The sequence below is a fragment of the Equus quagga genome, chromosome 20 (genome assembly GCF_021613505.1).
Source record: "Equus quagga isolate Etosha38 chromosome 20, UCLA_HA_Equagga_1.0, whole genome shotgun sequence".
NCBI lineage: Eukaryota > Metazoa > Chordata > Mammalia > Perissodactyla > Equidae > Equus > Equus quagga.
The window spans coordinates 26614774-26686862 of NC_060286.1; the positions used below are offsets into that span (position 1 = coordinate 26614774).

The 72089-nt window shown below is 35.5% G+C and overlaps 1 pseudogene; it reads right to left on the reverse strand.

The window, feature by feature from the left end:
• Window positions 1-16863: 16863 nt before the first annotated feature.
• LOC124231099 (tyrosine-protein kinase CSK-like) lies at window positions 16864-32596 on the reverse strand (annotated as a pseudogene).
• Between the last annotated feature and the right edge of the window lie 39493 nt (window positions 32597-72089).

Genomic DNA, 72089 nt, shown 5'->3' on the forward strand with positions numbered 1-72089 from the left:
GACATTTAAGTAAAGATATCTTCAAGTTAAACTTTCTTTTTCAAATATAATAACTGAAGTGTCTGAGAAAATTACCTTTAATAATGTATGTCCCTGGACTTTTGTGGGACAAGAACTATTCTGAAACCTAATTCAATGACTAAAAGTAAGCTCAGAGTTATAGGAAGAAATTTGTATCATTTTCTATGTTCTTTGGTTAATGTTTAGCAAGAATTCTTGTAAAGAAGCTACCATTTTGGAAATGTCAAATCATAGAAACTTAGAGACGGAGGGGAATGCAGAGGCAGTCTAGTCAAGTAACCTAATTTTATAGTCAATTTAGTTGCAAAATCATGAAAGAGCACTAAAATGTTACCTTCTATGGAGTAATTCAGAATACTGAACTTTTCATTAGAAATCGTAACTTTTCCCAACTCTATCTGTCACCTTGAATTTCCTTAAATACTTGTAACTTTGGAAGCAGCTTTCAGTTTTTGTCCTAAAAAGAAAAAAGTTCATGAATATCTACGAAAAAATGTTTCTAAGGAAGGTTATTATCCAAGGACTCTGATGATATATTGATCCACTTTCCTTAATATATCCTGAACATTTTTTGGTTGAAAAATGTTAAATAAATAAACTATCAATTATGAATTGCACACTAAGATATGAGGCAACATTCAGAAGTAATTTGAACCAGACATGACAAATCTAGGTGATTTTCCTTAAGAAAAGACAAGGAAAGTTGGCTTGAAAAGGCAAAATTACAGCCCGTTGCCTGAGGCTGTTGAAAACCAAAATCGTTTAACCAGGACAGAGAGATTTTCCAAAATAAACACAGCATGACAATGCTTTGTTTTTATAGCTCAATAAAAACGCAAATCCATGGAGGAATGAAACAGGATCTGAAAACTGATTTAGAGTTTCTATTTTGCAAAATTAATTCTGTAAATAATTTGGAGCCCTAATATTTACATATCTACATTTATTTATGTTACATCTTGATGGTATAGAAAATATAATCTCTAAATTTCTCAGTACACCATTCTAAGCTCTTCTTGGACTAGCATTTAGTCTTTTCTCGCAAAGCAAGAATCCTAGCTTAATCATATGAGGCCATAGAATTTCACCTTCACGACATTTATTAGGTATTCTGAAACCTTTGCTCAGTTTGAGCCATCAGTCCAGTAAGACTTTATATTTGTTTGCCTGTGGGATCCTTGCTTCTCTTTAAAGGATCATCTCAAAAATCTCTTCCTTCTTGAAGTATTCCTTCATATATCCTCTTTTACTAGAATTTCTTTCCTTCTTCATACACTGTTATTTAGCAGATGCCTCAACAGGCATGTGTTTCTCATCCTAGATTCTCAATTAGTACATACTGGGGCAGATAAAACAGAAGAAAGGAAAAGAAAAGGAGGAGGAAAAAGGAAGCATAAACACAAAATGCAGGATGAAATACAGGCTCTAAAATCAGTATATAAGGGGAAGTTAAAACTAGTATCAGACATAGTTCATGTTACGGTCAAGACCGGACAACTATGAAATCCTCAGACTGTGAATATCAGGAGGACAGGCACCATGTCTGTCTTGTTCAGTATGTTTCCATATATTCCAGAAGATGACATAAGGAAGGTGAGAAGTCCCCAAATCTGCAGTTGGCAAACTAGAGATGCAAGAGAACCAGTGATTTAGTTGCAATCCAAAGCCAGCAGGCTCCAGACCCAAGGAAAGCCAATGTTTTAGTTTGAGTCTGAAGGCAAGACAAAAACAATGTCTCAGCTCAAGCAGTCAGGCTGGAACAGTTCTCTCTTCCTCTGAGGAGGTTCAGCCTTTTTGTTCTATTTAGATCTTCAACTGATTGAACAAGGCCCACTCATGTTAAGAAGGGCAATCTACTCAGTCTACCAATTCAAATGTTAATCTGTTCCAAAAACACGCTCACAGAAATACCCAGAATAATGTTTTATCAAATATCTGCACACCCTATGCCTCAGTCAAGTTGACACATAAAATTAACAATCACAAGTCCACCCCTTGTCATCTTGCCACTCATATGAATCTCCTTAAACCACCCTTAATATCCAAGTAAAGACAATAACAAGGTCAAAAGTCCAACTAATGTGATATAACCATCCTGTATACACCTGGAAATGCACTAAACTCTTTCCCAGAAGATGAGGTAAAGTCCTTGAATTATGTTTACTTTTCTCTTTGATAAACTGTAACTTAAATAGTATGACGTAAAGTCAGTACATCTCATGTTACATGATTGAGGAATAAGAAAAAAATAAAAGATATCGGCATTACACAAATACACAAACATGTTCATAATGAAATAAAGAGAAAATATTCATGACAATTACAAGTTTCCTTTCTATAACTAGTTACGTGGTAATACCTGGTATTTATAGTTACTTTCTTCCAATACCAATTCAGTATTCCTTTTGGCTTCAGCAAGCATCTTAACTGGTTGTGGGTCTTTACCTAGTAGTATGGCTCAAATCTTGATTCCTGAAGGATCTGGGGCATTAGTAATCCTGCCTGGATTGGGCTGTTGTAGTCTTCCATTAACCTTGATTACATGAGATGGTAATACTAAGAGATATCCCAAGGAATCCTATATTCCAGCCATACTCTTTCTTACCTCCATCATGGAGAAGCAGTCCAATTTCCCCTTGGTAATCAGGATCAATCATCCCAGCCAGTACATCAACTCTTTTCTTTGTCTGTTGATTCAGAGGTGTGAGGAGCAAAAGTGGCCAAGTGGCAGTCTTAACTTCCAGTTCAGTGGGATCATTGTTGTGAGCCCTGGTAGCAGCATTGTTTGCAAAGAAGACAAATCTATATGCAAGTAAGTGTCTATTCCATCAAGAATAAAATGTATACCCTTCCATGATGGAAGCTATTCATTGTAATCAACCTGTCACCACATAGGTGGTTGAGCACCCCAGAGAATGATGCCATATTGGGGACTCAATGTTGGTCTCTGCTACTGGTAAACTGGGCCCTCTGCAGTGGATGTAGCCAGGTTGACCTTGGTGAGTGGAAGACTATGTTGCTGAGCTCATGCATATCTCCATCCCTACTACCATGGTTACTACATTCATGAGCCCTTTGGGTGATAATAGGAATGCTTGGGGAAAGAGGCTGTCAGGTACCCACAGAACAAGTTAACAAATCCACTTGATTATTAAAATCCCCCTCTGCTGAGGTCATCCTTTATTGAGCATTCAAGTGGGACACAAATGTCTATGTATTTTGCCTATTCAGAGAAGTGCATCCACATACTTCACCAAATTTCCTTGTCATTATTTTCCAATCATCTTCCTTCAAAGTCCCTGACCATTTAGGGATCACAGCCATTGACCACATTTTTCACAGCCCATGAATCAGTATATAATTGTACATTTGGCCATTTCTCCTTCCAAGTTAAGTGAACAACCATGTATACCACTCGAAATTCTGCCCATTGGGAGGATTTTCCTTCACCACTGTCTTCCAGGGATGTCCCAGAGAAGGACTAGACTATTGCAGTTGTCCACTTTTGAGTGATTCCTGCATATAATGCAAAATGATCTATAAAAAAGGCTTGAGTCTTCTTTTCCTCTGTCAAGTGATCATAGGGAATTCTCCAAGAGATCATAGGTAAATTCTGGGAAAGAGAAGGAGTATAGCAGGCATGGGAATCATGGATATTTCGGCTACTTTTTCATATAACTTACTTGTGCCTTCAGGGTCTACTCAGACCTGATCACATAGGTACCACTCCCATTTGATGCTGGACTGCTACCGTTCATGCCCAACTTTATGGCTTGGCGGATTAGATAACATTCAGTTCATGATGGACAACTTAGGTCACATAGTAACTTGGTGGGCTATGGTTAAATGTTCAGTCTCTACTAAGGCACAGAAACAGACTAAGAGCTGTTTCTCAAAAGAGAAGTAGTTATCTGCAGAGGGTAGCAGGGCTTTACTCCAAAATCCTAAGAACCTGTGCTTCAGTTTATCTATGGGGCCTGCCAAAGGCTCAAACAGCATCCCTATCTTCCCCTGCCACTTCAAGCATGATTGGATATGCTGGATCTTATGGTGCAAATGGCAAAGCAGGTTGCACAGCATCCTGGACCTGTTGCAGAGCCTTCTCTTGTTCTGGGCCCCGCTTAAAACTAGTAGCTTTTCAGGTGACTTGTTAAATGGGCCAGAGTAACACACCTAAAGGAGAAATGTGTTATCTTCAAAATCCAGAGGCCCCTTAGATCTTGCTCCTCTGCTTTGGTTATAGGAGGGGCCAGATGTAATAATGTATCCTGCTCTTTAGAGGGGATGTTTTGACATACCACTGACCAAAAAGTCTCTGAATTTTAGTCAGATTTATTTCCCAGCCTCTGACACACAAATAACTTATCAATAAGTCTAGAGTCATCACTACTTCTTGCTCACTAGGTCTAATCTGCATAATGCTATCAATGTAGTGGGTCAGTGTAATATGTTGTGTAAAAGGTGTTCAAGATTCCTGTGGACTCAATTATGACATAGGACTGGAAGTTGACATATCCCTTAGGTAGACAGCAAAGGTATATTGCTGGCTTTTCCAGCTAAAAGCAAACTGCTTTTGGTTGTCTTTATTGACAGGGATGGAGAAAAAGGCATTTGTCAGATCAAGATATGTGTGCCAGGTACCAGGGAATGTGTTAATTTGCTCAAGCAATGAAACCACATCTGATTCAACAGCTGCAATTGGAGCCACCGCGTGGTTAAGCTTATAACAACCCACTGTCATTCTCCAAAATATATCTTCTGCACAGGCCAAATAGGTGACTTGAATAAGGACAGGGTTGGAATTACTACCACTGCATTTTCCAGGTCCTCAGTGGTGGCAATAATCTCTACAATCACTCTGGGAATGTGATATTGTTTTTGGTTTACAATTTTCCTAGGCAGAGTCAGTTCCTAGTGGTTTCCATTTGGCCTTTCTTACCATAATAGCCCTCATTCCACAGGTCAAGGAATCCATGTTTCAGCTGCCAAGTATGTCTATTCCAATTATACATTCCTGAAGTGCAGAAATAACCACAGGATGGGTTCAGGGACCCACTGAGCCCACTGTGAGATGACCCGAGCTAAAACTCGATTGATCACCTGAACTCCATAAGCCACTGCTTTGACTGGTGGACCACAATAACATTTTGAGTCTCCTGGAGTTAGTGTCGGTTGAGAAGTAGTGCCCAGTAATCCCTTCAAATTCTGATTATGTTGTTTCCCCTAATGGACAGTTACACTTCTAAAGCCTGCCAGTCCTTCTGGAGAATGCTGGGAGAACAATTAACGTATAAATTTTGGACAGTGTTGGGGTTCTTCCTCAAGAGGACTTGGCCTCCACATTATGTAAGTGATTCTGGGTCCTAGCAGACTTATGTCTGGAAGTTGATGGAGGGACCATGATGCTTTTATAATGACTCAGATTGGGATTTTGTTCATTTGACCTAGAAGTTTCTGCTCATACAGGTTGAGTAAGATGTTAATAGGTTTCCTATCTATTTCACTTCTAGGAACACCATGATCAACTAGCCACTGTCAAAGTGTGCATGAGTCAGATTATTCTTATTGCTGCTTTGACCGTGCTTCCCATGATGGTAAACCACATTCACCTTGCCTTTTGTGGTTGAGTACCACCACTTGGCCCTGCAACCCCAAGATCCAATTACTCTTATTGCATTTGGGTTTCTCAATTCAGTGATTTCTGTTCCCATTGTGTGGTCTAGCTTATAGAGAAGAATGATCACAGAGCTCTTCAAGAATACTGGGGCTCCCTCACAAGTTTATTTCTCATGTTGGTGAAAGGTATGTCTTCTGGACCCTCCCAATGTAGGTTGAGTAGGTCTTAAATGACAGTCTTCTCGAACATTCCAATCTCCTTAAGCGTTTGGCTCCCTTACACTACATTAAACAAAGACAGCTCTGGCATTTCCAACTCTCTTATTATGGGCCACCTTTTGGGCCATGTTTCAACCAAACAGCCAAACAGGTAGAATCCTTTCCAACTCCCAGAGTTACAGCATTAAATGCAGAATCTCTGCTTAGTGAGCCCATATCAGTCAACTTGGCTTGATCCAACTTTATGTTTCTTCCACCATTATGGTCCTGTTTTATTTACTTAGAAGTAAACTTTGCCCTGTTAATGTTATTGTTCCTACTTTACCTAACCCTGGGTCTTGGACTTCAATGGCACTTAGGAGATATTCATTGATAGAGACATTAATGAATGAATGTCTTTAGAATTTTAAGCAGAGATACTAATTGCAATGAAGAACTGAGTTATTGCTTCTACTACTGGAGTCAGAATGTGTAAGTTTACATTACAAAACAAAACAATGTGACTAAGAGTTATTAATTTAAACAAGGTAGATGTTTGAGAAACAATTAACTTGCTATTCAGACTGGTGGCTGGTTCCTGGGTTGCCTTCTATACTGGGAAGTATTGATTTAAGAGTTGGATTAAGAGACAGCAAGCTACAGAAAGCTCAAAATTTAACAACAGTCTTTGTAGCCTCAAGATAGGAATAAGACCAGGGACTAGGCTGACCCTATGATTAACCACTAGTCTAGAGAAATTAAAGACAGACGCAGCAAGGAAAAGAATATAGAAATAGAGAAAAGAATTTAGAGGAGCTCATCTTTGTAGCCTTGGAATCCAAACTCTTCTGGCTTACAAAAGTGTTATTCATGATGAAGAATCAAGGAAATAGAAAGTCACTTCTTTCTGGTATTTTTATGCCTGCTTTTATTTTTTACATTTATCTAACTTTTTAAAGTAGCCACACATGATATAGAGCAGAAATTTACTAATCTATATCTAATTCTGACTCCAAAAGCCGGTTCATTTTCTCTACCTTAGGTCATTTAAGTGCAGAGCAAACAATTAGGCTGAGGGAAAGACCTAATTTTTTTACTTTATTCACATTGTGTTTCTAATTTATCACTGAACTGGCAGTCCAAAAAGGCTGGAAGGACAAGCTCAAATGTGTCTTGCATTCTAGAATTTGGCTTTAGATTTTCCAGAGCAAGAGCAAAGCAAAACATTTGTGTAGGGTTTATATGGATGTGTGTGTGCACGTGTGTCTATTTCTAGGTGGAGATCCAGCACTTTCCTGAGGTACCTTGGCATTTTAATAGCTTATTTTCAGAACAATGAAAAGAGACAGGTTTGCCCTTGATAAAGAGGAAAACATGGTGTGGCATCAGCAGCCCTTTTCTCCTTGGGATGAAGTTTAGGAAATGAATGGGGTCAACCTTGGGCTATGCGCTGATTTGCTCCAGGTTGCAACTTTATTGATCTTTGGCTGCAGGCAATTACCTGAATAGGTGGCAACAGGCATAAAGTGTGACAAGAAAGAGAAGGAACAATGTTCATCACATGACTTGGAGTCTGCGGATAGCACAGCTTCAACTCAGAGAGAAAAAACCCCAAGGTAACCCAAAACTCTTTAGTGGAGAAGAATAGATTTTTTTAAGGCATGTTTTTTCAGCCTCAATACTATTGACATTTTGAGCCAGACACTGCTCTGTTGTGGGGACTTTTCCTGTGCATGGTGAGATGTTTAGAGGATCCCTGGTCTCTACCCGTTGGACACCAGTAACAACTCTGCTCCACCCCCAAGTCTTAAAGAGCATAAACTTTTATATACTGCCAATAGTATTAGAGACCAAAATCATCCTTCGTCTCCCAAAAACTTGAGTGTTTTAAGGGAAGAAACACAAAGTGTTGAACTCAAGAGAGTGTTATGACTTCTCATGGACAGTCTATATCCTTAAACAAATAAAATCAATTTTTAATGTAAAACACGGAGGATTAGAAGCAAGATATAGCAGTTTAGTCAGTCATAAAGTTAACATTAGTAATTCATTCATTCATTTATTCTACCAACATTTATTGAATACTAACTAGATAACAAGCCCATGCAAGGATCTGGAGAGCTTAGTCTGATGAGACAGATAATAAATAATGGGGCAATTTTAAAGCAATGTATGCACAGGGTATTACAGAACTCTTTGTTGAGTGAGCTAACCAGTCTGAATAGAAGCATCTTTCTAATTATTCCTCTCTATAAATCTCCTGAAATATTTTCAGACATTGCAAACTTTTTCTTGTAACCCATTAAGACAATTCTTGCACCACAGCCACGCTTTTTATTATTTTCTTGGTATAATGTTGGAGTTTAAGAACAAAATTAGTTTATTTTCTTGGCATTAGCAGCATAAGTCCTCATGCAGCAGCAGCTTGAACCTCTGGGAAGGCTCTCTCCCTGAGAGCAGCAGCAGAGGATGAAGGGGTTTTTTAAACAGAATCATATTTGCAAGTGGCCAGCGGGTTGGAATGTGGTAACAGGCAGCAGACACTTCACACAGGTTTTCTCAGCCAAATTTGGGAAGCTTCTGTCATGAACCATTGTAAAGTGAACAATCAAATTTGGTCATGGGGGATGGTTCTTTCGCACTGCCACCAGGTCTGTTTGCTAGACTAGTTGAAAGAAGAGGGGAAAGCCACAGAGATTAAAAGAGAAAGAAGATTTTGACTTTAGGCGCAGATTGCAAATTTTCCAGGTATTTCTCAAAACTCTATGCATTTGACTATCCTGCTTCAATCCATATTTTTTACTTAGTCCCTCTCTTTCAGAACGCCTAGGAGATTTAATTTAAAGGGAATGGTTCGGTGACATTCTGGCTCGGCTTTTCGTAGGATTCATTTTCTTTATGTTTCTGAATATGTCTGGGGTGGGGGCATTGTGTCTGTCTTAAAGTGCCATAATCAGTTTGTTATTTATGGAATAAATTATAGTATTTTAAAATACAAAAATGATGATATTAAAGTAATATTTACTTGTTTTTAGTCTTATTTTTTCCCCTGAATTCCAAACATTAGGGAGTTCCTCTAAGTTGGAATATCTCAGAGTGTTAAATCAAATAAGATAAGTAAATGTTAAACATGTTAAATTGAAGATTTATAAAATAAATAAATAATTCATTTTGATTAAAACGCCATCCATTGTATGAAGCCAGATTATTTCACCAAAATGATTTGGTAAGGACTGTGCACGATTTTGTGGACAGTGGGGCATCCCTGAGAGAAGAAGGCTCATCTAGGACTATCCGAGTCAAATGGCACTTCTATTAAAAAAAATCCATGCTAATGCAATAATTTACAACTGTTATTTTCAAAGAAGAAGCACTCCTTAAAGATGTAAGACTGCTCCCGAGCCTGTAATCGTCATCGGGAAAACTGTAGACCAAGGTGAAGAAAAACGCTTACTTCTGAAGGATAAGTAGAACTTAGAAACTTTTTCAATTCGTTTTTTAAAAATGATCTTTCTACCTCTGCTTCTAGTAAAATAAATTTTATTTTAGTGGAAATAAAATGGCATAAATACAATTTACTTTTCTGACATTTATGTGTTTGTTTTCTTTTTCCATTTAACTTTAGGGGAACTATAAAACTGAATTAGTTAGAAAACCACTCCTGTGTTTAAAAGTGTTTTCTGTGTAATTGGTGTGTATTTTACTGATATGAGATCACCATTAGTAATACTATTAGTAAATGTAGACCATCATTTATAGTTAAATCCTATCCCATTAACAATATGTAATCAGAAAATTATGACATTGGTAATGGAATAAATTTTATAAAACTATTATTATACTTCTCAAAAATGTACTTGAGAGGTAGTGTTAGAGCTTCCTTTCAAATCGTGTCTGAAGGAGACAGGCACTGGCTAGAGCTTCTCAAAAGAAGTCTGCATTTTTGCATTAAAAGTGTATTGAATGAATGTTTAATATCTTTGTTAATGGTATTATCTGATTGGTTTCATTACATTTAAATGTTAAAAATTGATTTTTTTAAACAACAATATCTTAAATTACCACTTTTCAAAATACTTTGAATAATTACTGCATCTGATCCTCAAGACAATGAAGGAGATGGGGTCTACAGTGATAGCTCCTTATAGATGAGGAAAATTAGTAATATCTGAGAGAGAGCTATCTCACAGCTATAAGTCTGAACCCCAACAAAATCCAACAGTTTTACAGTATACCAATATAGCAATGGTTGACTGGCCAGGGAATGATAGCTCAATATATGATATTTATTAAAAGTTTAAAAAAATGGTATGTGTTATATGTAATAAATATTGTATATCACAGACCAAAGAAAGAAAGAAACTATGGGTAACTAGTAACTTCCAGAGGAAAATTGCCTTCAGATTTAGATTATTTAAGCAAATCATCCAATCGAATCAAATCTAATCTTCAAAAAAGTATTTATTAAATGTCTAATGATAGTGTCCAATTAAAAATATTAAATGATGCAAATCAAACAACATATGGCATTAAGAAAAGTAGGAAATCTTTCTACACAGCTGATATCATTGGAAGATTAGCTTGGTCTACTTTGCTCTGTAGAATGGAACTAGTGAAGTTTATATACACACACACAGCAGGTACAGAAGGAGAAGGAGAATTATATTTGTTTAACAGAAACCTGGTGGGTCATTTTGTATGTTGTATGTTGGCTATCAATGCACGACTGAAGTGAAATAGAGCGGGCAAAGCAAGAGCTAAAATGCTCTGCAAAATATAGTGGGGAATAATTAGAGGTTTTAATGAAGAGATTCTAGTTAAAGATTTCCAGTGACTGAGGAAGGGAAGGATTTAGGGAGAATTTCGAGAAATAGAAGCACATCATAGTTGGTGGTAAATTGAGTTTAGGTGGAAAATCTTCCCATTTTTTCATTGGTGTTGAGTACACACCAAGTGCTAGGCACAATTATCAGCACTGAGAAAGCAGAAGTAAAGAAAACATACAACGTTCCATAAAATCTACTGATGAGACATGTCCAGTGTTGGTCATAGACAAAAGTTTCCTATGAAAATAGATGTCCAATTAGACATCTCTGCCACTTATTATTGTCTCTCTCTTACTCAGAATCTCTTCACTGCTGTTTTGTACTAGCCTGTTGTTTTTAAGGCCAAGTCTGCAGTAAGATTTAACACTGCTATTTGTATGAGAGGTAATTTGGGGAAAAAAAAGGATAAAAAACTTCACTAAGCTACAGTTTTAGATCTCAAGAGGAAGTAAGAGAAAAAGAGGCAGAAGAGGCCAAATTAGAATTTGACAAAGGAATTAGTTGGAATAGAAAATCATAGCAAAAGTAATTATGAGACTATCATCCCTGAATAGTCACAGAAATATTGGGAAAAGCAATGAAATTTTGTCAACAAATAAAATAGAATATGAGCATTTTTTAAAAAGATTAGGATGACTTTGGATGATATCTGGGTCCATATACTTCAAAGGATTGCAGTTAAGATGAAATAACAAAATGAATTTAAACAGTCTGGCACAAAGGCTGGCTTGTAGGTCAATAAAAAGGCAATGTCTCTTCTACTTGTGTCTTAACTCAAGTGACTGATAATGGGCCACAGAAATGATGAATACCCAGAAGTAATAGTCCTAATGTCCCAAAGTGAATGGATTTTATTATTTTCTTGTTACTAATTCTGTCACAATGACACAGATAGAACATAAGTGTTTGCAAGAGTATTAGAAAAAAGACACAAAAGCTTATATGAGATTTTTGGAGAAAAAAGGCTATCACTTTACATTTCTAATAAATATTTTTCAATCTATAGTCTCACAATTGTGGATCTTGAGATACAAAATTAAAGCTTGCGTAAGAACCAATAAAGACAAGTGCTCAAGAACATGGGTGGGTGTTCTCACATAAACTTTTACATCTAATTGTGCAATGTGACTGGAAAGCATGCAGCTTGCTAAGAATAATAGTAGTTCTGCAACTCGCAAATGGCAAGTTCTAAAATATTTTCAAAGGTGCTTCATTTGGTGATCAAGTTTTGCATGAAGCCATCCCTCACTTTAAGGTTACGCAGTATATAGAATTACTGTGTAAATTATGACAGTGAATATGTTGTAAGAAAGTTCCTAGTGCTAATGTCTCAGATTGACACACACACACACACACACAAGCACAATATGTAAAACAAACTCTATTGTATAAAAATTAGAATATACAGATATAGTGGATGGGTGGGAACTTTCATATGAAACATTTGTTCTGTGATTTTGGGTTTAGGATTTTTCCTAGAGAAACAAAACAAAACAAAAAACCTAAAGTAAGAATACAAGAGATTATAAAAACCCAAAAGGAGATTCTTTATTTCTGAGGTCGTTGTCTGTATGTACTTGAGAAACAGTTGGCAATGAGATGAAAGCAGATATGAATCCTGAGCAATCACCAGGAAGGTTGAAACATGGTCTTTTCTAAGACTATATCGATAATATCATTTAATAGAAAAGGGAATTATTTTCAGTATCCCCAAGTGGGTCATTGTTAGAGAATAAAAATCAGAATAATAAAATCTAAGAACATGATCCCTTTAAACTTCAATGAGTGTAGATTTATATTTTTGTATTATCTGCTTAGATTTAAGCTTTCATATTACCTATTTTGTCTTTACACATTTTAATTAAGGTGCTCTGTTTAGGGCACATCATCAAGTATTTATTGATCGTCAAAAGTAAAATAATATTGGGGCTGGCCCCCGGGCTGAATGGTTAAGTTTGCATGCTCTGCTTTGGCTGCCTGGGGTTTGGTAGTTCAGATCCTGGGCACAGACCCACACGCTACTCATCAAGCCATGCTGTGGTGGCATCCCACATAGAAGAACTGGAATGATTTACAACTAGTATATACAACTACATACTGGGGCTTTGGGGAGAAAGAAAAAGAAAAGAGGAAGATCGGCAACAGATGTTAGCTCAGGACCAATCTTCCTCACCAAAAAAAAAGAAGAAAAAAGTAAAATAATGTTCAAATTTCTCCTAATAGTTAGTCTATTGGGACTGAAACTAGTCTACATATCAAGAAATACATGAACTGTATTTTCTTCTCAAGAACCTTCAAAATGATTTGTATATACTAGAATTTTTAAATACATTTAGATATTTAAAAATTAAAATGATCTCTACGAGTAATTAGATCTTCAAGTAGCCACAAGTGTCTTGTGTAAAATCAGATTTAAGACCATTTTAAGCTCAATAATTTCTTCTGAGTGTTATTAAGGTGTAACATTGTGCATTGTTAAAATATTTGCCACTCAATTATATATTATCTTAAATGCTAAATTAACATCAGAATGGTGTGAGCAAAGATTTACTTTAAATATGAGGTATAATCCAGTCCACCATGTTTCAAACCTGGGGGCACTGTTCACATTATTATCAATGTCTCTACTAGATTTGGGCAGTTCCCAGTCTCAAGGACAGACGATGCAAGCCTGTACATAATTCTAATATTAAGATCTTAAATATAAATATGGTAACTAGTGAATAACAAAAATTGCACCTAAATTTGGGAAGCTGGTTTAGTATTTGATAGGAACTACACTAAGAACTCAATATATATCATCTATTCAATCCTCTTAAAATCTAAAGGTGAGTAAAATATCTAGAATGCAAATGAGAAGCAGTTGACATATATTCATTGAAAAAATGAATCTTTATGTTTGAACTAGGAAACTGAGGCTTGGAAGCTTAAGTAACTTTTCTAAGGGATTCAAACCCATTTCTTTCTGATTCCAAATTCATATCTTCTAACAATAGAAAATTTTAGTTGGCAGAGTTCCTACTTCAAATCCTAAATAACCGACAGATTGCAAAATTGTCTTTCCTTCTAGGTCTGAACATCTCTCATTTAACAGACAGACGATTCCCCTCATGGTCAGTCCAGATTTGCCCTAGTTGGCCTAGTCAGCAGAAAGCAGCCTATACTTGTGCTATTTATGATCAAAGTGGTACAATTGATACATATTTACAAATTGTCTCTAAATAATGTGACTCACTTCTTAAATATTCATTAAACCAATATTTGCAGAAACAGACTATTAATTTTGCAGACATTTTATGGGTAAATTTTTATAAGAAATAGGAATGAGTGAATTAATTAAATTCTTTCCATATTTTGTCTGACACAAAAATAAAATAAGTGCAGGTCTAAGTTTTGGTCCTGAAGATTTGAGTATTCTCTAAAACTCAGTAAGGTTAGCTTTACGTTTTTATAAGTAATACTTATTAGAGATTGTGTTTGCAGGGCTCCAAGATGACCTTCAGGATCAATGATTTGTTAAAAGGACTCAAAGAACTCAGAAAGGTTGTTATACCTACAGGTGTAGTTAATTACAGCAAAAAAAGTTACAGATTTAAAACAGCAAGTTAAAAGGTGCATAGGGTAGAGTCCAGGAGAGACCAGACATGAGCTTCCAGTTGTCCTCTCCCAGTGAGGTAAAGTGAAGAATTCCTAATTCTCCCAGCAATGATATATGATAACACATATGAAGTATTGCCAACCAAGGAAGACTCATTAGCCTTTGTGTTCAGGATTTTTATTGGAGTTGGTTAAGTAGGCATGGCTGACTATGCATGAGGCTGATTCTAGTTACTCACTGTCCAGCCCCTCCAAGGACAAACTAATATCATATGACCCAAGGCCCTCATCATAAATCACATTGCTAGTATAAGCAAAGTGGTATGGCCCAAGTACTCAGGTAAACAAAGACACTTTTATCAGGCAGCATGTTCCAACGGCTTATTGGTTATCTTTAGGAGTCAGGGAGGGCCAGACTTTTCAATGGAGTGAGCAAAGTTTGGACACCCAATCCTGATGAATTAATTCTTTACTGCACAGGGACAGAGCAATGGGTGAAGTAAAACGGACCAGCGTTAATCTTATATACAATACTTACAATGATATCCAAATGTAATATATTTTGACATCAATATCCACATTATCCAAATCATTAGCTTCCCTACCTGTCACCCCCTCCTCCATTTCTATATATTTCCTACTGAAGTCTGAAATTTCATCCATGTATGATTGGGAGAATTGTGATGTGCCTCTCACATCGCAATTGAGAGATGTGTTCCCTTTGGGAATGGAGTTAGACAAAAAAGCCTTTGGGGGAAAGATGATGACTTGGAGGTGTCAGCAAAAAATAAAGACAGGAATAGTAGAGAAATTAAAATGCGATTCTAGAACTTATGACTAAAAACAGAGTTTTGAACAATCTGCATAAAGATGACAACTGAAGCTTAAAGACGCAGATACAAGTGGGTTGTCTAAAAGAGAAAAGTGGTTGGAAATTATTGCTGTTTTTTTTCTTTTGTGTATTTCCTATTTAATTTATTTGAGGTAGACTTCAAGATTGAAATCTCTCCAAATGTTGCTCTAGTAAATCTTGGTGCCGTTGTTGTAAATGTTGCCGTCTGTTGCCCCACAGAGGAGAACTTGCCCTCATTTGAGCAGTTGCTTCTGTGCAGCTTGGTTGTTTCTAGTTGGGGACTCTCCCTATAACTCTGAAAATGTTTACCTTGATTACATGCACAAAGTTATAGGGCTTAGATATTACATCTGCATACATGCGTACACACGAGAGAATATATGTTCTTAGTCGTTTCTGTTCAATCATAATGTACATTTCAATTTCTCTACTATATTCATGATGTAGTATCCTACTTAGTTTTCCAAATTTCAGTTTCCTAGAGTAGCTCTATAAAACACAATTCTGTCAGTGACAATAATAACTACAATTATGGGAAGTCATTTTTGTGCTAGGCACTAGTTTAAGAGCATAACCTATTTTCTCACATGCTGCTGAGAAAACTGATATAAAGTAGGGAATATTGATATTTTTTTTTTTGCATGTGAGGAGACTGGACTTCAGATAACTTAAGCTTATAGCTAAAGTCCCAGTCTGGTCCTGGGCTGAAATAGGACTCAAACCAAGGTTTTCCGATTCCAAAGTCTTTCACATCAACACTGATGCTGTATTCAGTGTTATTTCTTAGGCCAGAGTCTCCAGTGAAAATTTCACAGCCCTTCTGCAGGCTGATGCAGATACTGATGCCTCTACTATCAAGAAAAATGTGTCAGAAAACACATCTTTGTGAATATATATGCTTAGTTTGCCTAATAGATATCAAAAGTCTCTGAGATAGTACAATTCTGATTACTAATCTTTACCTATTTGCTCACTCTAATCATGTCAACAAATAATATCTTGTATGCTAATTGATGCATGCCAGTGTTTATCCTAATGATATATGTTCACATATAGTTTTCTTTTCCTCATGGAGTGGTTTATTTTGATGCCATCTTACAAGGTAGGTGGGTGGGCAGCAGCCATACCTGAACCCCAAGCCCCTGACAGCCGGGACAGACATCTGCCAGGGATGCACGCAAATAGTTCAACATGGTCAAGAAGAAACAGCGGGAGACAGAGACAACACCGGACACAAAATATGGAATGAGGAACAAGGCTGGGGTGACAGGTCCCTAGAGAGGGCGGTGGTCTCCCTACCCTTGTGGACAGGACAGGAAAAATAAGATTCCTACTTCTTGTAAAATGCTCATTTGCTGGGCACTTTCTTTCTCACCTTGAAAAATAAAATCTAAACACATGGAAAAGAATCTCAAAAAAGGAAGGGAATAAACATCAAAGAAGGTGAGAGATGGGAGGCCAGGGGGAACATGACCATGGTAGGAGGCATCTGCCTCCTGCTCCTCAGCCTCCTCCCTTCTTAGTCCTTTCTGTGGGCCTCCAGAAGCCCCACAGGTGGATCCATGAGAAAAGTTACCAGGCCCAGGCAGGTTCACGTGGGGAGGGAGAGGGGAGGGACGGCAGAGGGGACACAGGTTGGGACAACGGAAGCCCACCCACTGACCCACTGGGCTCAGTGAGTGGGAGCACCAGGTCCACAATCTATCCAGGTTCAGTCCCCACATGCCCATGACCTGGGTGGATGCTGGCAGTCTACAGGTGCAGCACATGGGTTTTGATGTACTTGAGCTGTTCTAGGAGCTGCAGGAAGGAGGCCTGCGAGGCGGCGTCCAGGTGCGAGCAGTTCTTCTTGATCTTGCAGACTATAGGCGGGCAGTCGCCGGGGATGGCCATCTTGTAGCCCTTCTCCACCTGAAGGACGATGTCCTTCGGGGGAATTCTTGGATGAGGCACTGCCCTAAGGAGTAGATTTCCCAGAGAAAAATTCCGAAACTCCATACATCAGACCTGGTGGAGAATTTCTTTTCCCTCAGGGTCTCAAGGGCTGTCCACTTGACTGGCAACTTGCCTGTGTCTGGAGACGGTCTGTGACCTTGGCCACGCTGTCCTCGGATACCAGCATGACGCCGGCAGCAAGGCCCCGGTGTACGAAGTTGTTGCTCTCTGGGTACTTCATGGTCTCACGGAGGTCTAGTGAGAATTTGAGGAGAAAGTCTCCGCCCAGCACCTACCAATCCAGCAACTGCCGGTAATCCACCAGGCTCCCCTTGGCCATGAACTCAGTGATGATGTAAAGGCCACCTTTCTGCGCCATGATCACGCCCAAAAGCTGTACCTGGTTGCTAGGATGAACTTGTGCCATGACCAAGGCTTCAGCCAGGAATGCTTGGGCAGTAGTGTCGTTCCTAATGTAATTGACAGAGACTTTGTTCCCTCCACACAGCTCAGCATCGCGTCTCCAAAGTCCCCCTTCCCAGTGATCTGCAGCAGCTTCAGGTCCTTTATGTTCAGCGTCCAGCCTCTGAGGAAGAGCTCATCCTGGACCTCCTCTGTGCCCTCCATGACCTTTGGCTTGATGAGGCAAGTACAGATTTCATCTGCACCTGAGGTGTAGTGCTCCACCAGCTGCATGAGGTTCTCGAAGTACACCTCCTCACTAATGCTGAGCTTGCTGTTGTCGTACATGATGCTGTAGTGCTCCACTTTGCCTTCACAGTTCACAGACAGCGTATAGTCCCCAGGGTAGTTGATGCTCTCCCACACCAGGAACAGGCCTGTCTTGGGACAGGCACAGAAGTGGCCCCTATCAGAGGCCCGGACTGGCGCTGTCCGTGGTGCTGATTCTGGTGCTGCTGCTCAGCTGGGGCCACCTCCAGGGACTTGCTGCAGGTCAGTGAGGGGGCTGGCAGCGGGGCGGAGGCCCTCCCCCTAGGCCACCACCCAGGAGGTGGCCTTGTTGGTTTTGTTGTCTTTTTAACTGCCTTCTGGTGATCCTTTTTTATGTTTAAACTGTGTGTGCTGGGACACTACTGAGGTTTTATACTAGTTTTTCCTTCCTTCCTTCCTTCCTTTCTTTTTTTGTAAGAGAGTTGCATCTATTATACCTCTAGAGTCCTTACTGGTTAACCTGGCCTGTGCAAAGGCCTAGCTGGGACTGCTCTCCTCCTAGCTTCAGCCTACTCTGTAGCGGCCTGTCCCTGAGAAGGAGCCATCCTCTCTTGGGTTGGCCATATGGCAGACAGTGAGGGGAGTGCTGGTCACACTCCAGTGTCTGTGACGCCTACAGCAAAGCAAAAATCTGAAAGAGTAGATTTCTGAAGAGTAGGGAGAGCATAATAAAATATTGGTTTTCAAGAAAAAAATTTACATATTATATTCTATTTACTTATCTTTTCTATAAGCCAAGTTTCCATGATGGAAATAAATATTTGAAGACACATTTCATATATAACAATATATATACATATATAAAATACATAACAAGGGACAAAATCTGAGTATAAAACTGAATTGAGTTTCCTCAAATATTTTGAAGTAAACTATGAGGAAAATTTAGCTTATCATGAATATTTGGAAAGATTACCAATTCTGAATTCTGTACTTGATCTTTAGATGTCTTGAAAATGTAATTTGTACGTCATAGTTATGTGTTAATATAGGTCTAATTCACCTATAGGCAGGAAATTTGAGATTTAAGCTAATTCTTATCATAGAATTATTAAAATCTCCTTTCTTAAGAATGGTTATTATTAAGGAGAAGTTAAACTTTAATCCAGAAGAAAAACTCACAATTTTAAATGTAGTAGTTTAAAGCTCACTAATTGAGCAATAGAACTTCATTAATTTATTCAGTAAAATTTTACTGACCATTTACTACTGGCCAAGTTTAATGCTTAGTTAGGAGAATAAAATGTGTACATGAGATAATTCCTGATCTCAGCAAGCTAATAGCAAATTCAAGAAGACATACAGGTTCCCGAAAATCTCAATTGAATATGATGAGTGTTGGGGATAAAACAAGGTCTTAAATTATCTCAAAGAAGAGGAGTCAAAATCAGCAAGTTATTTTTTCCAGCTTTATTGAGGTATCATTCACAAAGATTGTGTATATTTAAGTTGTACAATGTGATGATTTGATATATATATACATTGTGAAATAGTTACCACAATCAAACGAATTAACACATCCATCACCTTATATAGTTACCTGTGTGTGTGTGAGACACACTTAGGAAATTTCACATATACAATACAGTATTATTAATCATGGTCACCATGCTGTACTTCAGATCCTCAGAACTTATAACTGAAAGTTTGAACCCTTTGACTAAGTTATTTGAAGTGGCCAATTTAGTCTTTGTTATATATTCTCTTTTGTATGGAGATTTAACAGTTATTTTATATCTAATTTGTATCTGTTCATATTCAGAATCATTTCATTAGTTTTTTCCCCTCCTCGAATTGTATAAAAATAAAAGAAATAAGTTAACATTTTTCATGAATCAAGCCTGATATGGTAAGGTAGACTTCCTTCTCTTATAGGCTCCCCAAAAGCCAGAAAAGTGAAAGGTGATGAGCTGGGGTGAAAATTACAGATAGATATATTGTCAGAAGAATTTCTCATTCATCTCTATAGTTTCAAATACTCATTTTTTCTAAGTCCTTTTTATCTGCCATTTAGCAAGAATCCAATTACTGAGCATGAGCCTACTGCCTCATAAATAACATCCTCTTAGTTTTCCAATCACACAATTCCAATTCTGTATTTTGTCAGCAAAAGTCCTGTTTTTAAAAATAATACTTCGGCCATCTGCTTACCCATATGTGCTACACATCACTGAATGTTAGATTCTCTGCAAGTTTTATAGACAATACCACAAATCTTGAGTGTGTTTTCTTTCATAATTAGCATTTTACAACCACGTTAAATTGATCACAGGTAAACTGTTTCATTTTGGCACATTATTTTGATTGTAATCAAACTACTTGCTAGAAAGTGATTTTGTAGCCAATATATTTTAGTTATAAAGAGTTTTCTTTCCTCTTTTATAGCAGATACATTATTTTAAAGGTCACACTTGTCAGACCTATAAACTAAATCCCAGACTTGCAATGTAAGGCATCCCTCAAAGGATCCATCAGTGTTTACACTGGGGTGAAAAATGTTATCTTAGCAGTTCCATCAATTTCAGTGACTGATGATGTCATTTGCAATCTCTACAAATGACTCCTACCAAATGAAAGGAAAAACTGCTTGCTCAGGGATTCAGTTTTCAGTTTTCGTGTTCTCATAAGTCATATATATATATATTTGACCATTCCCTTTTCCTAAAAGACAAGATAAACTGGAAATAGGTGTAGAGTGAAATCTGAAGCTACCATATCACTTCAACTGAGAAACTGTCCTATTTATGGATGAATTAGGGAAATTTAAATTCTCTTGGAAACCCACCAAACCCAGACTGAAGTGCTTTTGAACCCCATTTACAGGAATAAGACCTTTCAACTCTTGTTTTCATGGTTAAAATGTAAGTTGAGTGATTACACATGAAATGTGCAACAAAATAGTTGCAGTCTACAAATTTGTGGTGCACAGATTTTTTGCTATCATTCAGCTATAATAAGTAGATTCCTCTTTCTTTTATGTTTTGACCTGTGAGTGTATGAGTGTCAGCTTCTGGCTACCAACTTGTGAGATTGATTTTTTTCCCTTCTTTCCAAAGCTTTGCTTTTTTGTTGATTCCTTTTTCCTAGAGATTTATTTAAATTTTATTTTCACAAAATTGGGAACTGTGCAATGTGTATATTTCTCATTGGTTTCTTAACTAGACTTACTATCCTGCCCCTTTACATAGTACAGATAGGTAAGAAAAAAGTTGAAATTTTTCCAGGTTTCACTAAGAACCTTCATGGCACAATTTTGCCTTGGTGCTAAGTGTCCAGGGTTCCTGCTCTCACTTTAAAATTGTCTCTCCTCTGTGAATTTCCTGTTGTTTCTAGTCACTGATACGATTCAAATAGTACCTTCTTATCCCCCTTCCAGTTTTTCATGATTTCAATTGTTTTTATTGGGATAGTTGTTTATAGTTCTTATTAGTCATAGTGCCTTAAAACAAGGACTGAGTAACTGAGTAAAGCTGCTTCTGAGAGGGATTTATTATAAGATTGTAATTTACACATTCTTGACATTTTTTCACAGTTAAATTAATAAAAGTTTCTTAGTATTTACAAGCTCTCTCAAATGTGAATTTAAAGGGACAGCCTAATGGAAAAGCTTATATAACAACTTGTTGTCTTAGCTGCTGAGCTTTCTTAATAGATCTAATCATAGCTGGATTATAAAAAAAAATTAAGGACTCTTAGTTCCTGAATGTATTCTGGTGCTACATATAGGGAAACTGAGGACAATTATTATAATAAAATTTTCCTAAGCTCATATATCTAGCTAATGACAGTGAAAGGACTCAGTTCAGGACTTTTGACATCCACTTATTATTCTTTTCACTAAGGCTAGCTTAAACTTATTGCATAAGCACTGTATTTTGCATAAGCACTTTGAAAAAAAATAATTATCTTATTTAATCTTGAAACCAAAATAATAGCTATGAAGCAGCAGCAATTTTATTCTTATTGTGAAGATAGGGAACTGGGTCTTGAAGAGGTTAATATTTGTCTTCCCTATATTCATCTCACAGAAGAGTAACATGAATAGCATTACTATCTATTGCTAAATTCCCTAAAAGCATGTGTTTGGTGTGTGTGTGTGTGTGTTAATGGCTATATTTACAGTCTGTCCTATTACATGCCTAAAGGCTCTTAAGAACCATGTAATTAAAAAGTCAATTTGTGGTGATGAGGTTTAGGCTTACAAAAGAGTCTTAAGGAACTCTAGGTTTATTCTAATTAAGTGAACTACCAGGGTGCTAAATGAAATTCTATGCATGGCCAACTCTCTTTGCTTTTGCATGGAGTTATATTTGTGGCTGGAATATTCTGAGGATGAATGTTAAAAGCCCTTGTGACACCTAGACCCTCTCCAGAACCATTTTCTGAAAACACTCTGCAGTTTGGCAGCCGCTTTGCAACCTGGGAGTGCATTTTAATTGGCATCACACAACTTTATGACTGAGAGATTTATTCCTCTCTCCTCGAGTTCCCTCCCCTCTTTTAGCCTATTAGTTGAAATGTTTGAGTTAATATTATAGGCATTTCCCATTATAAACTCTTTGGGGCCATAATGCAACGAAATGTTCAGTTTTCCTCCAGAAAAAAAGAGTCTAAATCAGGCTCTGCTAAAAAATGAAAGTTTTGTTAAGTTTTAAATTTCATTTTTTTGTTTTGTCTCTTTGTTTCGATCTCTGTCTACTATTTTTTGGCCAATTTGACTCAATAAAGTTGAGAGAAAATTTGTTTTGATAGACATGCTTTGCCAATATGTGCATGTCAGTAAAATTTTCAGAGAAGAAATGTCTTCTGGATTTCTCTCCATAGCTCAGACAATTGGAGGCTTTCAGCTATTTTTAAGTAAACATTTTTGCTTCTTTCCCAGAAAGAGTAGCTCACATGGTCTGTGACATACCTGTGTTTTTTAAAAGGACAACATTTCTTCCATTGTTCTCTGGATTTATCTTTAATAAAATGCAAAATATAAAGTGGAGTGTAGTGATTAAGAACCTTGGCTTTGAAGTCAGATACATCTAAATTTGAATATCAACTCTGCCTTTTGTCTCTGGCTTTGGATTAATTACTTGTCCTCTTTTAGGTTTAGTTTCTTCATCAGTAAGTTGAGGATAAGAGTATTAAGAGTGAATGAATAAATGAAAAGTAAAAAGCTTAGCATAGTGCCTGTCAGATATCTATATATGCATATATATAGATACATAATGTTATATTTAAATTAACAGTAGTTAATTATTACAATAAAATAACATAATAGAAGAGTAAATAATACTGTAAGCCATGAGCTGAAAAGAAATGAGCTTTAGAGGAATTGCCCCACTTTGAAAGAACTAGGAAGAGAATCATACATTTGTGGTATCTCGGATCTGGCATTTGGCTATTAAATAGTAATTAAAGAAACTTACAGGTGGAGGAAAATTTTAAGAATAACTGCGGTTAATTAGTAGTTTCAGATAGAAAATAACATGCACTTTAAACCTTTAAAGTGCATGTTATTTTGTGAATGCAAAATAAGAAAGAAATTACATTTAATTCATCACATTTTGTGAAGAATTTTAATGCATTTTTATTATATCATTTGATATTCAAGTAAATTTGAGGGCCAAAAATATCAATGTGCTTTTTTTTGGTGAACTGGGATATTAGTTAGATCAGAAGTAAAATAAAATAAAATCACGATTAATGGAAATGCTTTAGGCCTCTGGTGTTTTAGTTTAATTGTAACACACCCTGGTTCTTAAATGCAAGTTTAACTACAAAACTATTTTCCCTCTGTGATTGTATTATTTCTGATACATCCTGTTATATTAATTGGAAAGAATAGAATCATTTGATAGAGAATGCCAGTTCTAAATATTATATAAGATTTTGGAAAGTGATAGAGGCTAAATTAAAGATATGTGCACCCCAAGAAATCCTTTGGATATTATATTCCGTTGCTTTCTAACAAATCTCTCATAAAAGATAAACTGTACGAAACAGAAAATACTGAATTAAGTGCAAGATACTCATAATCAGAGTCTCACTGGTTTTGATTTATTAATCTAGTTGTTTTTAAATTATATCTATATACAATTTACATGCATATATATGTATGTATATATAAATTATATGTATATGTTTATACACACGTATATGTGTATACATACATCTAAGTATGCATATATGTATAGTGTATATATACACACACACCAAAATGTATATATAATACAAACAGATTGATCACAACTATACATTGTATTACAACTAATAACTGAAAAAAAATTAACAATTTTTTTACACAGAGCTCTTTCTTAATTTCCAACGAAACCCTGATTTTAAAAACAAATTAGTCACTTTAGTCTATATTATAAAAGTATGTCAAAAGACACTAAAAAGGCTTTTCAGTTTTATTAGACTTCCCACCAGTTCTCAGCATCACAATGTAAATTAGAATGTATTGGTTACCTTTATGTGCTTATAAAATATGAAGATAAGAAATAAGACGTGGTTTCTATCATTTAGATTTTTACCATTTGGTTGGAACGGATTACATATATGGAGCCATAAGCTTCCCTAGTAAATAACAAATGATGAGAGTTATATTTTGTTGTGCAAATGGAGTATTTGCATTCGAGAGGATATGGGTAAAGCATCCTTACAAAAGACAGGATTAATAAAAGAAACCTACAGAAAAATTGAGTTAGGAAAGATACATCAGTATTTGAGAGAAAAAAAAATAAGAGAGCTGGTTTATGTGAGGAGAATAGAAACAATTTAAAAAAAAAATCATGTTAGAGGAAGAAATGACCATGGCCTAGTTCTGGATCAGCTAGAAACTGTTCTTACATGCCTAATTAAAAGTATTATGTGATTGAGGAGTAATGAAAAACATAGAGTGAAAATTACAGAGGGAACTACAAGGTAGACAGTGTTCCTCAAAAGTGTTGCAGAATACTACCAGCATCCTTGCCATATGCTGTTTTTCACAATGTATATTCCTGGTCCCTACACCAGAGCTACTGAAACATTTCCTAGCAGTTAGTCCCAGAGACCTTGAACTGTTAACACTGCCCCAGGCATTCTTCTTCATCCTAAAATTTGTGGTCTTTATTACGAAACATTTCAAAAGCCAGTCTAAAAATTTATGCTTCAAGTGGTAGGAAACATGTAGTAATTGTTTCAATATTTATTTGGCTATACATTTGGAATGAGATAAATAAAACAAATTATATTGATAAACTTATGACTTCACATGAAAGGAAACTATGATACAATTATATTTTGTGCTCATAATCCGTATCTCAAGAATCACACTGGTTTTTGCACAGTGCTCTATGAGATAAATATTTAGAAACTAGCATTTACCCAAAAGAGTATGACTATAATGATAAAAATCCCTTGTCTTTATATAACTAATTTTTCAGGAACTTCTGAATCAATTATTGTTGTTGTTGCACGTTTACAAAAAATAAGATGCTTGGAAGACCTATTGTATTGAAAATGAAAGCACAGATTCTTGTGGAAATAAGTCAGATCAAGTTTATAATATAGGAATCCATATGTAAAAATATATATCTGCTTCTCTGCTAGAAATTACTAATAGCACTTTTAGAGACATAAATGAATTAAATTAGTTATTAAGGATTCATCTGAAACACATTTCACATACCAAAAACAAATCTTTGAAGTCCTGAATTCTCTCTCCATGCACTCATCATATTGTCGTTAGATCTCATATTCCACATTAGGATCAAAGAATTAATTTTGTGTTGATGTACATGTTAGGATAATAGACAGTTAATATCCACAAAGACAATTATGTATATGTTAGATATTAGGTTTTTTTTCTCTGAATCACTTATATCTCTCACGCTTGTATGTTTTCTATATTTTTGTCTCTTCCTCCTCCATTATGAATATTTTCTTATGACCTTTCTTCTAGGTCATTAAGTCTATCTTCAGCTGTGTCACATGTGTTTTTAAAATAATCCATCCATTTATTTCTTAGTTTTATTTACTCTACATTTCAGTTCTAGTGACTCTATTTTTTTTGTATATTTCATTTTGGGGCTAAATTCTTATTTTTTTCTTTTATTTCCTTTATCCCTTAATAAAGGTACCTATTTAATGTATTTTTCAATTGCATGTAATGTACCTCTTCCACCTTTTTTTGATGCTCAATCTTTCTTCTCTTAGGTATTATGTTTCTATCTGATAAAGAAAAATTATTTTAAACTCTGAGAAGTATTAGTAATTTCATTTTTCAAAAAAATTTAAAGCTTGTCTTCTATTCTATAGCGTCCTTGCAATTCTATCTATTTTTGTCTTACTCTTACTCTCAGAGTATACTCTTATGGAATTCTGACTCTTAGGGAGTACTTCTCTGGAATCATAATCCAGTTCATAGGAGATTTACCAGGATCTCCAAATCCAGGGCGCTGGATTCCAATCTTTGTACAGCTAACTCCACAAGGTTGTCTAAAGTAACGTGCAGTTTCTTAACGTCGAAGCCATCTCTTCTGAAAATGACACATGCCCCTAGGATAAAATCAGACTCAAATGCTGTCCTCACCTTTTCAGGTTTTCTTTTTTTGGATCTATCAATTATTCATAATCCATAACTCATCTTTGGCTTATTAGCTCTGTGATATCTTTACGTCTTTTAAAAATATTTTGTTCTGTGGAAGCAAGAATGAGTTTTTTGTTTTGCTCATTTTTAAATCTCCTAGATCTAAAACAATAAAAATAACCAACATTTATTACATGCTTAACATGTCATAAGCAATGTTCTAATTTATTTCTAGCAAAATGATTGTGAGATAATTACTATTATGCCTATTTTACCTACAGGGAAATTGAAGCTTGGAAACTTTAAATTACTTGCTCACAATTGCATAGGCAGCAGTGGCAAAGTCAAGATTTGAACCTGGATTCTGACACTAGAAACCAAAACCTTAACCACTGCAATATAAATTGAGAGCATTGTGGTTTGCAACAAGATCTCTTGAATAAACTAATTTAAAATTTAATTTCATGCATTTATTCTTCCCAAGTTGAAAATTGTTCTAAACTCAGAATAGTCTTTTTTTTTTTTTGGTGAGGAAGATTTGCCCTGAAGTAACATCTGTTGTCAATCCTCCTCATTTTTTTGCTTGAGGAGGATTAGCCTTGAGCTAACACCTGTACCAATCTTCCCCTACTTTGAGTGTGGGATGCCTTCACAGCATGGCTGGTGAGTGGAGTAGGTCCACACCCAGTATCCCAACCCGGAAACCCTGGGCTGGCAAAGCAGAGTGCATGGAACTTTAACCACTTGGCCACTGGGCCAGCCCCAATAGTCAGTTTTAAGAGCAAATTTTTCTTTAAAAATACGTATGATTCTTATGTGTTGCCATGGAATAAGTTTAGAACCCTGAATTGGAGATCACAGAAATTGATTCTCTATAATAATCTAATGAATTTATCTAACACTAAAGTAAAAAAATGCCATTTCATGTCACAATCTTTCATTCACGGAGATGTGCAAAAGTACCATCATTAGAAGTTAAATAAGCAAAATTAATTTGATCCCAACTGGTGAATGACAAGGTGGTGAAAGTTGATGATCATTTGAATGCTGATCTTTGACTCTTGAGCCCCATAAAATTTTATCCTCAGCTCTCCCAGATGGTTAATAATTATGGATGATGTCTCCAGTTTTCACGGCTTTTGCTAGGTAATGAACTGTGTGTGTCTATGCCTGATTCATGTTGATTCCCTTGTCAGTTATATGTCATTTCAAAAAGGCCTTTGATCCCTGAGCATTCTTTTTTGAAGTTGGCTATAAGCAAGGAGATCTTGAATGCATTGTGCTCAGGACAGAGGTTTAAAACAAGAGGTGAAGTTCAACAAGTCCTTTTCAAATGTTAAGAGAGGTTGATGCATTAACTGCTTATGGTCCTGCTTCTGATTTAGAATAACATTTTTTCCTCAACACACACCAGTTTCAGTTGTGAATAAAAAAAGAAGGTGATTCAGAGCTCTTTTCCTTAAAGTCACAATATTAAAAAAAGTGTTTTAGTTGATATCATGTAGAGTTTTCGTGGAACAAACTCTTCAAATGCGGTTTAACTTGACCAAATGCTAACAACTATTTTCCCTAAGGGCAGAAGAAGAGATCTGGTGATTGGGGGCAGAGGGCAAAAGGTACATCAAAGGTCATTCTGACAATAGTTGACTTTGAGCTAATCAAGTCCAGGTGGCCCCAAATTATTACTCAAGTCCCAAATGTCATGAAAATGTGGCCCTAGCGCTCACTTTGATGCAAAAGTATAGAGCCGATCCATTCCAGGATTTCTTTCCCTTTGGACTCAGCCTCCAGAATAAATTATCTATCTTCACCTCAGAAAAGTAAGCATTAAAAAAAATTCTGACTCTGCACGTGTCACTGACACTAAAATATCTATAAATCAGTATCTGGTGAAATAATGAAAAAAAAATTTTAGCTCTGTGTCCCATTCGTCAAGGGGCCAGATGTCTAGGCTAAAATATTTTTTCTCTTACAAATGTTTTTCTTTCAAATACCAAAGATTGGTCATTTTGATAATTCTCACACACTTATAAAATATAGAAACAACTGAAATTTGTAATTCTATGTGGAGTTTTAGGTATGTACTTTAGTCAAGAAACCATTCCATCATTTCATTAAGAAATAGCTCTTAAGAGAAATCAGGGTTGTCTTTTGGGAAGACTGGTAATTGTATGAAGCTAAGTATATTAGGATGCAACCTGTAAAAGCTAGTTAATGACTATTGATATGAAAGATCTTGAAATGCCAGGTATGACATTTATCCCACCTAAATAACAAAAGAAACATGATTAAAATATTGTTTATCTTAGCAATCAATTCATAATGAGATTATTTATGTCTGAAAATATGGCAGAGTTGCAAAGAAGTAAATAGTAAGAAGGGCATGTTAAGCGAGGGGAGGGAAATACATGCTAGAAAACATGGCCTGTATCAGTCTTTAGGAAATGGGTCATTGAAATGTTCACAATGGTCCCTATCCAGGATAAAGTCTCAATGTCTTTTCCTAATAAGGTAGATATATTTTAAACAACTATCAACAAAATAGGTTAGAAAACCTGCCCTAAAATCAAAATTGAGATAATCTTTCTTCCTCTAAGATGCCTTCTAGAGTTAGAAAGGATGGAGTAAAGGTCAGAAAACAGGTGAAGAGGGAGCGCTCTGGAGTCAAACCAACGCGGTGTGAACTTTGCCTCCACTAATTTCTAGCTGTGCTGCTGTGGTCCTCTTATTTTGGCTCTCAAGGCTCTATTTTCTCATCCTAAAAAAGGGAATAATAATTAATCCTATTTCATAGTAAATTCACAAAAAGATACCCAATATTATCCAAGAGAATATGGATTAATTAACATATTGAGACAAAGAGAGTCTTCAAGTTATAAATAATAAAGTTTCGGTTGAGGAGGAATTATATTCCTGTTTTTGCCCCAAAAGTAAAGGATCCTAATCACTTATACAAAACCTTGGTTTTAATGTCTTTCAGAAATAGTTTGGGCAAGCACTCTAGATTTAATATTTTTAAGTGATGTGTTTAAATTTTCATGTTAAGTGGGTTAATACAGATCACAAATAGGCTTCCAGCAGCTCAAGGAAGGTTTAGCCTTAAGAATGAGTTAGTTCCAAATCATGTAACCTGGCTTTCAGAAGTTTGCAAATTTCCAAATTTCACATAAATCCAAATTTGGATTTCTAAATTTCATGATTATCCACAAATGACCAATCCACCTGCAGATAATTTATAGCTAAAGTGTGTATATTACATTGCTTTAAGCTTCATGATGGGATAATTAAATTGTTTGATAGAAAAGTTAGAGAATCCAATGGCAATCCACATGCTTGAGATTATTATCTTGGCAAAGCAACATACCTGACCTAAATGAGTAGAGCTAGTTTGCTGAGTTTTTGTTGGAGCTTGATTTGAATCACTTTCCCCTCTTCTCCCCTTTCATATCAGTCAGAGAGAATTGTCACAAGAAGTGTTACCAGCCACTGTCAAAAATCATCACAGTACATGCTTCTTTCCTCAGGAAGAAATAACCATTCCTTGCTGGTGATGAACAGAGTAGAGACTAAGGACTAAGCACTAATTCCTGGTTATTGTCAAATCTTAAAGTGATGGTGAAATTCAAATTCATCTTTGAAAGTGGAAAGAGAAGGTAGTAGAAAATAAATGTGGTATATATTGACAAATGCATCATTTGCTCTGTATTATAGGACTTTTAGGCATAAAGTAGTCAATGAGACCGACAGAATCTACTTTGTAGAGGTTTATATAATGGAATGATAAAACTTCAGAAGTCAAACTTAATCCTCAAATATTCCACAAGAGAAGTTCATCTCCCCAAAAATCTCTTGGTATTGATTTCAAAATAAAATTAGACATCGGAGAAAGCATGCAACTATAACCTATAAATATCTTTTAGTTACAACTGAGTCAATAAAAAATAAAATGAATGATTATTATATTTGAAATATGTACAGTTATAATTTTCCATTCTTTACTGATTTAGGCTAAAGTAATTTTGGTTAATGTCAAAGATATTTTATGTTATTAAAGTATTTTGATGAGTACTTTATTCTTGCATAGATCTCACAAATTCCTACCTTTTCCCTCCACCATTCTCTTAGTCACTCTGTGTCCTATCCTGCATTGCTCCTCTTGACAGCCAAATGTTTGGAATGTCCTCCTTGTCATTAGGTTTCATTTAAAGATTATCCTTATTCCCTAAAATGTCCTTTCAGCCCTCTATCTCCATTCAAAACCCTTGGAATTAATTTTAGCTCAGTAAGTCTTCATTGCAGATCGTGTTTTTACAGCCTATGTTTTTAGAATAACTTCTTTATACTTTTTGATATCCGTTTGTTTGCGTCTATATTTCCAAGTAGACTGTGTTTAATTTTGATCATTGTATCACAGTAGCACATAACATAGGAGACTGCTCAGAGGTGCAAACAACTCTTAGTTAAATTTATTTTTCAATTGTTTTATTAGACTAATTTCTAGAAAATTGTTAAGGTCTCCATAGCCCATATGAATAAAATCAAAACTCAACTGAGAAAAATTCAATGAATGGTTATAAGAACATATGTTATAGAAAGTAAAAAGCCTGATGAGAGAAAAGATGTCCAATTCAACTGTTAGCAATAGTGCATTCGTATTCTACACTGTGTGGAGTTCCTGTTACAGAAATTAGCAAAGGAAGTTATGGGATGTCACATGAGAAGCAGCTGATCCAAGCACGAGAGGGTAAGAGAAGGATACGTCTAAGCTGACACTGCAAAATGAGAAGGAGTTAATTGGAGGAAAGAGCAGTTAGGGCTGGAGTGTCTGTTGGGGATGTTTCTGTACTCTTACTGCTTAACCATTGTCTCATGTAACTCATCCAGTTTCTAGCTTAGGCTGTGATATTTTATGAAGTAGATAGCTATTCAAATTAGTGTCCACGAAAATAATCCATAACCAATCTATAAATGAAAATTTGGGTGAGTTTATTCTGAGCTTAAATCTTAGGATTATAACCTGGGAGAGTCTTTCCACAAAGGAACAGAGCACTCCAAAGAAGTAGGGGTACACAGGGAGGTTATATACCCTCAAAGAGGGTGTTTCAAATATGATTGAAATGTCCCTCCCACAATAGTCACAGGATTGCCCTGTCAGCACAGCACATGATGGACACAGCAGGTAGTGGGTCTGCTATCTTGGTGGGCGTAGCAGGAGGCAAGTCTATTGTCTCAAACTGGGCTGTCACAGGTGAGCACAGCAATCAGCTTCTAACCTAAGGAAAGATACTTAATCCTTAAGGAGACGCCAATGTTGGGAGGGGGAGAGAAGTTACACCTTTATCTCAAGGGCCTTTTGCTCTTGCCATAGGGAATCTCTAAAGCAGATATACAATGCACGCTCAACGGCCTTGGTCAGGCCCTTTTGGAAAGACAAGGTCAGGCCAAATTAGGTTTACACCAAATGGCTTCCTCGTATATTCCAGTATATCCTATTACTTGCCATTTTTATTTGTAATTAGTTTTAATTATAATGCATTAATATATCCTTTGATTTGTCTCCCTTACTGCTCTGATATAGTAATCTTAACTCCAAATCAATTATATATATATAATGAAATATATATATATATATACACATAATATATTTATATATGTAGAAGGCCTGCAGCAGGAGCGAAGAGATGTAGCTATACCTAATATGGTACATGATTTTTTTCTTTTTAAAGATTGGCACCTGCACTAACATCTGTTGCCAATCATTTTTTTTTTTTCCTTCTCTCCATAGTCCCCCAGTACCAGGGCTGGACGTGGTACATGATATTTTAAGAGGTTTATACGTTCTCAAGAATTTAGTTTTGCTTTGGTTTTGTTTAATGGGTTAAGTCAAATACTCACCCATCTTGAAACTCTGAAAGGTGAGCTATTTATCCTCCCCTCTCCCTGTCCCCAGGAGTTTATATATGCTGCTGGGCTTTTTATGACACTGGGAGAGAAATGGCAGAAAACTAAAGTGATATTCACTTTTAGAGTCTAGTATGGTAGTCTTTGTAAATAACTTTCTCTGAATATCTAAGCAAACTATTTTCATGGTGATGGAGAGGAATCATTTTTAGGTAAGGAATTCCTTCCATGGGTTTCCACTGCCCCAGTTAACACTGGTTAACTAACTTGAACCTTCTTACCATATCCCAGTGGAGGAGAAGCAGAGCTCCGAGAAAGCTTAGATTCATCTTGTTGCAAGGTTATTGGATCCATTTTCACACCTTTTTAACTCTAAAGAATTTAAGGAATGAGATAATGACAGTGTTTACCTCATGGAGCTGTTTAGTGGATTAAATGTGATAATGGAGGCAAGGTGGTTATCACTATACTTGGCACATACTAAATGTCCATAAGGCTAGTTGTTGCTTTATGCATGCATTAAATGTATAATCTGTAGGGACCTGAAATTGGCCACCCCAAGATATGTCTCTTTGGCATCAGGATTATTTGAGGCTGATTGCTTTTGATAAAGTGGGACAGGGAAGGAGGCTCTGAGGAATGGAACTTGCCCTTTGTTAGGACACATTTACATTTGTAAGGTAAATCTCTATCTGTATAAGGTGCCTCCCTCTGTGTACCAGGAAGAAGAAAGGAGATGACATTCTCTCTAGAAACTCTTAATCAATGCCAAAGGCAAGGACTTAAATCTGCATTTTATTGTGCTTATCTGGTAACCTCCTGTAACTGACTTCCCTCCCCCTCCCAACGTTGGCATTTCTTTAAGGATTAAGCATCTTTCCTTAGGCTAGGAACTGATTGCTGCGCTCACCTGTCACACTCAGCTCCAGACAATCGACTGGCCTCCTGCTATGCACACCGTGATAGCAGACCCACTACCTGCTGTGTCCATCAAGTGCTGTGCCGACAGGGCAATCTTGTGACTATTGTGGGAGGGACATTTCAATCACATGTGAAACACTCTGTTTGGGGGTATATAACCACTCTGTGCACCCCACTTCTTCGGTGCCCTTTCTTCCTTTGGGAAGAGAGGTCCTGGGCCATGGTTCCTCATAAAGCTTTGTTTAATTTTCTCTTGCTATTCTGTCTCATGTGAATTTAATTCGTTCTCCAGCCAGACGAACCCACATTTGGGAAGAGGAAATGTCTTCCTCCCCTACAAATCCTAGGGTTTTTTTTAAAATAATCTTCTCAGCAAGAATATCTTGCTTTGGAGTAAAAATATACAGAATGGAAGAAGAATCAGGAGAAAGAATTAAGAGCTGATGCTTTAGAGAATTTCTAACCATCATTATATACATGATGGGATAGGTGAAGCCGGTTATAACACATTTGAACTCATTCCAGCAGTGGTGACCCTTTCTCAGACCCAGATGTTTAAATGACTGCTCAATGGGGATGTTTGCGATTATAAATATGTTCCATCTGCTGCTACCGTCTGCCTGCTCTTGAAAGGTGTAAAATCACCCACTGCACTCGGCATCATCAGCAGTCCACATCCCATTCCACACCAAAATTAAAGGGTGACCGGAAACTTTCCTTGTGGTAAAGCCTTTCAGCCTTAGCCTAAAGAGAATAAATGAAGGTCAAGGCAATCATTTTGTTAATGTGCTATGGGACAGGAGTCCTATGGGAAATATTTTATGATTTAATTGTGAGATGTATTTATCCAGGTAATCATAAACAAAAATGAGAGTGCATTTAAATTATCAACTTTAGAAACCTGAAGGCATGCTTGCGACACTATACAGAACAGAACCCTTCTCTTCAAGTGTACTCAGCTGCAAGTATTTAAAATCTTAGGAAAACAGATTCTTACAGCTTGAATATGTAGTACTAAGAAGAGTAGTATTAATATGGAGTAATATCATTAATAGTAATGATGTATTCAGTTTAGCAGTTCCTCTGCTTTTCATTATTCTCCAATTTAGCACCCCAGTTTCTTTGGTTATTTCCTTCATATACTTTGCACTTTGTAATTACTTTATTACGTATTTGATTACTTGTCAGCAGCTTTTTGCTTCATTAAACAATATTCTTCAGGAGAGCAGGGACTTTATTTTCTTATCTCTTTTTACACAGTATCCATCAAAATGACTGGTATACAGTAGACACTCAATAAATAGTGTAGAATGTGTTTAAAACTAATGAAGATCAATTATATTATCTAAGATTTTCCCAAATATCTGATACACTAAAATGATTATCAACAGGAAAATAATTCCAGATTTTCAGGTATTTTAATTACCCATTTACTTCCTCCTTGATCATAAGACCATATCATACATATTTACACTTAGACCCACGGGATGGACAGAAATAGAAAAATAAAGCAACACAGCAGTAGCCTTGAATTTGTGTTGTATTCACTTAATTTAAGGAGATTGCACATTGAGGTGATTCTATTAGCATCAAGAAGAAATCATCAAAGAGAGATGATGATAGATAGGTCCTTCCAATGCTAATGTCTGAATTTCCTTTAACAGGACACAGGATGTGGACTCAGACAACCTGATTCTTATTCTATCAGTTACAAGCTTGATCTTGAGCAAGCCATTTGGCCTCAATAAATACACACATTCTCATCTGTTAATTAAAAGAGAATCTGGCACATGATTTTCATTAACATCAAATGACATATGGCAGGCAAAAGCAATTTGTAAACTGTGAAGGAGTAGCCCAATACTGACAGGTTTTACTCTCAATTGTTAGGCTTGCTGAAACACTTTTGATGACCTAATCTGCAGAAAGATAAGAATGGTTTGATGGAAAATTAGAAAACTCTAAGTATTGGGTTTGAACTGAAAAGTACTGCTGGAATAATCTAATATATGAAGCCACAAGTCAGAATGGAAATCAAGTTACTTATATTGCTCTATAACTATATGTTTTATTTGTAAAATGTGGAGACAATAGCAACTCATCTATATGTCTCTAATACTCATGTTTCTTATATCAATTTAATTTATTTAATTAAAATATAATTTCTTACTTTTTGAATGTAGTTATGCTGTTGTATTGTCCATTCTTTCTCCATCAATATCTGATATTTACAATGCTTTTCAAACTTAAACATGCATAATGTCACCTGGAGGGATGATTTCTCTGGGTGCCATTTCTAGGGATTCCTGGGTCCCAATTTTAGGGATTCTGATTCAGTGGGGCTATGATGAGTCCTGAGTCTTTGCAATTCCAACTAGCTCCCAGATGAAGTTGATGATGCTGCCCCACTAAAGCACTCTTCTATAGAATGATAGTGAACAAGGACCACCATAAGTGATTTCCTCCCTAATTAAAAGGAAGGATGTTTCAAATGAATCATGACATGTCTCTTAATGATAATTTTAAAATTTTGAAGAAAATAATCTTTTTAGCATGGATATAGACAAAAAATATGTTTTAGAATGCACGGTGTGCAGGTCAATTTCCTCAGGCATCAAACTCCGAGTCAGAGATTTGCATAAACGAGTATTAATGGAGAGTACTCTTATGAATGACAGTTTTAAGGGAATGAGAAAAACAGAAAAGGGCAGAACAAGAATACTGAACCGTGATGAGGCGGCAACACAGGACACAGCCAATTCTATAGGGAGCTCTACAACTGCTAAAACTCTTCAGAGTTGTTCTCATTCAAGGAAAGAGGGTCAGGCCTTTTAACCCCCCCATCAACCTGTAATTTGACGTAGGTCTACTCTGGGAAGGGAGTAATGTGAGGTGAAGTGATATCTTTCAGAGAGGACATAGATGAATTCCTGGAGAGGCATTCAGCTCTGAGCCCTCGGAAATCAACACTTCTGGCGACTTAGGACTTGAATACCTTGTACCGAGGGAGGAAACTTGGAGTGCATGACCCAATTCACTAAAGATTGTCTATTTGATATTTTTAATTAATTCCATTCCTCCAGGATCCAGGTACTGAAGCTTATACTTCAGTTGCAGAATACAGGGATAAAAATATATATTACTTTCAGTCTCAAATATCTAAAATTTGGAGTCAGCAAAAATAAACCAGAATCTCATAAAAGTGTGTAGCCCCACCTTGCAATATTTTTGTTGTTTCCTGGTTTGAATGAACTGGAAATAGTGTATCAGCACTTTAGTTTCAAAACTGTCAGTATAAAGATTGTGAAATGAAAAATGGTGAGGATAAAATGTCCCTTGAACTATTTCTCCTTTTCATAAAAGCAATATAGTAATTGATTTGGCCTGGAATTATAACATTTTCCCTAACCCACCCCACTAATCCAACGAATACATTAATTAACTATGAATCAAATAGGATGGCTTAGACAATCAATTGGGTGAAATAATTAGACCTGTCAAATTATTTTATTCAAGTATACTGTATTACTTTTATTGATGTAAGATGGGACGATATAGATTATCTAACCCTATGCCTTCATTTGATAGATTAATAAACTGAGGCCTTGGGATTAATTGCCATTCATTCTTTCAACTATTATTTATTGAGCCTCAGTACTATACAAGACATCTTGCGAAATGCAAAAGATAAAACAGAGAATAACAGAGAATTTGTCCCTTAATCATGAAGCTTAAAGTTGTGAGAGGTGTCTGAAAAAGAAGAAAACAACAAAACCAAATAAAGAAAAAATAAATAGAAATCCTGTTACATTGGAATCCCTAATCACATTTTGATAAGAAAGGCAAAAACAGGGCTATACTTCAGTGGGAGTCTGGGAAGTCTCTTCAGGAACTGTAAAAGAAGCAGAGAAATTCACCAATGAACAGTGAGGAGAGCATTTCAGGTAGTAAAGGGCTTGGCATTTTCAACAAATTGAAGACAGTCCATTGAGTTCTGTGTGTGTGGCAGGGAGTTTAATGGGTTGAAATTGCACTAAAATTTGGAGTATGGATTTAGATTTTATTTTCATTGTGATGGGAAGTCATTTAAGATACTGTAACTTGGAGGTAGGCAGAAAAAAAAATGACTTGGCTCTTGAAAGTAAAACTACAAGCTGGGTATCCTGTGGATTGTTTTGAATGTAGGATAGGTGTTGAGGGTCAGCGGCAAGGGTTATTTTGGGAAACATCAGATAAGTTGTTGCTGTAGCTCCCAGAGCAAGGAGAGATGGCTCAGTTAATGATGGTCATAGTCAAAACACTAGAATCCAGAATGTTTTAAGATAAATTTGGCAGGACTTAGAGATGAACTAAAAAGAAGAATTAAAGATGATTAAAAAGGAAGAGGTGTAGAAAGAACAAGTTCATGAGGGTGAGGTTAAGACACCAAGAGTTTGTTTTGAACACACTAAATTTGAAATGTACTTCATCCAGGTGAAGGCGAGAAACAGGCAATTTGGTATATAAGTTTGACTCATCAAGTGAAAATACAATATCTTATATTCATCAATGTGAAAACTTCACCTTTGCAAAGAAGTCTTAGCTAACCAAGATTAATTAGGAAGAGCTTCACTGAGGTATCATCGACAAATAAAAAGTGTGTATATTTAAGTTGTACAATGAGATGATTTGATTTGTGTATACATTGTGAAATAATTAGCACAACACAATCTAATAGAACACTCTCTTGATTTTCGTTCAGTTTATCTGGATATTCTTTCTTAGTCTCTATTCTTTGCTTGGAATCACTACAGTTTTAGGCTTTAAAATATTTTAGTTTTACGGGTTGTATTTCACTCTCATCCTTTAACTTTCCACTGCAATCTCATGGCTTCATTTACTCTCTTTGGCCTATCATTCATAAATTTATTTCTCTACCCCAAACATTTTCTCTGAGTTTACAATACATCTATCCAGTTGTCTACTCATCAAATTTTCTTGGATGTTTCAAATAAAAATCAAGCTCAACATATCCAAAACCAAAGTTAATGATCTTCCCTACAAACCTGTGAATGCTACTCCATGAACCTGGACAGTGTAATGATCTTTTAAGATCCCTATATCTATGAATGTTCCAAGCTGTGTGTGCAGCCAAGAACCCAAGTTTAATCCTTGACCTTTTTTCCCCCACATCCAATTAGTCATCGAGTTCTGCTCCTGTAATGTATATTCCCATAGCCCTCTCTACCTATGTTACATAAAACTTAAAAGATTAAATAACTAATTGTGTATTTCCCTCATGATGTAATCAATATACAACTCCCTCAGTAGGCTGAATTCTACTGAAATCATAGACTGTATTTGTTTTGATCACTATTGCAGCCCCAGTATATAAGGCATTGCTGGCATATACTAGGTGCTGCATACATACTTTTTCAACGAATTTACAAAGCATATAAGTAAAATAAAAACATTTTAGAAAAAATTGTCTCAAATATCTTCTAGGCTTATGTGAATCTTTTAAAGATCTTTCTTATCACAGCCAAATATTTCCAGTGGTTCCTTTTTGCTTTGTTTTGGAAATGCAACTACATTTACTTTGAATGATCACTAATAAACACACTCAGCTTAATGAATCCATTTCTACTGCAATTATGTGGAAAAATAAAGCAATTAGACAAATGAAACTCTCGACTTGTTTCAAATATTTTGATGTAGCAACAGATAGTGCTGTTTAGACACAGTGCATGTTGTCTAACAAATTACAGATGTTTAATGAATGCTTTTTGAATAAATGCATAAATGAAAGAGTGAATTAATGGTATTTTCAGCAATATAAGTCATAGAAAATATATACCCAGTTTCTATGATCATTTTGTATAGCACATCCTCTATGATTATTTCCAATACAGCATTATCTTGATTAGAAAGGTGAAGGAGGTTGGCTATATTTCTACCAAGTTCTGCTCTTGTTCCTATTACTCTCTTTATAAAATCCTAAAAAGAATTGCAGGTAAATAGCAATTCAAACCAAATTATCAACCAGAACAATTTTAACCATTTGCTAACAGCTTGAATTTTAGTAAAATGAATTTCCATTCTTGGAAATCTTTGTTTTATCTGTTGATTTCAAGGGTCAGGTAATGCAGAATCATAGAACTCCGAGCAAATGAAATCATTTAATAAATAATATGTACAGTGTTCATGATCACTTATGCTTAACTGCTAGGATTACTGCCCCATTAAGATTATAGAAATTTCATGAAAATGTTATGAAGTGGCAGGATTAAACTAGGTGTCAGGTATTCATGCAGAGTTTTTCTCTCACTAAATGTTTGCATAGTATTCACTATGTTTAACAAATATTAATTGGTGACACGATCCAGTTATCCATTTGTTTTAATGAAGTGAAAAATTCAGGAAGTTTCAGCACAGTTTGGGCACCTTCTATTCACAAGGCAGCATATTGGATTCTGGGTGGCTAGAAAGAATAAATCATTTTTGTAAGGAATATACAAATGTGTGGGAGAAGACATTTATGTCCACAAGCATGCAAATCAAACTGAAATGAGTAGAAGAATGAGACAGATGTACACAAAGACAGAGATCAATTCCAACTATGAGAAGGGGTACTCAATAAAAATATGAAAGGAGACTATGTATATACATGTATATACGTATATACATATATCAGTGCCCGATCATGGTAGTAATTTTCCAAACAAAATTAATAGCATGAGTCAAAACAATACAAGCAAGGAAAAATTAGTGTATTTTCATGTCATTCAGTTCAAACATAAAACTTACAAAGTTGCTAGACTTTGACAGTTTTGAACAACTACTATTTACTTATCGGATTTTGAATCAGGTATTTCAGGGTTAGTATATTCTAATACATTTGTTTATAAGTGTTCTCAAATTGATGGCCCAAATGTGTTGTATTGATAGAAATGTTTAATTTCTGTAATATAATTTTAATTGCTTCATGGATCAAAAAAACCTGTGGAAGTTATTTGCTTTAACTCTTTCTTTTTCATTTCCAAAATAAATAGAATTACAAGACTATGTAAATCTATCCCTAATTTCTGATAATGATTCAACTATTGTCTTGTTTTGAATTCAAACATCTACCCGGACATAATAACTTTCTACTTTACTCAAATATTTGACAAAAATCCCACCTATTTCAAGTTGATATCTTGTATGTCAAGAGATAAAGTAAGGAAATCTATTAAACTGGATAACTAGTAGGTTCTTCATTAGCCTCCTGTAAATGGACTCCTCCATAATTATAAGTCAGTATTGATCAAGAATTGCAATCTAGTGTTGTATATGATCTGTCATAGCAAGTTCTCAGCTTATGGAAGCTTTGTTTGGACAACTCTGATGAAATTAGTTTTGAATCTATCTAAGTAACGTCAGCTCTTAGAACACATTTCTTCTCAACCTGCTTGACACTTTGCACTTCCGTTCAGTCCAATGACTCACAAGCAGACACCAGGTTTATAGATTTTTATTTTTGCAACAAAAGCATAGTCACATGCAGAAAGAATGCTGTTTACTAAAAGATAGGTGCAGGTGTCTGCTTACCTCTTTGTTCAAATATCAGAAGGCCCTTTTATATCTTCAGTCTTGGTGGACAGGAACATGTTTATATATAAATTATTATTTAGCTAGAAATAAAATTTGACTCGCAATATAAAGAGAAGCTGTGATACACTGACATGGCACTTTATACAACCATTTTTATCTGAGATTTCCTAACAGTGCCTAGCACATTCTAGGCATGATCTGTACCTAATCTCTCTATATATGTATATATCTATATTGATGTGAATATCTACATTCATATCTATTGAATGAATGAATGAATAAATACATTTTTACTGAAGTGACATTTAAAATGTAATTATAAGTTCCAGTGAAGTACAGAGGTTGATTGTAATTAAATCCTTTCCAACAGTATAAATGAACCTAAAGCAAACAAACAACAAAAATACTACAGTATCAGAAAGGAAAAGATCTGCATTCCACCAAGAGAGCAAATTCTTTACAATGGCTTATTTAGAGATATTATGATTAAAGTCTTGGACAAAAGTGATGTAATTAAGCACATGTAATAAGTAGCCCTTTATGTAAGTATATATAATGAATCAGCACAATAAATCACTATAGCTGAACAACAAATACTAAGAGCTGGCTTTCAATCAGCAGCCAGGCCTCTTTTTGCTCTCTGCAATGAACAGAATATATTTCTGAGCTTGAAGTCATAGGGACCACTGTTTAGAATTGAAAGTGTAACTGTGATCGTGGATGTTACTTATTTCATTAAGGAATCAAGTTTCCTATCTCAGCCTTATTAACAACAAGCCGTAGGGCCAGCGTGGTGGCGCAGTGGTTAAGTTCACACATTCCGCTTCTCGGTGGCCCGGGGTTCTCTGGTTCGGATCCGGGTGCGGACAGGGCACTGCTTGGCACGCCACGCTGTGGTAGGCGTCCCACATACAAAATAGAGGAAGATGGGCATGCGTGTTAGCTCAGGGCCAGGCTTCCTCAGCAAAAGGAGGAGGACTGGCAGTAGTTACCTCAGGGCTAATCCTCCTCAAAAAAACACACTAAAAAACAAACAAACAAAAAAACACAGCAAGCTGCAGGTACCTAGACTTTAGGGGCTGGCCCTATATTCTTAGTAATAAATTGAAAACCAAGTTCTCCATTTTGTTAACCTTAAAGATCTACAAAAGCTGTAGCTATGTGTATAATGAAATGAATATTTTGACAACTATGCCAATAATTTGGTTTTACTTTTATTTTAAAAATAAATGTGTGGCACGATGGCATGCATCCTGGCATGAGATGATTTGCCCATGGGAAATAAAGCCCATTAAAAATATGAGGATTAGTCTCATTCTGTTTTCTACCAAATTAGCATATGCTATAATAAGGCCAGCAGAAACTGACAAATCTGTGACCTATATTGAGTCTTAGTTAGGTCACCAATTTTGTGTGACTGGATACATAACATCTTTAGGCTTCTATTTCATCATTGCTTGTGGAAATAAGGCCCTAAAGCCTTGTATCTCACAGGATAGTCGAGAGGATGAATTCATTTGATAAAGAACTTTCAGATTAATGTGGTCTGCTACTGCATCTGACTTATTCTCTACCACTTTAAAATTGAACTGCTCATTACAACACTCAAACAACTGCTTTCTAAGATGGCCATGAGTATTTCAGATCCCAACTTATTGCTCTGTGGTTTATCTCATATATCAATATGCATGTAAAGGCTATACTTCTGAATAATGCAACATATTTAGGGGCAGAAATAAACCAATTCCAGTTCACTGCAATTGGAAATGTGAATCAGTAATTAGAGATGGTGTGAACAGGAAGGCAATTGGGCATGAGGCCTCTAGGCAATGATAGGGAGAATTTCCAAGAAAAAAGCCAAGCAGATTAAATTAATGAGAGCAAAAATGCCATCTATGGAGAATTTATCCAAATAGGATGCGTGTGTGTATGTATAAAAGTGTATACATAATGTTATATATAATATGTTCATCTATATACAGATACATATAATATTTCTGAGCATTAGAACAGAATAAAAGAAAAAGATGCACAAAGTATAATATGACAAAATTACCAGAGCTTGAAACTTACATCTGCAAATCAATAGGTTCACCAGACCAAAGGAAATTTGAAGAGATAAACTCTTAAATAGCAGTTCTGTGAAACTGTTGAGTTTCAAGGAAAAGGAAAACTGTCTTGACTGTTTTAGTTCTGGAAATTAACCTGAGGAAATATTCAATGATAGGTACAGAAATATGCATACGGTTCATCTCAAAATTTGTATAATAATTAAAATAAGAAGTAACCAAAAGGACCATAGTAGAAAAGACAAATTCATCATGATATTACATAGTATTAAAAAATGCACCCAGAGGCCTGCCCCATGACCTCCTGGTGAGTTCAGCATGCTCCATTATGGCAGCCTGGGTTCAGTTCCCAAGCGCATACCTACACCACTCTTCAGTGGCCATAATGTGGCAGGTGACCCACATACAAAATAGAGGAAGATTGGCACAGATATTAGCTCAGGGTGAATATCCCTCAGCAAAAAAAAAAAAAAAGCATATGTGCACACAAATGCATGCACACACACCAGTCACAACTTTTCTACAAAATGTATTCACCATATGTCTGAAAAGAAAGTACTAATAATCAGAGTGCTGATAATTATTTCCATCAGAAGATGGAACCACCAACTATTTTTCTTTCTTTCTGTGTATAGTCCATATTTTAAAATGAATATATATATTGTTCTGATGATTTCAAAACAATATTTCAGGTGGTAGAATATTTGATAAAGTAGTTGGATTAAAATAAAATTAAGTTTTCGCTTCAAATAAGGAACTGCATATATTTTAAAATAGACTAAAAATTCTGGATGAATACCAACAATTGTTACATAGAGCTTATATTTTAGTAGGTAAACTCATAAATAAATAACATATGAATCCCTCAGTGATAAAGATAGAAAAATAAAACAATAGAAAATTGAAGAAATACAAATAAGCACATATGAAATTAGGCACAGAACTAATTAAAAGAATTAAAATGAGATTTTAAAAAATCAATTGTTGTAAACTTTGTCAAAGAGGTTGGTTCAGATTGATGAGGATTTTGTGAAATGGAAAACACAGTCACTGCTGGGAAAAGCAAATCTCTATAATCATTTAAAGGACCATGGGACGGGCTGTATGGCAAGACAACACAGTTCTATATTATTGACAAAATTTCTTCTAAACATCTCTATTAAAGAAATTTTAAAACATTTCTCTAGTTTGACAGGGAAAAGCAATTTCTTATTTGACTTTCATGAATATTATAAAAGAATAAAAACTTTCAGCCTGATGTAACCCGTTACATTTGTTTTATTTTTTGGTGAGGAAGATTGTCCCTGAGCTAAGATCTGTTGCCAATCTTCTTCTTTTTGCTTGAGGAAGATTGTCCCTGAGTTTACATCTGTGGCAATCTTCCTCTATGTTTTTGTATGTGGGATGCTGCCACAGCATGGCTTGACAAGTGGGGTTTACGTCTGTGCTGGGAATCTGAATCTGCAAACCCTGGGTGGCTGAAGCGGAGTGCATGAACTTCACCCCTCCGCCACTGGGCTGGTGCCAACATATTTTTAACTAACATACTGGGGAAATCGATATTACCGACGAGGTGGAAAGGGTCTCACACACTACATAATTCAATAAAGCCATAAAGTAACAACAGTACAACAACAAAGACACCACAGAAACTCATACACGCACAGAACACACACACACACACACACACACACTTTGTTGAGAATAAAATCTCAGGTCATTGTGTGAAATAAAAATTAAAAAAAACGAAACACCCAAACCCACGTATTTATAATACAGTGGTGAGTGGTCTGTGTGCATGCATTCGTGTCACCAATATTTAACATGGGAGGCTGAGTTATACTAGGATATTTTCATTGTATTTTTTTTATTTATATTGTTTTAATATTGAGGGTGACTATTCTGCCAGTGAAAAATCAGGTGTTTTTATGAAAAGCAAAATTTTAGTTGCCAAAATTGAGTGCACCGTTCAATACTCTGGGCTGATAACTGTTTAGTAGATACTTCCATGGCACAGAAGTTCAATATCAAGCTTAATTCCATTCCATTACCTGAGTGCTGATCTTTTCTCAGCTCTCCACAAAGAGAACTGTTATTTGTTGTGAAGCAAGTTTGGTGCTGGCGAGCAGATTCTCTTCCCATTAAGTCCCTGCTGAGTTACTGCCCTGACAAGTGGCTTCACTCTTCAGAGCAGCCACACTCCCACAGGATGGATTCCAGGACTTGCTTTGCCTGACATTAAAAGCTAATCCACAGTCTCCAAGAGGCTGTGTCACTAGTAGGGGCAAGGATTCCGTGAGCAATGTGAGACAGATGATAAGTCACAACGTATTCTACTTTGCTGCAACCAAACCTGAAATATCCCTATTTCAGGGTCTGTGATCTTTTAATCCCGTTTCTTGTGACAAATATTTAATCTGCTCTGCTTGCCAGTGGTTGTTACCTTAATCAGCAACCTCTGCAGAAAAAATCAATGACTCAGTATCTCCTGTGATTAGCTGTGCACTAGTATCCAGATTAAAAAAAAAAAGGCGGAAAAAGAAAAAAATCAAAGGACATATCAGATGATATTATTTTATTTTCTCTTTTCAGGCTGAGAGGTTGTGTGGTCTCTCATACCGATGATTCGCTGAGCTGCACCTGCTTACCAATTAGAGCTTAATCGTGTCCTTTGGAACTCGCAGTGCTCGTTAGCATTCTGCACTCTCCCCTTGAACTTTGATGTCAAAACAAAGCTGCATCCCTCGTACCTGGAGGTCTAGCAAGTGTCTGAGTGAGCTCAGAAGGGGATCGGAATATCAAAGGCAAAACAAGAGGCTGACACTCTATCCCCAAACCCTGCTTTGTGTTACTTGAAGTCAAAAGATTTCCTTTAATTTTAGGCTTTTATGGATTAACCACTGCTCAGGAAATGCTGTTTTTGGGAGAAGATTAATCTTGTACATTGCACATGACCCTGTTCAAAAATCTGGCTGACTGAATGAAACAGCAAGGAATAGAGAGAGCAAGGCTGCCTCAAGTGCCTTGGAGTCAGAGGATAATCCAATTTGGGTTATGGTATCTTACCCAATAAGAAAAATGTAGAGCATCAACCAGGAATGTGGCCAAGATTTTGTGTCTCTCCTGGCCTTTGGTTTTTCTCTGAGTTTTAGAGGTTGAGCATCTGTGCATATATTTGCTTTTGAGAGTTTGGGGAATACCTATGAAAATGTATGTATATTACAGACACAGGGGTGTCATCTTTTACTACTACTAAAAGAAGATACCTACTGAAAGAGGTGTTCTGTTTATGTGTTCAGTTTCCTAAACTACCAATAAGTACTTGATGTGTCAAATTATGATCCATAATGTCCTATGAGAGAAGATGCTAACCATGAGGGCAACATTAGTTAATACAACTACATAGCAGAAACCACTAACTCCTTTAATGACAAGCTTATAGGTTTTCTTCTCAATCAGTGAATAAATCAGTACACAGGGTATTTCATATAAGCACTACTTGTCTATATTTTAACAAAAAGTATTTTTCTCTGCTTTCAAATATATTTTCATTAAGTCAGGAAATTTAGAGAAAGCATAAAACAAAATTCAGCTCACCACATGGGAAAAAAACATTGCAACCATTTTAGTATATATGATTCAATTCTTTCTTCTCTGCATGTATTTCACTGATTATGTGCATAGCACCCATTGTGCTTAAAATCATATGCCCTGAGCACTTTAAACTTTTTTCACTTAATAAATTATTTACCAATATTTAAATATTCTTCTGGAAGAAAATTTTAAGAGCTATACTGTATTATATTAAATGCCTGAGGAGCTATTTATGTTGTATAGATTTAATCAATTCTTTAAGATAGAATGTTGTTTTTTTCTTAATTTTTCCATATAAAGAATGCTAATTTTTAACAGAAAAATTATGCCCAGTAAGGGAATTATCAGATATAATGACATATTTTTAAAAATTTATGTTGTTCGGGGCAGGCTCTGTGGCCGAGTGGTTAAGTTCGTGCACTCTGCTGCGGTGGCCCAGGGTTCAGATCCTGGGCGCGGACACGGGACAGCTCATCAGGCCATGTTGAGGCGGTGTCCCACATCCCACAACTAGAAGGACCAGCAACTAAGATATACAACTGTGTACAGGGGGGTTTGGGGAGATAAAGCAGAAAAAAAAAAAAAAAAAAGATTGGCAACAGTTGTTAGCCCAGGTGCCAATCTTTAAAAAAGAAAAAAAAAATGCCATTTGTGTATATAGACCCAAACAACAGAGTCCCTTATCACCAAGGAAGAAACATTTGAAAAAAATCTGGAATCAAAAGAGAACGATGGAGATTAACAAGCAGAAAAATTGACCTTGGAAGTAACATTAACAAAAAAAAAATTATGTTGTTCAATTGCCCTCCAGGATTTTATGATTTATGATTATAGCAGAACTAAACAAGAGCTCTTATTTCTTTGATTTAGCAGGAATATTGGATAGTATTTCTGTGTGACATGAGACAAATACATTTGCCTCTTTGTGCCTTGTTTCCTCATCTGCAAAATGAAGAAAATAATAGTACCTATTTGTGTCAGGTCTTTGATGTTCTTGAGCGTAAGTTTATGAGAAGAAATCGTTATCCAGGTGTTATTTTGATTTTAGAATTAGTATACAAATTTTCTAAATTTCTTTCAGCTTTTATATTCCACCTATGATTTCTATTATTCTATTGACAAACCTAAGAAATTTGAAAAATATTTTTAAATGGCCTTTGAATAATGCTTGGCAGTATTAATATACATAGTTAAATTAAGGCCAAACATTTTAAATTAAATTTATACCACTTGAGTTTTCTTCAAATACTTCAATTAATTGATATAAACACAATATTTTAGGTACTTAAGTAATTATTAAAATACAATAGATTTATTAATATTGTAAAACATGTTATTAAAAACAGAAACCTGTGTATAAACTTAGTAAGATTTCAAATTAAAATTAAAAAAAAACCCAAGTGGATTGCTAAACAACATATTTTAAATTATAACTATGAGGCCACTACATTAAATTTATAGGCCAAATTATCTTAAAGTAACTATTTGTACTTAACTTATCTCAGATGTATAAGTTCTATTTTCCAGGAAAATACTAAAGTGTTTGTCTTCCTTAAATATCTCTTCACTTAATTCAAAATTTTTCTGGTTTAAAATTTGTTCACCCACAAGTACATAATTACATTTGGGGACATATCTTAACAGTGAAATTTTTTTTTGGTTCTTTAAAGAAATTTTACTCAGTTATAGTTAATGTAAAATAAAATTGACTCTTCTATGATTTACAGATCCCACAAAATTCCCTTAGGCTGCCTTTTTTCAGTCACAAAATCCCTCTACTCTTAACCTCTAGAAACCACCAAACTTTTCTGTCTCTTATACTTTTGCTTTTTCTAGAAAGTCATATAAAAGAAATCATACAGTATGTGATTTTTTGAGACTGATTTATATCCTTAGCTATAATGCCTTTAGATTCATCCATGTTGTGTTTATCCATAGAGCTTTCCTTTTTATTGTTAATATTCCATTGAAGGGATGTGCCACAGTTTTATCTCTTTACCCACTGAAGGCCATTGGGCTGTTTCTAGTGTGGGATGATTACGCATAAAGCCACTATAAGTCTTTGTGTATGGATTTTGTGTAAACACAAGCGATTATTTATCTGGGGTGGATACCCAGCACTGGAATTGCTCCATCATAGAGGAAGTGCAAGTTTAACATTATTGGAAACTTCCAGTTTTTCTGTGAAACTATCCCATTTTAAAGGGAATTTTTTTCTTATAAATCTATCAAGCTAAGCCTTTTTATATAGTTACTATGCTGTTAAATTCTAAAATTTCAAAAAGTGGAAAACCACATCCCTGAGATTCTCATCTCATTGCCTAATTTTCGGGTCAAATTAGAATCAGTATCATTAACCTACATGGCTCGACCATTTGATGGATTCAACTAGTCTATTTACTGCTTTATGAATTTTCTATTATATTCGTAATTTTTCTATGTACTTGGGTTACTACCAGAAGCATTTAAAGGATAACTGATGAGAATTTGTTCACTGCAACCTACAGTGGATTCTGTGGTCACTTGTTTTAAGATGCCGATTCCTATATGACAAGAATGAGTATGGACACAATGTATAGAAGAATATCTAGCAAAATAGAAGTTCAAACCATATTGGCTATTATGACTACCCATTATTTCATTTTTATTTCTTTGATTTTAAGTGTAACCTTGACATCTAAGATCTAATAGCCTGTTTCTACAAAATAAAATATTTGATTTTATAGATCAAATTTGGTGGTTTGGTCCACTACCCAATCTTTTTGTTTTTTTCTTCCCTGGAGAAAATTGGCTTCCGAGAAAGTGCATTCAGTTATTTGCTCACGTTCTCAAGGGCTTGCCTCACATGTGCCTACTAAGTAACCCTTTATTCCTGCTTTCCTTCTCCCGCTCCTGCTGAGGTGTTTGGTATAAAGTCTCTGCACTGGCCACTGGCCAATGTAAGAACTGCAATGCATTGGCTTGCTGAGGGCAGTCTTTGGCTTTGCCCAAATCTCCCAATTGTCAGGAGGCTGCTAGTTTTCTAAGAGGCAAGTCAGAGCAGTCCCTTCGCCCACTCTGTCACTTGCATCTCAAAACTGCTGCGCTATGTTCATTGTCTCAAAGTCTATTGTGAGCACTTCCAAATCTGTTTGGAGTACTTTCTCCTAGAACCACAGCAGACCGAAGACTTACCCAGGCTCAGAAAAAGATAAGATACCTTTCTCTAAACTCCATCCTCCTCAGCTTGTCTACTTGTTTTCTCCTTCCCAGGCCAAATTACCCCCTTTCTCCAATTAAAAATAAACAATCCTCCTCTCCTGTATGCCCCCAAAGGCTTAAATATCCAAAGCATTTCAATGGCTATAAACACTTTCTGGACAAGTAAATAGACTCTCTATTAGTATAATAAAGTTTGGCACTCTTAAAAGATTGATAGCCTTTCATATTTCTTTCCTTGTAAAGTCTCGCTTATATGTTCAAGATATTTATTTGAATGCTTTTTTTAATTTATGTTAGTAAATAACATTCTTTGGGCAGTGTTTATATCATTAGTCATTATAAACAAAAATGCACCTGAATTCAGTGAGGGAAGTAAATAATATTAAATAAATGATGTTGAGGGTAAAGCTAAGCAGTTTGAAATATATTGCTGGATTCTTACAGAGCAACATATTGCAAAATAGGTTGCTGCTGTGTTAGAAAGGGTAAATACATAAATCTAAAATAAAATAAGAAAAATATCTGTGAATGATTATTTTCACCTCAGGTTGATGATTTGCTTTTCTATTTATAAAAGCAAAAGAAGAAAAATAGATAGCTCTGTGTTCATAAAATTTTACAAACAATTGCTCATGAAATATTTATATGTCAAAAAATAAGCAAAGTTAAATATCAAGCAAACGTGATACACAGATTTGCATGTGGTCAGTTATCTTATTGTAGTCCATCACTTTATTTATTCTTATTTCACTACTAAGATTTTTATTAAGATGTGTGGATTTACATATTCAGGGTTTTAGGCCTCATACCCTCTTTCTTTTCAAATTAGTTTTGCCATCCTTAACTGTAAATCTTTTTGGTGGATTATACAAAGAAAATTGTCAGACTCACAGAGTCTGTGAGTTTGATTGTCCACACTACTTTGGGATTTGGTTATTTCAATTGGATCTGTAGAATTTCATCTGATTATTATATCAACCTTTGAGATATTTCCTTTATAGAATTTTTGCCCAGACGTCTTTTCTAGGTTGATGTTGCCTCTTTGGAGTTTCCTAGATATAATGTAAACGAAGCCAAGATACATCTCCTTCTACTCTTCAGTGCTTCTGTGACTTTATTGTTTTTAAGTTTTATAGAACCTACTCTGAACTCTTATACCCATGATTTCTTTTCTGTTTCCACAGTTTGGGGAGTAATTTCTTGCTAAAACATTATCCTGAGGCTCTGTGCTTCTATTTTCCGGTCTCTCCAATACATCCTTCACACTGAGAACAGATTGGCACATTTTCCTAACTCCTCATTGCATGTTTAATCAAATTCAACATACAATATGAGACTAAACACCACTACCTTAGTCTACTTCTCCAGACTACCTTATTACACACTATCACACTTATCCCAAACTCTAATGTCAGAATCATCCACCACTTGTCAATATTTCCTTTCCATGGTTGTGCATTTTTGCCTGGCGTTCTTGGGGCTGAAATATGCATGCCATGTCTCTGTTTTTCAAAGTTTACTTTCTCTAAAGAAACTAGCATCTTCGTTTAAAAATTAGTAAAAGCAATGCCTTACAAAGTTGTCACTGAAGGGAGAAAATTCATACAGGCTAGGGAAGTTAAAAATTTTAGGCAAGTCTCTGTCCCTCATGATTTGTCTTTCCGTAGGGCACTTGTCATTTTTCACTCCTGAGACACGAATAAATGTCCTCAGGTAGTAAATAACTGAATGTTGAACCTCAGATGATAAAAATGTGAGCTGCAAACGTATCTTCACCTAACTCTCTCTCTTCATGTGTAAATTATTCTTTCAGTGTTAACCTTCGAGAGTGCGGATTTTATGTTTATTATTATTTTCTTCTTTTCAAGGAGGCAGATATTTAAAAGTTCAGCTCAAATAAGACCTCATCTACAAAACTTATTCAATCTTTCCAAACAGGATTGAATCCTGTGCTTCCATAGAATGTTTTTTTATCTTTGTCATAACTAACATCTCTCCACCTTATAATTAGATCTGTATCTATCTGAATTACATTGTAGACCATGATTAACTCAAGAGAATAGATTCTACTTTGTTCACTTTTGTATGTCTTATTATTACTTATGTTATTTCGCAGATGGTAAATCATCAATACACAATTTATAAAGAATATCATTAGTTATTATGTCTAATTTTGAATGTTAGTTTTGGAAAGTTACTTTATGAACAGCTGAGACCTGAGTTTGAATTTCAACCCTAATATTGTCCAATTAAGATCATCTTTGGCGTTATTCATGGCTCTGGTGAAACATCAAAAAATAAAAGAGAATTATATCCTTACTTTGATGATTTTCTATTCTAGTTGGGTGAGAAAATAAATAAATACAATAAATGCATAAATCACATAGAATGTTAGAAGCTGATAAATGTTCTGGAAAATAAAGAAGCAGAACAAGGTAAGACTCTTCCATCCATGCTAGATTCCAGTGTCACAAAATTATTCTTGCTATGTTCTTTATTGCATTTTGTAGGTGCTATTACAGCTTTCAGGAATGCCCTTTGCCCCAAGTCTCCATCTTGGAAAATATGATACATTAATTATTCATCTATTCTTTATAATCTTAGCACAGGCATTGTTTCATTTGCTGTTGCTACATAAATTAACAAAACTTACTTCTTATGGTCTTCAGGGAAGTCAATGTGATGAGGCAGAGTGACATTAAAACTCAAATTTCAATATAATGTAGTATGTGCAGATGTGACATTAAGTTTCAACTATGATCTGTGATCATTCTGGAGGATCTGAGAAGCCACATTAAGGAAAACAATTAAAACATAGGCTGTAGGGTAGGAGCAGAATGATAAAGAGAGCCTTAGACGAAGAAGAGGGATAGACAAGCATCGTTCCCTCCAAGCCCATTTCAAGAAACACCTCCTTAGTAAGCATTTCGGTGTACTCAGTACTTCTCATTCACTCCTCATTCACATGCACACACAAAGCTTTTGCATACATGCTTTCTATATAGCACATACCAGAATCTATTATAATTATTCATTTATGTTACTATCTCATCTGAGACATGGTATGCTCTAAGAGCCAAGAACCATAGCTTATTATTGACCTTAATAAGTAGTCCATTTATTCTACTTGAAATAGAAACCTGGAAGTCAAATATTGAAGTGATTTAATGCCAGTCATTCCTTCCTGTTTGTTAAAAACATTGATACCTTTCATTAATAACCACCTATAGATAATTTACTATATCTATTAAGTTTCTAGAATTATTGAGAGGGCAACATATGTTTATTATTTTTAATCATAAAGTTTTACCTGAAACTATTTGAATGCATTAAAACTCAACATTCTGAATCATAGACCTTTTAGTGAATTGGCATTTTGATTTTCTATATTCTGAAGATGACGGACAATGTATTATAAATATAACTCTGTATGTGTCAAAACCATTTTCTTTCCTCAATTAGCAACATGCATGAAAACCTAGAAGGTGAAATAAATTTGTACTTTAAGGGAAGATAGAGCTGGATCAATGCTGAAATACTTCCAACTTATTGAAATATTATTCCGTAAGTTAAATACTTTTTATGTATAACACTTAAAATATGCTATTGTTTCGTAACTCATTACTCCTTGGAGCTTAAATTCAAAGATTCAATAAGGTCATCCCAGAAGCAGAAAACAGGTGAATTAATTTAGAAAGCTTATTTATAAAAAGATAGAATCTGTTGCTTTCGCAGGTGAAAATTCACTTTTCTAGGAGCAACAAAGTGGGTTTTATTCCTTTGAAGGGAAAACCTACTTCACATACCTGGGTCGCCCTTCCCTCTCTGCTCTAGCTCCCTCTAGTCTCTCGGTGATCAGTTAAGAGAGACTGAATTTAGACATGATTACTTTTCCTTTATGTGGAACTTGAAAAGTATTACCAAATAAATATTTATTACATTGTACTTTGAGAAAAATGTAGAAAAAAATTGGCTAGAGCTGGATGATAAAATCTTTTTATTTTTCCCAAGGGGAAAAATTGCTTTTAAGTATTTAGGTTGCAGAACAATTGAGAACAAATGATACTCTGCTCAGAAATACCTCTTCTTAGCTACCCAGGTGATGTCAGTCAGGACAAAAGAGATAAAAGAAACAAAATTTCACAATTTTTAATAGATTTAATAACTTTTTCCAAACCAGCCAGATCAAATTCTGCCTGAAATCAGCCTGAAGAAGCAATTGTTTTGAACCATCTGATGATGGATTGCTGGAACCTATTCCAATTTATTTCTTGGGTCAGATCATCAGTCTATCCAGTATGGTGGCTTGTCTCTAGCCTGTATCATTATGTACTTCAGTGGAAAGTAGAGAACTCTGATAACACATCAGGTTCTTATTTGGCACTTTACCTGATTTTTCTTAATGGCTCTAGTTACGTGCTATGAGAATATTTTAATAATGAAGTTTTACTCCTTAAGAAAATTGGTGAGATAAAAAGCAATTAGTCAATTTATATGACCACACCCACTCTCACTCCTCTTTCTCCCTCCTCTCACAAATACACAATATGAAGGTGCAACACCTTCAACACACACATCCACCAAGAATGAGAATAGCAGAATTTCTTACTTTATGTTTTAAATCATTTAAATTTTTAAAAGAGAAGTATTTTTCAGTTGTTTGATTCTCACTTTCATCTAGCTCATTTACATACTTAACATGAATTCCTGCAGCTATTAGCTATGATATTGGTAATTAGAGATACGTCCTGCTTTTTGTTTCAACATCCATTACATTTAACCTGACATTTTCACCTGTCCTAGTGAGCTTGTTATAAATTAGACTATGTCAGCTGTTTTTGTTTGTTTGTCTGTCACTGATTTTTTCTCTTCTCAGAGAATCTCCAAACTCATTCTAGATCCTTCAGGTAATAGCAACAATGAGCTGAGTTGGAGGTGCTAATAACCCACCTTCTTTCACTCTGGGTTTGAAAATAGGAGAACAATGAGTAGCTTCCTTTTAGTGAATTGTTCCAAACAAACAGCCAAATCTCTAAATCTGACTCTACTGTTTACCATCCCATGGTTGTTTCCCCAAAAGTCTATATTGCTTGTGGCATTATTGTCATGTTCCTTTTTGCTTTTCTGAAGTCAAATAGTTATTACAAAAATATTTATTTAGGAAGATGGGGGAAGAATTGGTCAAGCAATAAGCTGGATTCTAAAACATTCCTTTCAAGTGCTGGCCCGGTGGCGTAGTGGTTAAGTTCCTGCACTCCACATTGGTGGCCTGGGGTTCACAGGCTCACATCCTGGGCGGGGACCTAGCACAGCTTGTCAAGCCACGCTATGGTGGCATCTCACATAAAATAGAGGAATATTGGCACAGATGCTGGCTCAGTGATAATCTTCCTCAAGCAAAAAGAGGAAGATTGGCAACAGATGTTAGCTCAGAGAAAATCTTCCTTACACACGCACACAAAAATGTTCCTTTCAAAAAAATAAAATGTTCCCACAAGAAGTACATTTATTCCAGCTCTTGGTCTTTGAAAATCCTTTGCGTGAGGTTCTTTTTTGTTGTTGTTGTTGATTTTGCCATCAGGTCAGCCCCTGTGTGAGGTTCTTTATTCCTCTGAATTATTTTTACTGGATACAGATATATCATAGGGGAAAACCAGCATGTTTATTAACACTGCATCACAAAGTAAGCTGTGCTGTGGGCAGTCACAGGAGGATAATGTAAACTTTGTATGCAAGAATATTATTAGCAGGTCAGAGAAATACTGATAAACATACAGATAGATAAACATTATTAAAAGGTATGACTAAGATATTATATATATTCTTAAAAGATAAAAAATTCTGAAATTCTAATTCTGATTATCATTTTTATTAACATTTATGAAATATTTTATTCTGATTTGTTTATTTTTGTATAGAGTTTTGTAAGAAACACGGCAGTACCAATTTCCTAAGCATTATAACTACAAGGGTTTTTGTTAAAAAAAAAATCAAAAGAAAATAGCCTCCTCATTGCTCTCGTTTTTTGTATACACCTGAAAATCTTGAGAGATGAAGCAGAATGTTTTATCTTTGTGAGGAATTAGTTTATAATTACTAATGCTAATTCAGTTTTCATTTTAGTACAGGTGTTTAAGTCTCTTGGTTGCATTTTGCTTTGGTTTCAAAATGGTTTTGCAAATACTTCTCATATAAGACAGATGAGTTATTTTAAAATATTCTTTTTCTTTAGTGGAAATGGCATCTGGGACAAAATCATAGGATAATTTTTCCCTTAAATTCTTTTCTTTTTTATTCCAGTAACATAGGTTTATAACATTATTAAATTTGGGGGTGTACATTGTTGTATTTCAATTTCTGTGTAGATTACATCATGTTCACCACCCAAAGACTAATTACCATCCATCACCACACACATGCCTAATCACCCTTTTCATACTCCTCCCTCCGCACTTCCCCTCTGCCCTCTGATAACCACCAATCCAATCTCTGTCTCTATGTGTTTGTTTGTTGTTGTTCTGATCTTCCATTTATGAGTGAGACTGTATGGTATTTGACCTTCTCCCTCTGACTTATTTTGCTTAGCATAATACCCTCAAGTTCCAACAATGTTGTCACAAATTGCCAGATTTCATCCTGTTTTATGGCTGAGCTGTATTCATGGTGTATACATATATATATACCACATCTTCTTTATCCATTTGCCCCTTGATGGGCACCTAGGATGCTTCCAAGTCTTGGCTATTGTGAATAATGCTGCAGTGAACATAAGGGTGCATGTATCTTTATGCATTTATGTTTTCATGTTCTTTGGATAAATATACAGCAGTGAAACAGCTGGATTGTATAGTAGATCTATTCTTAATTTTTTGAGGAATCTTCATACTGTTTTCCATACTGGTTGCACCAGTTTGTACTCCCACCAGCAGTGTATGAGAGTTCCTTTCTCTCCACATCGTCTCCAACACTTCTTATTACCTGTGTTTTAATTATAGCCATTCTGACTGGTGTGAGGTGATATCTCATTGTAGTTTGGATTGGCATTTCCCTGATAATTAGTGATTTGGAACATCTTTTCACGTGCCTATTGGCTATCTGTATGTCTTCTTTGGAGAAATGTCTGTTTAGATCTTTGACCTAATTTTTAATTGGGTTGTTAGTATTTTTGCTGTTGAGATGTGAGATATTTATATATTTTGGATGTTACCCCTTATCAGATATGTGGTTTGCAAATATCTTCTCCCAGCTGTTAGGTTGTCTTTTTGTTTTGTTGATGGTTTCCTTTGCTCTGCAGAAGGTTTTTAGTTTGATTTAGTCCCATTTGATTATTTTTTCTATTGTTTCCCTTACCTTATCAGACACGGTACTTGAAAGTATGCAGCTAAGACTAATGTCAAAGAGTGTATTGCCTATGTTTTCTTCTTGAAGTTTCATGGTTTCAGGTTTTATATTCAAATATTTAATCCATTATGAGTTATTTTTTGTATATTGTATAAGATATTGCTCTACTTTCCTGCTTTTGCATGTGGCTGTCCAGTTTTCCCAGTGCCTATTTATTGAAGAAACTTTCCTTTCTGCATTGTATGTTCTTAGCTATCTTGTTGAAAATTAGCTGTGCATAGATGTGTGGGTTCATTACTAGGATCTGGATTCTGTTCCATTAATCTGTGTGTCTGTTTTTATGCCAGTACCATGCTGATTTGATGGCTGTACCTTTGTGGTATATTTTGAAGTCAAGAAAGTGTGATACTTCCAGCTTTGTTCCTTTTTCTCAGGACTCCTATGGCTATTGGGGTCTTTTGTTGTTCCATACAAATTTTAGGATTCTTTGTTCTATTTCTGTGAAAAATGTCATTGGAACTTTGAAAGGGATTGCATTGAATCTGTAGATTGCTTTAGGAAGTATGCACATTTTAACTATGTTAATTTTTCTAATCCAAGAGCATGGAACATCTTTCCATTCCTTTATGTTTTCTATTTCTTTCAACAATATTTTACAGTTTTCAGTGGATAGATCTTTCACCTCTTAAGTTTATTCCTAGATATTTTATTCTTTTTGTTGCAATTGTAAAAGGGATTGTATTCTTACCTTCTCTTTCAGCTACTTCGTTGTTAGGGTAGAGAAACACAGCTGATTTTTATATGTTGATTCTTTATCCCGCAATGTTACCATATTCATTTATTATTTCTAATAGTTTTTGGGTGGATTCTTTAGAGTTTTCTATATATAAAATAATGTCATCTGCAAATAGTGACAGGTTCACTTCTTCCTTTCCAGTCTGGATCCCTTTTATTTCTTTTTCTTGCCTGATTACTGTGGGAAGGTCTTCCAATAGTATGTTAAATAAGAGTGGTGAAAGTGGGCATCCTTGTCTGGTTCCTGTTTTTAGAGGGATAGCTTTCAGTTTTTCTCCAGTGAGAATGATATTAGCTGTGGTTTGTCATATATGGCCTTTATTATGTTGAGGTACTTCCCTTCTATACTCATTTTATTCAGAGTTTTTATCATAAATGGATGCTGTATCTCATCATACACTTTCTCTGCATCTATTGAGATGATCATGTGATTTTTCTTCTTCATTCTGTTAATGTGGTGTATCACATTGATTGATTTGCTGATGTTGAACCATCCCTGCATCCCTGCAATAAACCTCACTTGATCATGGTGTATCATCTTTTTAATATATTGTTGTATTCAATTTACCAGTATTTTCTTGAAGATTTTTGCATCAGTGTTCATCAGTAATATTGCCCTGTAATTTTCTTTTTGTGTGTTGTCCTTGTCTTATTTTTGTATCAGGGTAATGTTGACTTCATAGAATGAGTTAGGAGGCTTCTCTTCCTCTTCAATTTTCTGGAATAGTTTGAGAAGGATAGGTATTACATCTGCTTTGAATGTTTGGTAGAATTCATGAGGGAAGCTGTCTGGACCTGGACTTTGATTTTTTAGGAGGTTTATGATTACTGTTTCAATCTCCTCACTGGTGATTGGGCTATTCAGATTGTCTATTTCTTCTTGATTCAGTTGAGAAAGTTGTGGGATTCTAAGAATTTATCCATTTCTTCTAGATTATCCATTTTGTTGGCATATAGCTTTTCATAGTTTTCTCTTATAATCTTTTGTATTTCTGAGATGTCTGTTGTAATTTCTCCTCTTTCATTTCTGATTTTATTTATTTGACCCTTCTTTTTTTCTTCATGAGTGTAGCTAAAGCTTTTTCAATTTTGTTTATCTTTTCAAATAGCGACCTCTTTGTTTCATTACATTTTTCCTTTTTTTTTTAGTTTCCATTTCATTTACTTCTCCTCTGATTATCTTTATTTCCTTCATTCTACTGATTTTGGGACTTGTGTGTTGTCTTTCTCCAGTTCTTTTAGGTGCACTATTAGATTGTTTATTTGAGATATTTCTTGTTTGTTGAGGTAGGCCTGTATTGCTATAAACTTCCCTCTGAGAATGGCTTTTGCTGTCTCATTAATTTTGGCACATCATATTTTTATTTTCAATTGTCTCCAGGTATTTTTTTATTTCTCCTTTAATTTCTTCATTAACCCAATTGTTGCTCAGTAGCATTTGTTTAATCATATATTTGTGACTTTTGCAATTTTCTTCCTATAGTTGATTTCTAGTTTAATATCATTGTGATCAGAAAGCATGCTATTATTTCAATGTTCTTAAATTATTGAGACTTGCTTTCTGGCCTAATATGTATCTATCCTGGATAATGTTCCTTGTGCATTTGAAAAGAATGTGTATTTTGCAGTTTTTGGTGGAACGTTTTGTATATAACTGCTAAGTCCATCTGGTCTAATGTATAATTTACAGTCAATGTTTCCTTATTGATCATCTGTTTGGGTGATCTATCCATTTTTGTAAGTGGAGTACTAAAGTCCCCTGCTAGTATTGTATTGCTGTCTATTTCTCATTTTATATCTGTTAATAATTGCTTTATATATTTAGGTGCTCCTATGTTGGGTACGTAGATATTTATAAGTGTTGTATCCTCTTGTTGGATTGTTCCCTTTATCATTATGTAGTACCCTTCTTTGTCTTGTCACAATTTTTGTTTTAAAGTCAATTTTGTCTGATCTGAGTATTGCTATCCCAGCTTTCTTTTCATTGCCATATGTGTGGAGTATCATTTTCCATCCCTTCACTTTCCGTTTATGAGTGTCTCTAGGTCTGAAGTGTGTCTCTTGTACATGGTATATATATGGGTCTGTTTTCCTTGTCCACTAAGCCACCTATGCCTTTTGATTGGAGCAGTTAGTCCATTGACATTTAACATAGCTGCAGATAACAATGTGCTTATTGTCATTTTGTTACTTTTTTTCTGAGTGTTTTGGCAATTCTTCTCTGTTCCTTTCTTCTTCTCTTGCTCTTACTCTTGTGGTTTGATGTCTTTCTTTAGTATTATGTTTGAGTTCCTTTCTCTTAATTTTTTTTATATTTACTATAGGTTTCTGGTTTGTGATAACCGTGAAGTTCATATATAATAACTTACATATATAGCAATCTATATTATGTTGATGGTCTCCTTAGTATGACCCCATGCTAAAATCTCTACTCTTTTACTTTCCTCCTCTCACATTTTATATTTTTGATATCTAACCTAGTTTTTGTGCATGTGTAACCATTACCCTCTTATAATGGACATAGATAATTTTAATACTTTTGTCGTTTGACCTTGATATTATCTTCCTACATGGTTGATCTGCTACTGTGTTGTATATTTACTATTAAAAGTCATTTAATTGCTTCTTTTGGGTTAATTTTCTTATTCCTATTTGTGGTCTTCTGTTTCCAACTTAAATAATTCCCTTTAGCATTTCTTTAGCATTTAGCAAAGCTTGTTTCTTGGTGATAAACTCCTTTAATTTTTGCTTATCTAGGACTTCTTTATCTCTCCTTCTATTCCGAATGAAAGTCTTTCTAGGTAGAATATTCTTGACTATAATTGTTTTACTCTACTTCTTTAAATATATCATGCCACTCTCTTCTAACCTGTATGGTTTCTTCTGAGAAGTCAGCTGATAGCCTGGTGGGGTGTCTTTTGTACGTAACATTGCCTTTCTCTTGTGGCTTTTAGCATCCTCTCTTTATCTTTAATTCTTGACATTTTAAGTATAATGTGTCTTGCTGTGGATCTCTTTGGTTTTATCTTGTTTTGTGTTTCCTGTGCTTCCTGTACCTGCATGTCTGTTTCCTTCCTTAGATTAGGAAAATTTTCAGCTGTTATTTCTTCAAATAGTTTATCTGCCCCTTTGTCTCTATCTTCTCCTTCTGCGACACCCATAATATGGATGTTTGTGCACTTGATGTTGTCCCAGATGTCCTTTAGGCTGTCTTTGTTCTTTTCAATTATTTTTTCATTTATCTGTTCACCTTGGGTGATTTCTGCTAGTCTTTCATCCTGTTAATCGATCCTTTCTTATGTAACATCTACTCTGCTATTGAGTCACTCTAGTGAATTTTTCATTTCCAGCATTGTATTCTTCATTTCCAATTGGTTCTTTTTTATGTTTTCCAATTCTTTGTTGAAGTTTTCACTTAGTTCATCCATTCTTCTCTGAAGATCAGTGAACATCCTTAGGACCCTTAATTGTATTCTTTGTCAGGTAGATTGTTTATATCTGTTTTGTTTAGTTCTTTCTCTGGGGTTTTGTCCTGTTCCCTTACTCGGAAAGTATTACTTTGTTGCCTCCTTCGGCCTCTTTCTCTGTGCTTATATCTATGTATTAGGTAAGTTAGCTACACCTCTGAATCTTGGAGAGCTGGCCTTATGAAGACATGCCTTATGAGGCCCAGCAGTGTTCTTCCCTCTTGTCACCAGTTCCAAATATTCCAGCAAGGTTCCTGTGTCACCTATGTGTGTCCTTCTGTTGTGGCATAGTTGCTCTTGCTTCAGGTGCCTGGGGAGGCTAGGCTACCCCCTTGGCCAGCTAGTTGTAATGCTCAGCTGTGTGTGGCTGTTGTGGACACTTCAGTCACTTTATTGGGCATGAGGAATCCCAGCACAGTTAGCTGCAAGGTCTAATAGCATATTTCTGTTGCAGTTTGTCTGTTAAGTGAGTAGGCCCCCAGTGTGGCTGGTTGCTAGGCTGCAGGACTTCCAATTTCTGTAGGCCTCTGGTCTGCTAGACTCTGGCCAGCTCTCTCAGGATTGCAGTTGAGTGAGGCCATCCCCAGGTATGAGAGCACCCACTTGTTTCATGCTTTGGAAGGTGGGCTGATCCCTGTGTGGCTGTTTGAGAAGCTCAAGTCTGCTGTAGCTGACAAGCCCCACTGCCCACAGAGCCACACATCCTGTCAACACAGCCTTGCCCTGTGTGCAAGACCCAACATACCATAGTGGACCCAGTTGCCCCAATCCAAGGGCCCCACATCCTCTGCCAAGGAAAGCCTGCTCCTTGCACAAGCCCTGCCCCACAGAGGTGGACCCACTTGCCCAGCTGCAAAGGTTCCCAGCACCCCACCTATGGTGACCTACAAGTCACCTGAGGGCTTGCTGTTGGGTGAGGCCAGTCCCTAGGGTGGGCTGCCTGCCTTGGTTGTGCTTGATTAAATTGGTGCTCTGCTGGGTGGGGCAGACCCCTGCACTGACAGGTCAGGGGAATAACTCCTATGGTGTCTGTCAGCATCTGTGTCAGCATGCCTGTTCCAGGTCACAATAATGGCTGCCACCAATGTCTCAGTCCCTGGAGAGGTCTCACTTCTCACTGAGATGAACCCAAAGCCTATCAAGTGAGTCTCTTTTCACCAAAGGATTGTGCACCTTTCTTTCTGGTGATTTAAGTTGCTTTCAGAAGCAGGTGAATTTGTGTGTCAGCCCTTTAAGAGCAGGCTTTGTTTTCCCTTATGTCCAATAGCTTTTCTTGGGGTATTACCCATGGTAGTTAATAGCCAGTAAAGCCAGATATTATGACACTGTTTCAGTTGTGCTGAGTCCAAAAGTTGCTTATTGTGGTAATGCTACCCTGCTCGGATCCCTATCTCCTCCAGGGAAAGTATTGTATCTTAAAATTGCTCCCAGTCAACCATGCAGTTCCATGGCTTGAAGGTGGCTTTTTTCTCCCCAGAAAGGAATTTCTACCTCTTCCAACTTAGTAAGCACTGTCCCCTGTTGTTCATGTTCTTTTTATCCAGTTTGCTGCTCCCTCTCAGAGGTAATTGTTCCAAGAATAGTTGCAAATTTGTTGCGTCTGTAGGAGGAGGTGAGTTCAGAGTCTGCCTACACCACCATCTTGACAACGTCTCCTCTTCCCTTAAATTCTAAAGCAGTAAAACAATAAATTTAGTTTGGTTTTATGCTAACATCTAGGAGTATTTATATCCATTCAAATCATGAAGTATTTATGTAGCAACAACTATATTTCTCAGAACCTTAGTTTCCTATGTATGATTGTCTTGAAATGAAATAGTAAATATGCAAGATTTCCAGCAAGTTTGCTAACACATAAAGACTGGGCAAATGGCAGTTCCTGTATTGCTTTTTCTTATATTGTTTTATATCCCCAGAATTGTGCACAGAATTTGGTACCATACAGTTTGCTGATGAAATCTCTAATGTTTTATTTTAACTTATTCTTTCTCTTTGACAATTCTGTTGTACCTTACACATATACATGAATAACTCTAGCTGTCCTCACCAGAATGCTGGAGAAAGTACCAAGCTTTATACATTCATTTATTTCTCATTCATTTTATTTATTTATACATTTATTTATCATACATAGAAATTATACATTTATTTACTCATTCAATTTATTTATACATTCATTTCATTTCTCCCCAACCACCTGCAAGCAGAACTATCTGAATCTGTGTCTCATTTCCAGAGGAATTTTTGTTCAATTTATCATACTTAATCCATTTCCCAGTGCCTAGCCTGTGCCTTACTATACAAAGTAAGCACTCAGTCAAAACGTGCTGAATTGCATTAAGTAATTGATCTCAAATTTGTTAACAGTTAACAGTAGCTCATAGTGCTAACACTCTTGGTGTTTCTGGAGAATAAAAAGAATTTTAGGATAGCAACATCTTTGAGAGTCCAAGTGAGAGTTCTAATATGGTGAATTGGGGCCATTAACAATAGGGGTTGGTGGAGGAGATAATTCAAGCTATGTATACTTCTCAAAGCAGACAACTTATATGAGTGCCTGCTCTGCCCATGAATAGAGTTTTAAATATTTTTTGTATTCAAAATGGACCATGTTATAGATATTTCCTTATATTTAAAAGCAGAACTTTATGGTAAGAATTGTTTACATCTAAGAAACACAAAAAATTTGTTACCAAATTCCATTATAAAAGTATTTACATCTGCTGAATGTAACTAAAATCGTCATCATTAACACAGGATGCCAAATAACCAGGGACATTTTAAACAACGTTGCCAGCTAGCTAGCCTATTTTAATGACTCTTATTAAAGAGATTATCTATTTAGCAGGATCGGATATGTCAGGGACTTTTCATTAAACCTTAAAAAGGGAAAAATTCAACAATCAAAAGCAAATCAACAACAAACTAACAAATGAATCCAACTTGCAATGTGCATTAATAGTGGATCAACCTAAAAATAGTTCAGGGTCAGAAGGTTTATTTTCAAATGAGATAGATCTCTTCATTTTCTTCTTATGAATTTAACATACCATTAGCTCTAGTGTCTTTTGACATTCTTTAGTTTGAGAAATGCCATTTCCCATATTTTTATTCAAAACGTTTCAAGTTTATAGACAAACTTTCCCAGTAAGTGAAACCTATTTCAAGATTTTAAATAAATATTTTGGCAAATGAATATATAAGAAATAGTCTTTACACACAAGCTACACAACATATTATTTCAAATAGTAAAGAAGAAAAGCAAAAGAACAGCAGAAACGACAACAACAACAAAATACAACACTCTTTTATGTACACCACATCAACTCTACTAACTGTAGGCCTAATATTATTTAAAGATGAAGTCACTATACAATACCAGGTTTTGCTATGTTAAATGTTATAATAAAATTTATCTTACACGAAACTTATTTTCTTTCTAATGGTTTCACAATACAATGGACTGAAAATTTTGTTTCCCAATTTGTATGTTGAATCCCCAACCTGAAATGTATAGTATTAGGAGGAGGGCATTTGGGAAATAATTAGGTCATAAGCATGGAGCCCTCATGAATGGGTTCAGTGCCCTTATTAAAGGGACCAGAAAGAACTTTATTGTCTTCTTTCTCCAATTCCAGGACACAGGAAGAAGATGGCCTTCTAGGGCTGGCCCCATGGCACAGTGGTTAAGTTCACATATTCCGATTCTTGGCAGCCCAGGGTTTGCCGGTTCAGATCCCGGGTGCAGACATGGCACCACTTGGCAAAAAGCCATGCTTTGGTAGGCATCCCACATATAAAGTAGAGAAAGATGGGCATGGATGTTAGCTCAGGACCAGTCTTCCTCAGCAAAAAAAGGAAGATTGGCAGTAGTTAGCTCAGGGCTAACCTACCTCAAAAAAAAAAAAAAAAAGAAGATGGCCTTCTATGAACCAGGAAGTGGGAGCTTGTCAGATGTGGAATCTTCCACCATCTAAATCTTTTACTTCCTAGCCTCCAGAACTGTGAGAAATAAATGTGTCTAGGTTTAAGCCACCAGTCTATGGCATTTTTGTTATAGCAGCTCAAATAGACTAAGATTATAAATATCAACCTAAATGATAATATACTAAGATGTTACCTAAAAATGCCTCCTATTCTAAACTGTCAATTTTCCTATTATCTCACTGTTAAAACTTTGCTTCTTAAAGGGGCTTTGATTTTTAAGTATCCATTTATCTGTTAAAGGACACATGAATTATCAATTACTGCCTGTGTAGTTTTTATTTATTTTTACATAACAGCCAAAATCTTTGGGAAAGAGATAGGGAAATTATCACAAAGTCTTCATTAAATGTTATATCTATAATGAAAGACTGAAGTTGTATAAAGAAGTCTTATTGTCCTTCCAAATTCAGAAAATATGAAGGATGTTCCAGTTCTTACTTGATAAACAACAAAGGCAAAGCTAAATGATAAGGTAATGATTCTTGGAATATTATATTTGAAATGATAAAAATGTAGGTTTATCGACCATATGCTATGCCACAAATATTTCTCAGCAGATTTATTTTTAAAAAGTAGATATCATACAAATTACCTTCTCTGACCAAATGAAATGCAGTTTGAAATTGGTGACAAGGAAAATTGGCAAGTTTGTGGAAAATAAAAAGCAAGACAATTAAACAGTGAATGCATCAAAGAAAAAATCACAAGGAAAACTAGAAAATTTTTAAAGATGAATGGCACAACTTACCAAAACTTATGGGACACAGTGAAAGCAGTGCTAATGGGAAAATGTATCACTATGAAGACTAACATTTTAAAAGAAAAAGGAGCTCTACTGAACAACCATACTTGACAACTTCAGGAACAAGAAAAAGAAGAACAAATTTATCCCAAAGCTAACAGAAGGAAGAAAATAATTAAGATTAGAGCAGAGATAAAGAAAACGGAGCATACAAAAACAATAGAAAAACTCAACAAAACCAAAAGTTAGTTTTTTGAAAATATCAATGAAATTGAAAAAAACCTTTAGCTAGATGAACTAAGACGTGAAGAAAGATAACTCAAATTGCTAAAATCAGAAATGAAAGTGGGGACATCACTACTGATGCTATAAAAATAAAAAGTTTACTAAAAATGTATTATAAACAATTATACACCAACACATTGGATAACCTAGATGAAATGGACAAATTCCTAGAAACATACAATCTAACAAGACTAAATAACAAAGAAATTGAAAATATTAATGGACATAATTGGTAACGAGATTGAACAAGTAATAAATTATCTCCCAACAAAGAAAAGCTTATGAACCTGATGGTGTCACTGATGAATTCAATGAAAACTTAAAGAATTAACACCAATCCTCCTCAAATTCACCAAAAAATTGAAGAAGAAGGAACAATTCCTAACTGTTTCTATATGGCCTGTATTGTCCTGATACCAAGTCAAAGACACCATAAATTAAAACAAAAACAAAAACAAAAAAAACTACAGACAAATATCCCTCAGGAACATTGATGCAAAAATACTCAACAAAAAACTAGCAAACTGAATTTAGCTGTATAATGAAAAAATTATACACAATGATCAATTGGGATTATTTCTGGAATGCAAGGATGGTTCAACATATGAAAACTGATCAATGTAACACACCATATTAACAAACTAGAAAAAACCACATAATTATCTCAGTTGATGCAGAAAAAGCATTTGACAAAATTCAACACCCTTTTATGATAAAAACACTCAACAGTATAGGAATTGCCAGAAACTACCTCAATATAATAAAAGTAGTATATTAAAAATCCACAGAAAACTTCATCTTCTGTGGTGAAAGACTGAAAGCTTTTCTTCTAAGATCAGGGACAAGGCAAGAATACTTGCTTTTACCACTTCTATTCAACATAGTACTGGAAGTGCTGGCCACATCAATTAGGCAAGAAAAAGACATAAAAAGCATTTAAATTGGAAAAGAAGAGGGAAACTTATCTCTCTTCATAAATGATATGAATTTATGCTTAGAAAACTCTAAAGATTTCAAAAAATGATCTGTTAGAAGTAATAAACAAATTCAGCAAAGTACCAAGATATGGTCAGCATGCGAAAATAAGTTGCATTTCTGTATATTAACAATGAAAATTTGAAAAGGAAATTAAGAAAACTCTAGATTGAGCAGCATCAAAAATAATACAATACTTAGCAATTAACCAAGAAAGTGAGTGATTTTTATAAAGAATACTTCAAAACACTACTGAAAGAAATTAAAGAAAACATAAATAAATAGAAAGACATCCCATGTTCATTGATCAGAAGACATTCTATTGTTAACATATCAATATTACCCAAAGAAATCTACAAATTCAACACAATCTCTATCAAAATCTCCATAATTGCTTTTGATGGAAAAGGAAAAGTCATTCAAAACTTCATATGGCATCTCAAGGACCTGGATTAGCCAACACAATCTTGAAAAAGAAGAACAAAGCAGGAGTACTCACACTTTCTAATGTCAAGACTCACTACAAGGCTACAGTAGTTAAAACAGTGTAGCACTGGCATAAAAACAGACATCTAGAGCAATGGAATAGAACAGAGAGTCCAGAAATAATCCCTGGCATAGGTAGTTAGTAATTTTCAACAAGGGTCTCAAGACAATTCAATGAGGAAAGGACAGCATTTTCAACAAATAGTGCTGGGAATACTGGATATACACATGTAAAAGAATAAAATCGGACCGTTATCTAACACAATGTATGAAATATAATTCAAAATGCATCAAAAACCTATACATGAAAACAAATTGTTAAAGTCTTAGTAAAAAGTAAAGTCTTAGTAAAAAACATAGGGCAAAAGCTTGACAACATTGGAGTTTTCAGTGATTTCTTGGATATGACACCAAAGGCACAGGCAATAACAACAAAATACACAAATTAGACTTCATAAAAATTTTAAAAAGAAAACCCTTTTGTACATTAAATACACTAATAATGGAGTAAAAGACAACTCAGAATGGGAGAAAATGTTTATAATTATACATTTGATAAGAAATTAACATCCAAAATATATAGACAATTCCTAAAACTTAACAACAATAACAACCAAAAACAATTCAAGAAATGGGCAAAGGGCTTGAATAGACGTTTCTCAAAAGAAGATACACAAATGGCCAATAAGCACATGAAAAGATGCTCAGCATCACTAATCATTAGGGAAATTCAAAACAATACCACAATGAGATACCACCTCACACACATTAGAATGGTTACTATTAAAACAAACAAACAAACGATAAACAGAAAATAATAAGTGCTGACAAGGATGTGGAGAAATTGGAACCCTTCTGCACTGTGAGAATGTAAAATGGTAGAGATGCTACAGAAAATAGTATGGCAGTTCCTCAAAAAATTTAATATAGAGCCACTATTTGATCCAGCAATTCTGCTACTGAGTATATACCCAAAAGAATTGAAAACAGGGTCTCAAACATGTATTTGTACACCCATGTTCATAGAAGCATTATTTACATTAGCTAAAATATGGAAGCAGTGCAAATGTTCATTAATGGGTGACAGGGTATAGACATACAACAAAATATTATTCAGCCTTAAAAAGGAAAGGAATTCTGAAATATACTACGACATGGATGAACCTTGGGGATATTATGCTAAGTGAAATAAGCCAATCACAAGACAAATACTGTCTTATTCCACTTATATGAGGTATGTAGAGTAGTCAAATTCATACAGATAGAAAGCAGAATGGTGGTTGAGAGGGGTTGAGGGGTGGGAGTTATGGGGATTCATTGTTTAATGGGCATAGAGTTTGAGCAAGATGAAAAGAGTTCTGTAGATGGACAATCGTGATGATTCCACAACAAAACGAATGTATTTAATATCATTGAATTGTACACTTAAAAATGGTTTAGCCAATTTTATTTTGTGTGTATTTTGCCACAATTACAAAAGTTTTATTACAAGAAAAAAGTATCATATTACACTTTGTGATACCACTTTTATTTCAGTTCTTACTAAGCACTTTTAAAATATTTTCTTTTTTAGATATATTCAATTTCTTTTCACTAAGCCATTCCAAAATGCAGGTCAATTTTCAGAATGAAATAACTAAACTTCTATCCTTAACTATTGTGAAAGTCTCTGAAATGACATGATTTTATTTTACTGCAAAATGATTGTGAGGTTTCCTTGGCAAAGAAGGATTCTACTAATTTTGTTTTTTTTCCATCATCAGTTCTTTTGAGATCATGAACTGACCTAAAGTACTATTCCTGATAGTACTGCTGTAAAGATTCTTTGCATATTCACTTTTTTCTGTGAAAGGAGTGAATAAATAAGCAGAGAAATGAAGTGCCTGGAAGTGTGCTGGCCTCTGGGTAGATACATCAAATTTAAGAAAAAATGACGCTCATCATATCTCTTATTCAAAATACTCTCAACTACTTTTTTTTCTAATTCATCTTTGGAAATATGATCTCAAATTTTAAATATTGAGAAGTATGTGTACATGAAAGCATTGGCAGAGTTTAGGCAGAGAGAAAATTATGTGATTTAGTGAAAAATACCTGAAATTGACATAAGGAGGGTTGACATTGAGCTAAAATCTCCTTAGTACAAGTCAAACTGACCTTTATCCTACTTTACTTCTTAAAATAATTATTAGTTTATCTAGGTCTATTTCAAAGAAATATTTTCACCTTTTAACGAAAATCACACAGATTCTTTAGAGAAAAATCCACAGCATCTTTCCTAGAACAGCATACAATGAAGGGAATATGCTTGTTTACCCCATGGTAAAAAGCCTTATTCAGATTATATCTCTAATTTTTAGCACCATTCAAGGTGACGTGATTGTTGAGTACAGCTCAGATAAAAGTGAACTACATCACATAAAGAATACTACAATTTTACTTCTGCTGGGAACTGCCACATTGTCCGTATAATTTTCATCTTTTGCAAATTATGGGAATCAAAATAAAGCAATAGCCGATTAAGTTTATACAAGCAGCCCATTTTATCATAGAGTTTTGATGAATGGATTTTATTAACAATGGACATAGTTGATGCAGATACATTGGTGAAGAGTTATATTGAGGCTTACAGTTGCATACATTTATCTGAAATGTAAAGCATGCAAAATAGCTTTCATTGTTTATGATTCTTGGAAGGAAATTGAAAGCTATCATAAATCATATGGGAGGAAAAATTAATCATCTTTACTTTTTCAAGTAGAAATACTATTGGGTATTGAGTAAATGCATTATTGGGTGCATTTTATGTATTTAGATTGTAATAACAAATCATTTAGGCCTATTTTAGTTGCAAACAGAGAAAAGCCAATCAAACTGGCTTCGGTCATGGGAAGAAATTTATTGGTTTTATGTCACTGCAATGTCCAGAGGTATGAGAGCATTCAGGTGAGACTTGATCAAGTGACTAAAATCACAATACCAGGACTCAGATCTTCCCATTTCTGTGTTCTGTCTCCTGTTCTCTTGGCTTCATTCCCAGCTTCCACTTGGTAACCCCAATGGCTCTAGGCTTATGTCATTCTTATGGCCAGCAGTCCCAGAAGAAAGAACAATCCTTCATCCAGAATGGTGGTTCTTGACTGGGGACAGTTTTGCTCCCTAGGGGACATTTGTCAATGTCTGCACATATTTTGTTGGTTACATGGGGGTGTGAAACTGCTGGCATCTAGTGGATAGAGGCCAGGCATACTGCTAACCACCCTACCATGCAAAGGACAGCTCCCCAAGAAAAAGCTTTATCTATCCCAAAATACCAGTAGAGCAAATGTTGAGAAATCTTGCTCTAGATTCTATACTACACTATTCAACATGGTAGCCACTAATCACATGTTGCTATTGAACAATTGAAATGGGGCTGATCCAAATTGAGAAATACTTTACGTGTAAAATCCATACCAGATTTTGAAGACTTATCATGAAAAAAAGAATGCAAAATCTGTCATTAAAAAGTCTTCCATTGATAACCTGGTAGAATGATACTATTTTGGATTTATTGGGTCAAATGAAATGTCTTATTAAAAGTAATTTCATTTGTTTCCATTTACTTCTTTTTAATGTGGCTACTAGACAATTTTAAACTACCATTATATTTAAATTGGATGATCCTGGTCTAATTGAACTATAATAGAACTGTTCAATAGAAATTTCTGTAATGTTGGAAGTGCTCTTTTATCTGCACCGTCCAACATGATACCTAAGCAACTGTGGCTATTGAGCACTTGACTAGTGTAGCTAGTGTGACTGAGAAACTAAATTGCTAATTTTATTTAAATTAATTAATTTCAATTTAAACTAGTCACATAGGGCTAGTGCCCACAGTATTAGAACAGATCTAGAGTCACATTTCAAGCAAAATGACAATTGCTATTATTGCCTCTGATTGAAACACATCCAACCATGACTTAATCACTGGGCCAGTATACTATATTGCTCTGATTGCCCAGACCTTGGTTACCTGCCCAATCCCAGAGCTGGGTGAATTCAGTTCTGGCAGAAGCCCATGGACTGAAGAATGGATGTTGGTATGGGAAGCAGAATCAGAGAAACAGTGCAAGATGTCTTCCAGGAGTGATAATCTGTAAAAGGTGTCATGGGAAGGAAAGAGAGAATAACTGCTTATTTTTCCGCATTGCTGTATGCTATTATTTCAGAAGATCTACCCTTATTCACTTATTTATTTTGAAGAGAATTAGCAATGGGAATTAGGTCTTTTTCAGCCCAAAAAATACACTATGTGAAACCATGATTCAAGTGCAAAAGTATTCAACCTTGTGAAATGGATGAGATACAGATAGTAAATAAAAAATGTCAAAGCATTGTCCATCATTTAAAAATTTATTTTATTTAGGAAA